Source organism: Salmo salar, chromosome 07 (genome assembly GCF_965601325.2).
Source record: "Salmo salar chromosome 07, fSalSal1, whole genome shotgun sequence".
In the NCBI taxonomy this organism is placed as follows: domain Eukaryota; kingdom Metazoa; phylum Chordata; class Actinopteri; order Salmoniformes; family Salmonidae; genus Salmo; species Salmo salar.
The window spans coordinates 49788353-49860441 of NC_138297.1; the positions used below are offsets into that span (position 1 = coordinate 49788353).

Sequence of the window (72089 nt, forward strand, 5' to 3'; positions counted from 1 at the left end):
AAAACCACATAGAAATAGAAAACATAGAACATAAACCAAAAACCCCAAAACACACTAAACAAACACCCCCTGCCACGCCCTGACCAAACTAAAATAACAAACAACCCCTTTTACTGGTCAGGACGTGACAACTACAAAAATGTGATGTTCTAAGTCCACAACAATGCCCAAACTACATCAGGAGACCATTTGTTAGGACTGGGAAAAATCTATAAAAATGTTTTGGGATGGTGTAGTTGCTCTTTAATTCAGTTGTGTAGATGTTTGGCAAGTGATGTTTCTGTACTGTGCAATGTAGTCCTACAGTGCACATGTGATGGCAGAGTTTGCAAAGCAAATGCCCTGACGATTGATACAAATAATCATATCATTCTGCCAGGTAGACTTTGTAGTCAACATTTAATTGGGAAGGTTTTTTGGAATAGCCTTCAAACATGCATGATGACTGAATTGCGCATGACAAAGATCAACCAAGACTTGGCAAATTTGATGTGTTGTATTGTCTCCTGACTATTATATATTTTTTTAAAGGCAGTAGGCATTTTCTGGGATCTAATTGGTTGATCTAACGTGCCTACTAGCGAGCTAACTGTGTGCAAATTGTTTTGACCCTCTGCAATTATTTGCTAATGTCAATGGCAGCCCACGAGGAGATTAGCATGGCTACTACTTCGACTTCCACAGCCAAGCTAGCTCACCATCACCCGGCCCCACCTCGTGAGCATGTCATCACGAGTCCAAGACATGCGAGTGTTCCCCACTACAGTGATCGATGGAAAGTGTGGTGTTTCTCATGGAAGTGGTATGGACAGTTTTATTTGCAGTTCGAAAATGGACGCTGTTTTCTGTAACGTGTAGACATTTCCCAGAGGCCACTATGGAAGGCTAATTTGTTAGAGACGGATATAATGATTGGAAGTACCTTCACGAGGCATGCGTCAAGCACCAGGCTAGCCAACCCCACTCTTGCACTGGATCAGTTTGAAGGCTACAGCGCAAATCATCGCAAACAAACCAGGAGTAAATCAACTTTTAAATCAATTTAACCGGGAGGTCATGGACTATTCATTTGTAGAAAGGAATTGTGATCATGCCAAAGCAAACAGGACATAACACTATGTGGACATTAGGAGAGTGAAGAAGCCCTTAATTAATAAGGGCAGCAACTTTTGGAATTATTTTAAATATATAAATATGATAAAAAAATATATAAATCATCTGACTGAGCTCCAGACCCGATTCCAGGAGGATAAATATGGAATAATGAGAGCAGCAACTGCCTGTCTGCCAGGGTCTAGGACTTTTGCATTGAAATAATCACTGTTGGCTCCATGTAATCACTATGTAGAGTTACAGGCTGAATTCAAAATTGATTAAATATATATTTGTTTTTACCCATCTACACACAATCCTCCGGAATGACATTTTGAAAACATGTTTTTAGAAATATTTGTAAGTTTATTGAAAATGAAATACAGAAATATCTAATTTACATAAGTATTCACACCCCTGAGTCAACATTTTGTAGAAGCACCTTTGGCAGTGGTTACAGCTGTGAGTCTCTAAGAGCTTTCCACACCTGGATTATGCAACATTTGCCCATTTTATTATTTTCAAAATTCTTCAAGCTCTGTCAAATTGGTTGTTGATCATTGCTAGACAACCATATTCAGGTCTTGTCATAGATTTTCAAGTAGATTTAAGTCAAAACTAACACTCAGCAACATTCACTGTCTTCTTGGTAATCAACTCCAGTGTAGATTTGGCTTTGTGTTTTAGGTTATTGTCCTGCTCTAAGGTGAATTCATCTCCCAGTGTTTGGTGCAAAGCAGACAAACAGATTTTCCTCTAGTATTTTGCCTGTGCTTAGCTCTATTCTGTTTCTTTTTTATCCTGAAAAACTCCTCAGTCCTTAACAATTACAAGCATACCCATAACATGATGCAGCCACCACTATGTTTTTAAATATGGAGAGGGGTACTCGGTAATGTATTGTATTTGCCACAAACATAACACTTTGTATTCTGGACAAAAAGTGAATTGCTTTGCCAATTTATGTTTTTGGAATATCCTTCTTTTCACTCTGTCAATTAGGTTATTATTGTGGAGTAACTACAATGTTGTTGATCCATCCTCAGTTTTCTCCTAATACAGGCATTCAACTCTGTAACTGTTTTAAAGTCACCATTGGCTAGGGTTGAATATTTCTCTGGTATTTTACAAATGTTCCATGCCGAGAATAAATCACGGTATTTCCCGACAAAACAGTAAGTGTCATTCAAAAGCATTATAATGCATATAAATGTCTGGATTTGAGCTTTGATCATCATGAAAATTTCAAACCTGATACTACCGTAGCCTGATGAGCCCTATATTAAAAACATTTCATGAGCCCTACGTTAACAACATTTAATGAACCCAATGTAACGTCTGCTTCCAACTCACCCTCAAACACGTAGATCCCCTGAACGCAGCTCACTTTCCAGCCCACACTCTCAAACACCTAGATCCCCTGAACGCAGCTCACTCTCCAGATCCCAATCACATGAATTCAAATTTTTATGAAATTTTTATTTCACGTTTATTTAACCAGGTAGGCTAGTTGAGAACAAGTTCTCATTTACAACTGCGACCTGGACAAGATAAAGCAAAGCACTGCGACACAAACAACAACAGAGTTACACATGGAATAAACAAACATACAGTCAATAATACAATAGAAAAAGTCTATATACAGTGTGTGCAAATGAGGTAGGATAAGGGAGGTAAGGCAATAAATAGGCCATAGTGGCTAAATAATTACAATATAGCAATTAAACACCGGCGTGATAGATGTGCAGAAGGTGAGTGTGCAAGTAGAGATACTGGGGTGCAAAGGAGCAAAATAAATAAAATAAATAACAGTATGGGGATGAGGTAGTTGGATGGGCTATTTACAGATGGGCTATATATAGGTGCAGTGATCTGTTAGCTGCTCTGACAGCTGGTGCTTAAAGTTAGTGAGGGAGATATGACTCTCCAGCTTCAGTGATTTTTGCAGTTCGTTCCAGTCACTGGCAGCAAAGAACTGGAAGGAAAGGCAGCCAAAGGAGGAATTGGCTTTGGGGGTGACAAGTGAAATATACCTGCTGGAGCGCGTTCTATGGGTGGGTGCTGCTATGGTGACCAGTGAGCTGAGATAAGGCGGAGCTTTCCCTAGCAAAGACTTATAGAGGACCTGGAGCCAGTGGGTTTGGCGACGAATATGAAGCGAGGGCCAGCCAACGAGAGCATACAGGTCGCAGTGGAGGGTAGTATATGAGGCATTGGTGACAAAACGGATGGCACTGTGATAGACTGCATCCAATTTGCTGAGTAGAGTGTTGGAGGCTATTTTGTAAATGACATCGCCGAAGTCAAGGATTGGTAGGATAGTCAGTTTTACGAGGGTATGTTTGGCAGCATGAGTGAAGGATGCTTTGTTACGAAATAGGAAGCCGATTCTAGATTTCATTTTGGATTGGAGATGCTTAATGTGAGTCTGGAAGGAGAGTTTACAGTCTAATCAGACACCTAGGTATTTGTAGTTGTCCACATATTCTAAGTCAGAACCGTCCAGACTAGTGATGCTGGACGGGCGGGCAGGTGTGGGCAGCGATCGGTTGAAGAGCATGCATTTAGTTTTACTTGCATTTAAGAGCAGTTGGAGGTCACGGAAGGAGAGTTGTATGGCATTGAAGCTCATCTGGAGGTTAGTTAACACAGTGTCCAAAGAAGGGCCAGAAGTATACAGAATGGTGTTGTCTGCGTATAGGTGGATCAGAGAATTACCAGCAGCAAGAGCGACATCATTGATGGATACAGAGAAAAGAGTCGGCCCGAGAATTGAACCCTGTGGCACCCCCATAGAGAATGCCAGAGGTCCGGACAATAGGCCCTCCGATTTGAAACACTGAACTCTGTCTGTGAAGTAGTTGGTGAACCAGGCGAGGCAGTCATTTGAGAAACCAAGGCTGTTGAGTCTGCCGCTAAGAATGTGGTGATTGACAGAGTCGAAAGCTTTGGCCAGGTAGATGAATACAGCTGCACAGTATTGTCTCTTATCGATGGCGGTTATGATATCGTTTAGGACCTTGAGCGTGGCTGAGGTGCACCCATGACCAGCTCGGAAACCAGATTGCATAGCGGAGAAGGTACGGTGGGATTCGAAATGGTCGGTGATCTGTTTGTTAACTTGGCTTTCGAAGACCTTAGAAAGGCAGGGTAGGATAGATATAGGTCTGTAACAGTTTGGGTCGACAGTGTCTCCCGCGGCAGCTTTCAAATCTTTGGGGATCTCAGACGATATGAAAGAGAGGTTGAACAGGCTAGAAATGGGGGTTGCAACAATTTCAGCAGATAATTTTAGAAAGCGAGTGTCCAGATTGTCTAGCCTAGCTGATTTGTAGGGGTCCAGGTTTTGCAGCTCTTTCAGAATATCAGCTATCTGGATTTGTGTGAAGTAGAAATGGGGGAGGCTTGGGCAAGTTGCTGTGGGGGGTGCAGGGCTGTTGACCGGGGTAGGGGTAGCCAGGTGGAAAACATGGCCAGCCATAAAAAAATGCTTATTGAAATTCTCAATTATCATAGATTTATCGGTGTTGACAGTGTTTCCTAGCCTCAGTGCAGTGGGCAGCTGAGAGGAGGTTCTCTTGTTCTCCATGGACTTTACAGTGTCCCAGAACTTTTTGGAGTTTGTGCTACAGGATGCAAATTTCTGTTTGAAAAAGCTAGTATTTGCTTTCCTAACAACATTTGTATATTGGTTCCTAACTTCCCTGAAAAGTTGCATATCGCGCGGGCTATTCGATGCTAATGCAGTACACCACAGGATGTTTTTGTGCTGGTCAAGGGCAGTCAGGTCTGGAGTGAACCAAGGGCTATATCCGTTCCTGGTTCTACATTTTTTGAATGGGGCATGCTTATTTAAGATGGTGAGGAAAGCACTTTTAAAGAATAACCAGGCATCCTCTACTGACGGAATGAGGTCAATATCCTTCCAGGATACCCAGGCAAGGTCTATTAGAAAGGCCTGCTCGCTGAAGTGTTTTAGGGAGCGTTTGACAGTGATGAGGGGTAGTCGTTTGACCGCAGACCCATTACGGACGCAGACAATGAATCATTGATCGCTGAGATCCTGGTTGAAGACAGCAGAGGTGCTAGCGAATTTAATTTTGGCCTATTTGTCTAATTAGTAGTCTGACGCATATATACAGTTGAAGTCAGAAGTTTACATACACCTTAGCCAAATACATTTAAACTCAGTTTTTCACAATTCCTGGCATTTAATCCTAGTAAAAATTCCCTGTTGTAGGTCAGTTAGGATCATCACTTTATTTTAAGAATGTGAAATGTCAGAATAATAGTAGAGAGAAATTTCTTTCAGCTTTTTTTTCTTTCATCAAACTCCCAGTGGGTCAGAAGTTTACATACACTTAATTAGTATTTGGTAGCATTGCCTTTAAATTGTTAACTTTTGTTAAACTTTTCAGGTAGCCTTCCAAAAGCTTCCCACAATAAGTTGGGTGAATTTTGGCCCACTCCTCCTGACAGAGCTGGTGTAACTGAGTCAGGTTTGTTGGCCTCCTTGCTCGCACACACTTTTTCAGTTCTGCCCACAAATTTTCTGTAGAATTGAGGTCAGGGCTTTGTGATGGCCACTCCAATACCTTGACTTTGTTGTCCTTAAGCCATTTTGCCACAACTTTGGAAGTATGCTTGGGGTCATTGTCCATTTGGAAGACCCATTTGCAACCAAGCTTTAACTTCCTGACTGATGTTTTGAGATGTTGCTTCAATATAGCCACAATTTTCCTCCCTCATGACGCCATCTATTTTGTGAAGTGCACCAGTCCCTCCTGCAGCAAGGCACCCCACAACATGATGCTGCCACCCGTGTGCTTCATGGTTGGGATGGTGTTCTTCGGCTTGGAGGCCTCCCCCCTTTTCCTCCAAACATAACGATGGTTATTATGACCAAACAGTTCTATATTTGTTTCATCAGACCAGAGGACATTTCTCCAAAAAGTACGATCTTTGCCCCCATGTGCAGTTGCAAACCGCAGTCTGGCTTTTTTATGGCGGTTTTGGAGCAGTGGCTTCTTCCTTGCTGAGCGTCCTTTCAGGTTATGTCGATATAGGACTCGTTTTACTGTGGATATAGATACTTTTGTACCTGTTTCCATCTTCACAAGGTCCTTTGCTGTTGTTCTGGGATTGATTTGCACTTTTCGCACCAAAGCACGTTCATATCTAGGAGACAGAACGCGTCTCCTTCCTGAGCGGTATGACGGCTGCGTTGTCCCATGGTGTTTATACTTCTGTACTATTGTTTGTACAGATGAACATGGTACCTTCAGGCGTTTGGAAATTGCTCTCATGGATGAACCAGACTTGTGGAGGTCTACAATTTTTTTCTGAGGTCTTGGTTGATTTCTTTTGATTTTCCCATGATGTCAAGCAAAGAGGCACTGAGTTTGAAGGTAGGCCTTGAAATACATCCACAGGTACACCTCCAATTGACTCAAATGATGTCAATTAGCCTATCAGAAGCTTCTAAAGCCATTACATAATTTTCTGTTTAAAGGCACAGTCAACTTAATGTATGTAAACTTCTGACCCACTGGAATTGTGATAGAGTGAATTATAAGTGAAATGATGTGTCTGTAAACAATTGTTGGAAAAATTACTTGTGTCATGCACAAAGTAGATGTCCTAATGAACTTGCCAAAACTATAGTTTGTTAACAAGAAATTTGTGGAGTGGTTGAAAAACGACTTTTAATAACTCCAACCTAAGTGTATGTAAACTTCTGACTTCAACTGTACTTTTCATAATATTTCCACTGTTATTAGCCTACCTCCTCTTTCTCTATTGTTGCTTCATTCCTTCCTCGCTTTCAACAGTTAAACTAAATATGTTTCATTGTCCTTATCTTAATCATTCGAATGACTTCTCTTCACGAAGATTGAATGGTTATGGGTTTGAATAAATAACCGCTATGGTCTACCGCCATCGAGTGTTCACTCTTCTTTCAAACTACACGTGTGTTCTATTGGCTGCTGTATTTAACATTCAGCAAAAAAGAGCTTGTGCAACAAAAAAATAATGCCCAGCAAGCTATTCCTGTCTAGCTTTTCTTGCATGGGACTCCAAGCGCTAAGGAGCGTTTTTTAAGGAGAGGCCAGAGGCAGAGACTATAAGTTAGAAGCTTATTATGCATAACCCATCATTAATTAGTAAAATATAAGGCAAATACTGCATTGAATTTATTACCTGGAAGAGGTCGGCAAGGACGTCTACAGTGCATTCGGAAAGCATTTAGAACCCTTGACTTTTTAAACATTTTGTTACGTTACAGCCTTATTCCAAAATGGATTAAACTGTTTTTTCCCCCTCATCAATCTACACACAATACCCCATAATGACAAAGCAAAAACTGTTTGCAAATGTATTTAAAAAAAACGGAGATATCACATTTACATAAGTATTCATACCCTTTACTCAGTACTTTGTTGAAGCACCTTTGGCAGCGATTACAGCCTCGAGTCTTCTTGGGTATGACGCTACAAGCTTGGCACACCTGTTTTTGGGGAGTTTCTCCCATTCTTCTCTGCAGATCCTCTCAAGCTCTGTCAGGTTGGATGGAGAGCGTCGCTGCACAGCTATTTTCAGGTCTCTCCAAAGGTGTTAGATTGGGTTCAAGACCGGGCTCTGGCTGGGCCACTCAAGGACATTCAGAAATTTGTCCCGAAGCCACTCCTGCGTTGTCTTGGCTGTGTGCTTTGGGTTGTTGTCCTGTTGGAAGTTGAACCTTCGCCCCAGTCTGAGGTACTGAGCACTCTGGAGCAGGTTTTCATGAAGGATCTCTCTGTACTTTGCTCCGTTCATTTTTCCCCTTGATCCTGACTAGTCTCCCATTCATTGCCGCTTAAAAATAACCCCAGAGCATGATGCTGCCACCGCTATGCTTCACTGTAGGGAACGTGCCAGGTTTCCTCCAGACGTGACGCTTGGCATTCAGGCCGAAGAGTTTCATCAGACCAGAGAATCTTGTTTGTCATGGTCTGAGAGTCCTTTAGCTGCCTTTTGGCAATGTCCAAGCGGGCTGGCATGTGCTTTTTACTGAGGAGTGGTTCCGTCTGGCCAATCTACCATAAAGGCCTGATTGTTGGAGTGCTGCAGAGATGGTTGTCCTTCTGGAAGCTTCTCCCATCTCCACAGAGGAACTCTAGAGCTCTGGAAGAGTGACCATCAGGTTCTTGGTCACCTCCCTGATCAAGGCCTTTCTCCGCCGATTGCTCAGTTTAGCCGGGCAGCCAGCTCTAGGAAGAGTTCCAAACTTCTTCCATTTAAGAATGATGGAGGCCATTGTGTTCGTGGGGACCTTCAATGCTACATAAATGTTTTGGTACCCTTCCCTAGATCTGTGCCGCGACACAATCCTGTCTCGGAGCTCTACGAACAGTTCCTTCGACATCATGACTTGGTTTTTGCTCTGACATGCACTGTCAACTGTGGGACCTTATAAACTGTAGACAGGTGTTTGCCTTTCCAAATCATGTCCAACCAAGTTGTAGACACATCACAAGGATGATCAATGGAAACAGGATGCACTGGAGCTCAAATTCGAGTCTCATAGCAAAGGGTCTGAACACTACTGTAAATAAGTACATTTTTATTTTTTTACTATACATTTGCAAAAATTTCTAAAAACCTGTTTTTGCTTGTCATTATGGGGTATTGTGTGGAGATTGATGATGAATTTGTTTTATTTCATCAATTTTATAATAAGGCTGTAACGTAACAACATGTGGAAAGAGTCAAGGGGTCTGAATACTTTCCGAATGCACTGTAATTTTTATATAAACTCAGCAAAAAAGAAACATCCTCTCACTGTCAACTGCATTTATTTTCAGCAAACTTAACATGTGTAAATATTTGTATGAACATAACAAGATTCAACAACTGAGACATAAACTGAACAAGTTCCACAGACATGTGACTAACAAAAATGGAATAATGTGTCCCTGAACAAAGGGGGGGTGGTCAAAATCAAAAGTAACAGTCAGTATCTGGTGTGGCCACCAGCTGCATTAAGTACTACAGTGCATCTCCTCCTCATGGACTGCACCAGATTTGCTAGTTCTTGCTGTGAGAAGTTACCCCACTCTTCCACCAAGGCACCTGCAAGTTTGGGGACATTTCTGGGGGGAATGGCCTAAGCCCTCACCCTCCGATCCAACAGGTCCCAGACGTGCTCAATGGGATTGAGATCCGGGCTCTTCACTGGTCATGGCAGAACACTGACATTCCTGTCTTGCAGGAAATCATGCACAGAACGAGCAGTATGGCTGGTGGCATTGTCATGCTGGAGGGTCATGTCAGGATGAGCCTGCAGGAAGGGTACCACATGAGGGAGGAGGATGTCTTCCCTGTAACGCACAGTGTTGAGATTGCCAGCAATGACAACAAGCTCAGTCCGATGATGCTGTGACACACCGCCCCGGACCATGACGGACCCTGCACCTCCAAATCTATCCCACTCCAGAGTACAGGCCTCGGTGTAACGCTCATTCCATTGACGATAAACACAAATCCGATCTTCACCCTTGGTGAGACAAAAGCGTGACTCGTTAGTGAAGAGCACTTTTTACTAGTCCTGTCTGGTCCAGCAACGGTGGGTTTGTGCCCATAGGCGACAATGTTGCCGGTTGTCTGGTGAGGACCTGCCTTACAACAGGCCTACAAGCCCTCAGTCCAGCCTCTCTCAGCCTATTGCGGACAGTCTGAGCACTGATGGAGGGATTGTGCGTTCCTGGTGTAACATGGGCAGTTGTTGTTGCCATCCCGTACCTGTCCCTCAGGTGTGATATTCAGATGTACCGATCCTGTGCAGGTGTTGTTACACGTGGTCTGCCACTGTGAGGATGATCAGCTGTCCATCCTGTCTCCCTGTAGCGCTGTCTTAGGCGTCTCACAGTACGGTCATTGCAATTTATTGCCCTGGCCTCATCTGCAGTCCTCATGCCTCTTTGCAGCAAGCCAAAGGCACGTTCACGCAAATGAGCAGGGACCCTGGGCATCTTTCCTTTGGTGTTTTTTTCAGAGTCAGTAGAAAGGCCTCTTTAGTGTCCTAAGTTTTCATAACTGTGACCTTAATTGCCTACCGTCAGTAAGCTGTTAGTGTCTTAACGACCGTTCCACAGGTGCATGTTCATTAATTGTTTATGGTTCATTGAACAAGCATGGGAAACAGTGTTTAAACCCTTTACAATGAAGATCTGTGAAGTTATTTGGATTTTTACGAAGTATTTTTGAAAGTCAGGGTCCTGAAAAAGGGCCGTTTCTTTTTTTGCTGAGTTTATATAGGGCTATATACGAAATGGATGTAATTGTAATGGAGTTGATGGAGAGAGAGAAAGACTGCGAGAGAGAGAGAGTGTGCACTGATTTTAAGCAACAATATTCAAGTGATAGGCTGTTTAAAACTCTGCAGCTGCAATAAAAACAATCTTTACAATTAAAAAACAAGGTGATCCCCGAAAGTCAGATGGAGATGGGTAAATTAGAAGCGCATTCGGTCTTTATATTACTGTAGTACAGGCTATGCTGCAGCAAATTTAGGCCTATCTGTCACAAGAAAAAAAGTTACCATGATGAGATGATTGGTCTACATGCATTGTGAACTGCGCTCCATACTGAGATGGGTCTGTCCCCACCCTGAGCGTTGATTCATCAAGCAGAGGCCATATAGAAGCCAGATTTAGACATTGCATATAATTTAACAGTTCCATTTCACGCCATGCTGTTCATATAAATAATTTATTATAATTTACCGGTTTCTCGCAGTTATTTATCCCGGTAAAAGGGAGTGGTTTTGGGTGGTAAATCTCGGTAACCAGATTCCCGCCATTCAACCATACCATTGGCCTAGTTGGTGGAATCCCTGAGGGGTTTCCTTCCTCTCGAGCAACTACGTTAGGAAGGACACCTGTATATTTGTAGTGACTGGGTTTTTTGATACATCATCCAAAGTGTAATTAATAACTTTACCATGTTCAAAGGGATATTCAATGTCTGCTTTTTTACATTTTCTTACTCATCTACCATTAGGTGCCCTTATTTACGAGGCATTGGAAAAACTCTCAACCAGCTTCATGATCTAGTCACCTGGTGTGTAAATTGAAATGTGGAATATTTTGTGGAATTTATTTCCTTCTTAATGCGTTTGAGCCAATCAGTTGTGTTGTGACAAAGTAGGGGTGGTATACAGAAGATAGCCTTATTTGGTAAAAGACCAAGTCCAGATTATGGCAAGAACAGCTCAAATAAGCAAAGAGAAATGACAGTCCATCATTACTTTAAGACATGAAGGTCAGTCAATCCCGAAAATGTCAAGAACTTCAAAGATTCTTCAAGTGCAGTTGCAAAAACCATCAAGCGCTATGATGAAACTGGCTCTCATGAGGACCACCACAGGAATGGAAGACCCAGAGTTACCAGAGGATAAGTTCATTAGAGTTACCAGCCTCAGAAATTGCAGCCCAAATAAATGTTTCAGAGATCAAGTAACAGATACATCAACAATTTTTCAGAAGTGACTGCGTGAATCTGGGCTGATGAGATCAAATTTGAGATTGTTGGTTCCATCAGCCGTGTCTTTGTGAGACGCAGAGTAGGTGAACGGATGATCTCTGCATGTGTGGTTCCCACTGTGAAGCATGGAGGAGGAGGTGTGATGGTGTGGGGGTGATTTGCTAGTGACACTGTCAGTGATGTATTTAGAATTCAAGGCACACTTAACTAGCATGGCTACCACAGCATTCTGCAGTGATACGCCATCCCATTTGGTTTGAGCTTAGTGGAACTATAATTTGTTTTTCAACAGGACAATGACCCAACACACCTTCAGGCTGTGTCAGGGCTATTTGACCAAGAAGGAGAGTGATGTAGTTCTGCATCAGATGACCTGGCCTCCACAATCACCCAACCTCAACCCAATTGAGATGGTTTGGGTTGAGTTGGACCACAGAGGGAAGGAAAAGCAGCCAACAAGTGCTCAGCATATGTGGGAACTCCTTCAAGACTGTTGGAAAAGCATTCCAGGTGAAGCTGGTTGAGAGAATGCCAAGAGTGTGCAAAGCTGTCATCAAGGCAAAGGGTGGCTACTTTGAAGAATCTCAAATATATTTTGATTTGTTTAACACTTTTTTGGTTACTACATGATTCCATATGTGTTATTTCATAGTTTTGATGTCTTCACTATTATTCTACAATGTAGAAAATAGTAAAAATAAAGAAAAACCCTTCATTGAGTAGGTGTGTCCAAACTTTTGACTGGTACTGTACATATCTCCCTGGCATATTACATAATTTATGCAGCAGCATACGATATATTTTTGGACTTTGTTGTACTGTGCTCACTTCCTTCCAACCACTCATTGTTGAATTTGTGATTTCCAACTTGTGTAATGTTTACGTCCAATGGCCGATGAGCACCGATACGTTTTATCTATAATTTCTCTTCATTATTTATCTTCATATGACAAGGATTGAAAAGGATTTGCCAGTAGATTGTCAACTTGATTCATGATGAAAGCTACTGTACATATAACGTGATTTGATGTTATCTTATCTGTGGCCAATGACCTTGAGCCTTCTTGGATGGGCACTTCTAATGTAACTATGTCAGCACCCAAATGGCTAGAATTTTCGAGGTCTCCCCTTAGACTTCGCAGTGACGTGGTTTCCCCATGAGTGACAGAACACTGAGCCAATCACAGCGCAATGCTACGTATTTTCTGCTTGCTTGCCCCACCACCACAGAAAGCACTGAGCTGGGCTGAAGAACCTGCATTTTGGAGCTGCCTTACTCAAGAAAACAAAAAAGAGACCATGTTTGTATGCGGCTTTATTAACTCAATGATATACACTACCGTTCAAAAGTTTGGGTTCATTTAGAAATGTCCTTGTTTTTGAAAGAAAAGCAAATGTTTTGTCCATTAAAATAACATCAAATTGATCCGAAATACAGTGTAGACATTGTTAATGTTGTAAATGATGTAGCTGGAAACTATCTACATAGGTGTACAGAGGCCCATTATCAGCAACCATCACTCCTGTGTCCCAATAGCATGTTGTGTTAGCTAATCTAAGTTTATACTTTTAAAAGGCTAATTGATCATTAGAAAACCCTTTTACAATTATATTTGCACAGCTGAAAACTGTTGTGCTAATTAAAGAAGCAATAAAACTGTCCTTCTTTAGATGAGTTGAGTATCTGGAGCATCAGCATTTGTGGGTTCGATTACAGGCTCAAAATGAACAGAAACAAAGAACTTTCTTCTGAAACTCGTCAGTCTATTCTTGTTCTAAGAAATGAAGGCTATTCCATGCGAGAAATTGGCAAGAAACTGAAGATCTGGGAAAACGCTATGTACTACTCCCTTGGGCGAGCAGTTTGCTGATGGGCGAGTGGTTTGCTGATGTCAATGTTGTGAACAGAGTGCCCCATGGTGTCGGTGGGGTTCGGTATGGGTAGGCATAAGCTCCTGGCAACAAACACAATTGCATTTTATGATGGTAATTTGAACACACAGAGATACCGTGACGAGATCCTGAGGCCCATTATCGTGCCATTCTCTGCCATCACCTCATGTTTCAGCATGATAATGCACAGCCCAATGTCACCAGGATTTGTACACAATTCCTGGAAGTTGAAAATGTCCCAGTTCTTCCATGACCTGCATACTCACCAGACATCTCACCCACTGAGCTTATTTGGGATGCTCTGGATCGACATGTACGATACCCAGCAACTTCGCACAGCCATTGAAGAGGAGTGGGACAACATTCCACAGGCCACAATCAACAACCTGATCAACTCTATGCAAATGAAATGGGTGGTGCTGCATGAGGCAAATCATGGTCACACCAGATACTGACTGGTTTTCTGATTCACGACCCTACCTTTTTTTTATTTAAAAAAAAAAGGTAAAGATATGTGACCAACAGATCCAACAGATGCATATGTGTATTCCCAGTCCATAGATTAGGCCCTAATGATTTCATTTCGATTGACTGATTTCCATATATGAACTGTAACTCAGTAAAACCTTTGAAATTGTTGCATGTTGCGTTTATATTTTTTGTGCTGTGTATATGTAAATGTCTATCACAAGTTGAGCGTGGCGCCTCATGCCTTTATGGGCGATTGGCGCTCTAGGATTCAATTGCTCTTCAAACAGATAAACTGGTCAAAATGGAAAACATAAGTGATGTGACATTATATTCGCTACAATATTTTGATGCATAGTTTACTAGCATGAAACAAACGTTTTGACAACTCTCTAATTACACGGCTGTTTAAATGAATCCCTGTGATAAAACGGATGACCTACTTCGAGCTTGTTTTGAAGTGTTGAATGGGGGCACAACACGCGGAGCGTTCTCCAGTGGAAAGCTAAACCACATAAGGTTTCAATAACAAAAGAATGAGAAACTCCCTCAAACAAATTGTCGAACGCCCCCCTCTCCTCCCAACGCAAGCCGGCTGGTTTTACTTGATGCTCTGGCCGGTCTCTTGTCTCCAGCGCTAGGCTACCGGTGATCAAGAATAGCAACAGTAGCAGCAGGATGGGCCGCCTTCTTTCAACGCTCTACGTCACATTGAGCTTCCTAGTAAGCGAATTCAAATAGAATACAGCCCCATCTTCCCGCAACACTGACAAGGTCAGCGACCAAGGACCACATATCACATTTGGGGATAGACCGCGCCTATATTCGCAAAAGGTAATATGCGTTTCCTGAAAGTTATGCGTGATGGAATAACACTTACGTGCGTTTGCGATTATTTGTTTGTCCTACAATGAAACGCTTTGCTTCGGCATTTAGAGAGCAGCTTGGTCATCGGGGCAAGAATATCCTACACCACGTAGGCTTAATGCTTTATAAAACAAACTATAGGCTGGATTTTGAATTACATTATGTTTCAGTTTGAAATTCACATATTGTGCGTAATCACGGAGTTAACCCAATGTGGCACCGACAGACATGTTCCTCGTTACTCTTAGAATACTCCCAGAATTGTGCAAATGATGCTTATAGACTACAGTAGCCTAGAGAATTATGAGTACTTTTTTATGTAGGCCCAGTGTAGATTATGATATGCATATTTGGCTGGTTCCATCCGGTTTGTATCAGCAGCACACGCACACTATCTGACCACACGGATTAGGATCTACACGCGCGTATTGCATCATAGTTTGAGTCATCACTGATCAATCAGTAGGTCTATTGTACATCTCTCTTCTCATCGCGTGCGTCTCGATACCTAATGTGAAGTGGCCATTTTCCCACTGAGAGATGACACAGTTACTAAATCCTACTCGTCTATTATTATCTAAGGATCTGATCTGAAGGTCTTTCCGTAAGCAGGTTTGGGCCAAGCAGAGGATGTTTCGCTCTCCGGGTCAGCTGGTGGGCTTTAAATATAACACCGGCCAGTCACATTTGGCCTGTCTTGTTTCCACCTTGACTTGATATAGGAAAGGGAAAGGGAAAGGGGGATATATAGCACGAGACAACCCTGCTTTTTACAAAATGACCGACGAAATCTGCCTGGTTCTTGGGTAATGCGAGAAGTTATGGGAAATTGGGCAATATATGGCTTGCATTGTTGAAAGAAATGTAGACAAAGAACAATGGGCCATAGATTTGGCTATGTGCACATATTGATTATGAATTACTAATGCACTTGAGGGGTTTTCACGTTCCTCCCCAGGTCATTACTTTGCTCTATGGTAGGTAGGCCTATTGGAGAAGTTTTGGTACTGGCGTAGGCTGGTTCTGTCTCTGGTACTGAACTACTTTCTTTGGGTTACTAAAGGCAGAGTAATATGTAGACATTGCAGACATGATAATCCTTTGTAACATTGGTGTACTGTAATCCACATAGGGGCCTCTCCACTTTGTTGAGCCACCACTTCATAGTTGACCTGACAGATGGCTAGGAACCATTAAAATCCCAATAGAAATGGTGCATGCTAGTGCGCTAGTCTATGTAGCTAAATAATACATGGATGTTTAGCTTCAAGCTTAGCTGACTCATCTCCACAGCCCTTTGTCATCAGCCTCTTAGCCTCACCATCGAATTGGATGGTTTTATAGACAGCCAACTCACAGGGGAAAGGGTTTGTAATCTGGACTAAAACAAGCAGTGACCAGCCAGCCATCGTCAGCAGCCCGTAGGCCGTAATTCACTGGTGTGATTAGAGTAATATGACTTCTGACTCGATCCTAAATACTGGACTGTTGTCATAGCCCTCAAGCCACATTCATTGTCCTCTGCACTAATGTGGTTCACTGTTTTCATGTCAACTAAAAGCAGTGTTCCCCCTGAGCATGTGGGTAGAAAATCAACCCTTAGGGCTGCTGAGTTGCTGAGGTTTTAGCCCTTATGTGTTACAATAATTCCCAAACAAGTTTATGGTGTTGACGTAGTATTTACAAGCAGTAGTTATGATTATTGTTGCGCACACAATAGTGATGGGGGAAAAATCCATAGAGTTACATTTCACAATATTGTTTTGGACAAATATATAGACATAATAATGATTTTCTAATCAGCGTTAGCTAGTACTAGTCAGCTGTACCTGCGCCAAAACTCTGGTATTGTTCATCCTTAAGCTTGTTCTCCATCTTCTTTTTAAATATTGAAACAACATGTTTCCAGCACTTTTATTTCCATGACTAATCAAACCTCATTTTCTCATGCTCTCCCTTGTCTCTGCAGCAGATTTAGTGAGCAATATGTTCCCACATGTTTGACAATTTGGAACATCAAATCACAATAAAAATCGCAGTATCGAATCGCAATACATATAGAATTGTGAGAATCACAATGCATATCGTATAAGCAGCTTAAATATCGTGATAATATTTCGTGAGCTCTCTGGCAATTTCCAGCCCTAGTATACATGATGTTTAATAAGTGCTTGCAAGATTCAATAGGAAACAATTTCCAGTATCCTACACCACAGAATATTTGGCATACAAATGCCTTTGATGTATACCCTGTAATATGTCAACTGGAGTCAGGTATGTATTAGGTTGCATACCTTCAGTAAGTCACTAGCCTGGCACAAGAACCCTTGATCAACAACGTGGCTTAGGTGCTGCGTCCAGCGCTCCAGTCCCATGGTGCTGTAGTAGAAAACAAGGAGGGAAGTGGAGCTCAGACTCTAATCCCCTGTGAGTGGTTGAGCAGTCCTCTACAGCCGTAGCTTATCAAAAGAAGTTGTAAGAGACAGTTCATGTTCGGTCAGAGCCCAGTTTGATTCTGCTTTTTCTCCAGTTATGAATGTCCTGTTTGGCATTTACGTAGCCTAACACTTACTCAGTGGTCCCCTTTGACCCCCTCTCAAACAAATACTTGGATTAAATGTCCCTCAAATCAATGTAAGCTAATTCAAAAATGTTTGTTGTAAAAGAATCATCTGCACACCGTTATCAAACTACTAAAACTTTACACTTAAAATGTGTGGTGTAATATGTCATGTTTTCCCATACCATTACTTAGGCGTTGACGCTGCAGCAAATATTGGATATTGGATTAACAGGTTGGTTCTTGGCACTGGCAGCACTGGATGTTGCTCCAGGGGCCATGACACTCTGCCTAGACAGAAATCACCACTTGATTTAGCTCGCCCTGTGCGCCAGGAGGGCAGGGTTGGCACTTAACCACACCCACTTAGACTACTTATTAGACATGTCTTCAGCTACTAAGTAAGTACCTTTAATTATCATGGAAGGCCTTGAGCGGTGTTTGTGCGTAGTCAGCAGGTGCGGTTGATTTAGCTCACCCAGCACGCCAGGTAGGTGGAGTTAACTTTTGGAACCGTTCCATTGGTCTTTAACTGGTAGATGGTAGATAAGCCACCACCCATGCATTTGAACAAAATCAGCTCGGTAATGGGTTAAGAGAAACTGTAGGTAAAGGTATCTGGTAACACTTTACACCAAGTTGTTCTCATACCTGTGTAGTAACTTGGTATTTACTCTTGTAATGCCATTATATTAACAGGTATATTGTTGCTCAAAATGTCTCCTTATAGCCCTAAATGTGGTAGATAGACTTATTGTGTGCTTTGCCATTACCAGTTGTTCATGTAAGACTACTTTCTGGGTGTGTTGCCATAGAAGTTAGAAAGCAGAAACTGCAATAATAAGGTATCAAACACCTTTTGATTATTTTCATGGAAAGACCCCTCACTGCTGGGCAGGGTATGTCTACTCTGGCTGTCAATGTCCCCATTGTCTCTCAGTAGTCTTTCTTCTATTGAGAAATCATTGAGGTTGTTGTTCTTGGTGCGTCTTTACTATACAGGTCTTCAAAGAGGAAACTGGATCACTGTTTCTGGTAGATTACTGTCCATCTTGATGAATGTTTATGTCAACATTGAATTGTTTTGTGTGAAATGAGAGTTGGCAGTTGTGGTTAATGATGAACTAGTTGTAAGAATACACTTTAGCTACAGTACATATATTACTTTAAGATGACCTCGAGGTCAGGTGCCTGCTATCGAAAAGGCTACAAGCCCCTTCAACACCACCCTGGCTTACACTTTTGACATGCCAAGTCCTAGAATTAATGTATTGAGAGAATGAGAGTTAATTTGTTTCAACAGTTTGCTTTCATTATTTCATTGAAACTGCAATATGTAACTTTTTGGGCCACCTGACCAAATTCACATAGAAATGTGAGTTTTAGGTCTGTCATTCGCATTGAAAGCAAGTCTAAGAAGTGTTAGATCTGTTCTAGGTGTGCTATTTCTATGCTCATCATTAAACGCACTCACTATGTGGTAGTGATACAGTGAATAGACCTGAGGGTCTAAGAAATTATACTCTGCTGGGTGGAATTTTAAATCCTATGTCACCATTTTCCACTGCCACTTTGACTTCAACCAAAGCATGTTTTGGGTGTCGAACCAGAATGGTTTGGTTTTCTACTTGAGAAGAACAAATCAGGAATTCCAGAAACAGTCTGTGTTTTGGGAAAACATGTAAACACGGTGGTAATAGTAACGTTTTGGAGCCTCTTATTGAAAAAGGAAATGTCTGCAAGTTATACAACGAGGCTAATATTTGAGCCTTTATTTAACGAGGCAAGTCAGTTAAGAACAAATTCTTATTTACAATGACGGCCTACCGGGGAACAGTGGGTTAACTGCCTTGATCAGGGGCAGAACGACAGATTTTTACTTTGTCAGCTCAGGGATTCAATCCAGCAACCTTTCGGTTACTGGCCCAACGCTCAAACCACTAGGCTACCTGCCGCCCCAATAAGCCAACAAGTATGGAAAGCATGTTGTATAGGAAAATGTTTTGACTGGGGCCGGGGCTGGGCACCTGCAGTATGGTCTGACATATGGCAATGTTCAATGAAAATGTCTTCTGAAGACAACACAGAGTTGTATAGAGCACTGTAATGGGGAATATTTCAGATTAATAAAGTTAATATTCAGTTAAGAGTAATTAACACTACTTATCATATTTATTCATTTCTCTTTATGTAATACACATGATTTCCAGTGTTCTATTTGTGACACTCATTTGTGTCACAGGTTGATGGTCACTAGACTCCTCGCTGTATGTTGTGTATTAAACTCATATCTGTTGATAGTGAAGGACGTCAGACTGGAGGTACACTGAGCCGAGGGCACACTGATATTGTATTGATGACCTTATGAGCTTTGTATGAATTCATCACCCAGTGTCTGGTGGAAAGCGGCCGGCAAAGTTACTGTCTTTTGTCGTGACTTTGTACAAGACTCTCTGCCTGTTGTTTAGAGAACATTGGTGCTGTGAGATAAAATAAAAAGGGGGTGGGGGGAATATGTTTAATCGTCACATACAGGGTCAGCCATAGTAGTACGGTGCCCCTGGAGCAAATTAGGGTTAAGTGCCATGCTCAAGGGCACATCGACAGGTTTTACACCTTTGTCAGCTCAGGTATTCGAACCAGCGACATTTAGAGAAGGCGGATTACACATTTCTTTTGGCTTCTGCTCTGGAGATGTTCTCCCCGAATTCCTATAATCAATCAACATGATTTTGATTGATGTGATCAATAACCGCTCTCCATTTTGTTCACCTGGAAAGTTCCCTTTACAAGCACTCATTTTCTCCCTCTCGAGCAATCTATTTGCTCTCCATCTCTTCCTCATGTCTTCCTCTCCCACAGACTATTCAGACCACATAATCAGGTAGTGTATGATGCTAATGAAGCTTCTTGTCAGTTTCACCCAAGGTGACACAAGATTCCTTGAGGCCTAGACTGTCACAGGAGTGGCCTGTACCTGCCTGAAGGCCGGTGGATACACAAACCAGAGTACAGCATGGTGATGTTAGTTAGCAATGCCTGAATGCCATTCAAACCTCTGTGCAAGGGCCCAACAAGAAACTTCTACACTGCCTGTTTTACATTTAGGCAGTGACTAGATATGAGAAAAATTGAAGTGTTTTTTTTTTAAATCATTGTTCTACTTCAACTCTATGACCGTGGCAAATGGAGTAGCTGCTATTTATAAAACCAAAATTATAACACAATGTCAATGGAAAAAAAGGGTGATTATCCTGTAAATTGCACAGCTCAAAACCGCAACCAGCCTCAGAGTGGCTCTATATTTACTAAACTCGTTCTGTCAGCGTGGCGCCAAGATAGCTCTGAGTAGGTTACCTATCCATTTTCATTTTCGCTCTGCACACTCTATCCCACATAATCCTGTTGGGTGTACCAAGAGACACAAAGCCACCGATCCTGCTCAGCATGTGGCTCATGGGCCGTCAGTCATGTTGCTGCAGGTGGTGCATTGTGTCCGTTAACTCAGTTACACGTCTTCTCTGTGTCAGGCTCCATGGTTACTCAACGTAGCTCACCTGAAACAGAACACAGACACACACACTATTGTGTTACATGCTCTGATCAGCTTGTCATTGAGATAATTCAATTAGAGGAATGCTGCTGCAGTGGTTGGCTCCCTGCCTCCGCATTCTAATTCTAAGGCTCCATTGTCCGTTTAACCTTCCCTGAAGTTTAAGATAACAGGAGTGTTTCGAGCACATGTAGACCTAAGGTAGACACGCTGTTTTCTCAGTTCAACAACGGTCAAGGACAGGCATCTGAAGTGTCTTGTGATTGGCTTAGAAGGGACACATCCCTCTGGTTGGGTGGGACTGTGTTTGGTTGTCTCTGGCTGTGAAAGCATCTGCCCATCCCTATGTGTCAGCTGCTATTCTGAGACACCAAACAGAGGAAAGACACATTACAGAGAACACATGATGACATCATGGGGAGAGGGGAGAAACTACTGTGGAGCACAAAGAATGAATAAACTTCTCTTGAAAAACACAAGTAGGCTCATGTCAGTCAATTAGCCTAAACAAACTTGTTTTGTTTACTCACAGAAAGTTTTTTTGTGCGTGACTGCACATTTTTGTGTGACTGTTATCATCGCTTACGCTGTGTGTTTTGGTATTTTCACTATACTATTCAGATTTCTAAACCTAAGCAGCTTATGAGTCCTGAGACCATGTTATGCATTGTCGTCACGTTTAATCAATCAACCCCACTATCAACCCCAGCCAATAATCAGATTAGACTTTATTACCATATGGATGTTTGTCTATTTTTCAATCTCTTGAGTTTAATTAAAAGAGCAACACATGGAAATATGCACAGAGGATTATATATTTGAGTGATTAGCAAAAATGTTAGCTTAAGTTAGAAATGTAACAAAAAAAATGTAAGTCAAGCACCTGAACAGAGTGACGTGAAGATGCCCGGAATGCCTGTAAGAATACATTTTCTGTACCACTTCACCCTCCGTTAAGCCCACATGATACAGGTCACAAATACTCATGGTGTCTGTTAAATAACAACCGTGTTTACATAGTCGTGATGAAACAACGCCTTTATTTAGAAAAGCTAGGCTGCAGGTATTCCTTACCTAAACAATGTTGTGTGTGTGTGTGTGTGTGTGTGTGCCAGAAGTCGTGTAGTAGTTAAAAACCGGCTGATAAAATCTAAAATTTCAACTACTATCAGTTTTAGCATAAAATGTAAATATACTTTTTAATGTCTTTATAGTGACGTTGAGCATGCGCGGACCAACTGTCAAGTGTCTTCACTGACATTTTTAACCTTTCCCTGACCGAGTCTGTAATACCTACATGTTTCAAGCGGACCACCATAGTCCCTGTGCCCAAGGAAGCGAAGGTAACCTGTCTAAATGATTACCGCCCCGTGGCACTCACGTTGGTAGCCATGAAGTGCTTTGAAAGGATGGTCATGGCTCACATCAACAGCATCCTCCCGGACACCCTAGACCCACTCCAGTTCGCATACCGCCCCGACAGATCCACAGATGACGCAATCTCAATCGCACTCCACACTGCCCTTTCTCACCTGGACCAAAGGAACACCTATGTGAGAATTCTGTTCATTGACTACAGCTCAGTGTTCAATACCATAGTGCCCACGAAGCTCATCACTAAGCTAAAGACTCTGAGACTAAACACCTCCCTCTGCAACTGGATCCTGGACTTCCTGATGGGCCGCCCCCAGGTGGTAAGAGTTGGGAACAACACGTCTGCCACGCTGATCCTTAACACTGGGGCCCCTCAGGGTGTATACTTAGTCCCCTCCTGTACTCCCTGTTCACCCACGACTGTGTGGCCAAACACGACTCCAACACCATCATTAAGTTTGCTGACGACACAACAGTGGTAGGCCTGATCACCGACAACGATGAGACGGCCTATAGGGAGGAGGTCAGACAGCTGTCAGTGTGGTGCCAGGACAACAACCTCTCCCACAATGTGAGCAAGACAAAGGAGCTGATCGTGGACTACAGGAAAAGGCGGGCCGAACAGGCCCCCATTTAACATTGACGGGGCTGTAGTGGAGCAGGTCGAGAGTTTTAAGTTCCTTGGTGTCCACATCACCAATGGACTATCGTGGTCCAAACATACCAAGGCAGTCGTGAAGAGGGCACGACAAAACATTTTCCCCCTCAGGAGACTGAAAAGATTTGGCATGGGTCCCCAGATCCTCAAAAGGTTCTACAGCTGCACCATCGAGAGGATCCTGACCGGTTGCGTCACCGCCTGGTATGGCAACTGCTCGGCATCTGACCGTAAGGCGCCACACAGGGTAGTGCATCACTGGGGCCAAGCTTGCTGCCATCCAGGACCTGTATAATAGGCGGTGTCAGAGGAAAGCCATAAAATTGTAAGAGACTCCAGTCACCCAAGTTATAGACTGTTTTCTCTGCTACCGCACGGCAAGCGGTACCAGAGCGCCAAGTCTAGGACCAAAAGGTTCCTCAACAGCTTCTACCCCCAAGCCATAAGACTGCTGAAGAATTCATAATATCCCCCCACCCCCCCCTTTTGTACACTGCTGCTACTCACTGTTTGTTTGTTATCTATGCATAGTCACTTTGCCCCCACCTGCATGTACAGATTACCTCAACAAGCCTGTACCCCCCCACACTGACTCGGTACCGGTGCCCCCTGTATATAGCCTCGTTATTGTTATTCTTATTGTGTTACTTTTTATTATTACTTTTTATTTTAGTCTACTTGGTAAATGTTTTCTTCTTCTTGAACTGCACTGTTGGTTAAGGGCTTGTAAGTAAGCATTTCACGGGAAAGTATACACTTGTTGTATTCGGGACATGTGACAAAGTTTGATTTGATTTGAGTAACTGTCTTCATTCACGTTTTCCTTTTTCCTTCTGAGAGGTCAACCAATCACAGCACATGGCGACTAGTTTAGCTAATTGCCTGCCGTTGACAGCTGAGACAGGGCGGAATATGAATGAGGCTCCACAGCAGTGCAATCTGATCTGGCCACGTCTTGATGAGAGACAGAGACGATATAATTAATTGATGCCACTGACTTCAGTGCACCCTGTTGTTGTCATGGACCCTGTTTTACAGCCACTCTTGAGATTGAAATGGAAGGTTCTAGTTTTAGTGTTTTTGTGCCCTTCTGGAACTTCAACCACTTTCCTCAACACTTTACCTTGATTTTTTTGTAATTTTTTATTGTTGTAATTTTACCTTTTATTTAACTAGGCAAGTCAGTTAAGAACAAATTCTTATTTTGAGTAGAGTTAGTGTGCTACGGGTCGCCTTTAGACCTATGTGTCTACCTTCAATCTTCTAACCCACCTAATCAAAGCCATGCCATACCCCTGTTAAGCTTTATCGTCTGTAGAGTATGGCTGAGCATGTTTTGCTAAACTACGATAATCCCATTTTAATAAGCTTTTACTTGTGATGTTGAAATGCCTTCATAAGCCAGTGGTTCGTTGTGTCATGTCAACGTATGTGAGATCAGAATTATATAATTTATACAATATTGTTGTTGTTGTTGATTAAGCTCATTGGATCACGAAGGCACATATTAACATCACTCATCAGGTGTTGTAGATTGTGTGCCTGGAACTAAGCAGCTGCCTCTTACCCATGATATCTCTTGAACAATTTAGTAAGTGTGTATGTGTGGTGTATGTGTTTATATACGATCAGAGACATGTTTGCTTTGTCAATAAAGACAAGTGATCTTGGTCACTGCTGCACATACACCTCTCCCCTGTCACGCCAGGGGGCTACCCTCAAGGTGAAAAGTGGGTGGGGCGAGGGCTGGTCTGGTTTCAGGTAGAAACTCAACCTTGTGACAAGGGTGATTAACTCTGTTAGTGTGTGTGTGCTCACGTGCATTCTGGAGCTGAGATTTGGTCTTATGACCCAACAGTCAAGATTTTAAATGACAAAAGGGACATGGCCTCAACAGTAGGGCATACACTTAAAACATGCCATTGTCAATGTGGTATTGGTGTTAGCTACAATTGTCTCCAAACAACCTTTAACCTCTGAATATTGTGCCTAATGGTCCACATAAGTGGTCCACCTAATGTTGGAGAGAATAGTCCACAAGTAGTCCACATATGAGAGCTTTTTTAATTATAATTTTTTTATAGCTTACATTTTTTATTTGTTTTTCAAGCCTAAGTTTACAGTACAGAAATTAATCTTAGAAGGAATGGAGACGTCATTATCGTCATTATTGTCCAGCTCCCCTACCAAGAGAGCTTTTCAACAGTTTCTCCCCCTCTTCCTCTTCATATCTCCCCTGTACTGACCCTCTCTTTCCTCTTCATATCTCCCCTGTACTGACCCTCTCTTTCCTCTTCATATTTCCCCTGTACTGACCCTCTCTATCCTCTTCATACCTCCTCTGTACCGACCCTCTCTTTCCTCTTCATATCTCCCCTGTACTGACCCTCTCTTTCCTCTTCATATTTCCCCTGTACTGACCCTCTCTGTCCTCTTCATATTTCCCCTGTACTGACCCTCTCTTTCCTCTTCATATCTCCCCTGTACTGACCCTCTCGTTCCTCTTCCTCTTCATATCTTCCCTGTACTGACCCTCTCTTTCCTCTTCCTCTTCATATTTCCCCTGTACCGACCCTCTATTTCCTCTTCATATTTCCCCTGTACCGACCCTCTCTTTCCTCTTCATATTTCCCCTGTACCGACCCTCTCTTTCCTCTTCATATCTCCCCTGTGCTGACCCTCTCTTTCCTCTTCATATCTCCCCTGTACTGACCCTCTCTTTCCTCTTCATATCTCCCCTGTGCTGACCCTCTCTTTCCTCTTCATATCTCCCCTGTACTGACCCTCTCTTTCCTCTTCATATCTCCCCTGTACTGACCCTCTCTTTCCTCTTCATATCTCCCCTGTGCTGACCCTCTCTTTCCTCTTCATATCTCCCCTGTACTGACCCTCTCGTTCCTCTTCCTCTTCATATCTTCCCTGTACTGACCCTCTCTTTCCTCTTCCTCTTCATATTTCCCCTGTACCGACCCTCTATTTCCTCTTCATATTTCCCTTGTACGACCCTCTCTTTCCTCTTCATATCTCCCCTGTACTGACCCTCTCTTTCCTCTTCATATTTCCCCTGTACTGACTAGAGGTCGACCGATTAATCGGAATGGCCGATTAATTAGGGCCGATTTCAAGTTTTCGTAACAATCGGTAATTGGTATTTTTGGACACCGATTTGCCAATTTTTCTATTTATTTATTTTTTACTCCTTTATTTAAAAAGGCAAGTCAGTTAAGAACACATTCTTATTTTTAATGACGGCCTAGGAATGGTGGGTTAACTGCCTTGTTCAGGGGCAGAACGACAGATTTTTACCTTGTCAGCTCGGGGATTTGTTTTTGCAACCTTCCGGTTACTAGTCCAACGCTCTAACCACCTGCCTTACATTGCACTCCACGAGGAGCCTGCGTGGCAGGCTGACTACCTGTTACGCGGGGGCAGCAAGAAGCGAAGGTATGTTGCTAGCTAGCATTAAACTTATCTTATAAAAAACAATCAATCTTAACATAATCACTAGTTAAATACACATGGTTGATGATATTACTAGTTTATCTAGCGTGTCCTGCGTTGCATATAATAGATGCGGTGCCTGTTAATTTCTCATTGAATCACAGCCTACTTCGACAATCGGGTGAGGATTTAACAAGCGCATTTGCGAAAAAAGCACTGTCGTTGCACCAATGTACCTAACCATAAACATTCTTTAAAATCAATACACAAGTATATATTTTTAAACCTGCATATTTGGTTAATATTGCCTCTAACATGAATTTCTAATACCTAGGGAAATTGTGTCACTTCTTTTGCGTTCCGTGCAAGCAGTCAGAGTATATGCAGCAGTTTGGGCCGCCTGGCTCATTGCGAACTGCGTGAAGTCCATTTATTCCTAACAAAGGCTGTAATTAATTTGCCAGAATTGTACATGATTCTGACATAACATTGAAGGTTGTACAATGTAACAGCAATATTTAGACTTAGGGATGAAATACGGAACGGTTCCGTATTTCACTGAAAGAATAAACGTTTTGTTTTCGAAATTATAGTTTCCGTATTCGACCATTTTTAATGACCAAAGGCTCATATTTCTGTGTGTTATTATGTTATAATTAAGTCTATGATTTGGTAGAGCAGTCTGACTGAGCGATGGTAGGCACCAGCAGGCTCGTAAGCATTCATTCAAACAGCACTTTTGTGCGTTTGCCAGCAGCTCTTCTCAATGCTTCAAGCATTGTGCTGTTTATGACTTCAAGCCTATGAACTCCCGAGATTAGGCTGGTGTAACCGATGTGAAATGGCTAGCTAGTTAGCGGGGTGCGCGCTAATAGCGTTTCAAACGTCACTCGCTCTGAGACTTGGAGTAGTTGTTCCCCTTGCTCTACATGGGTAACGCTGCTTCGAGGGTGGCTGTTGTCGATGTGTTCCTGGTTTGAGCCCAGGTAGGAGTGAGGAGAGGGACGGAAGCTATACTGTTACACTGGCAATACTAAAGTGCCTATAAGAACATCCATTAGTCAAAGGTATATGAAATACAAATCGTATAGAGAGAAATAGTCCTATAATTCCTATAATAACTACAACCTAAAACTTCTTACCTGGGAATATTGAAGACTCATGTTAAAAGGAACCACCAGCTTTCATATGCTCTCATGTTCTGAGCAAGGAACATAAATGTTAGCTTTTTTACATGGCACATATTTCACATTTACTTTCTTCTCCAACACTTTGTTTTTGCATTATTTAAACCAAATTGAACATGTTTCATTATTTATTTGAGGCTACATTTATTTTATTCATGTATTATATTAAGTTAAAATAAGTGTTCATTCAGTATTGTTGTAATTGTCATTTATTACAAATAAAATGTAAAAATCGTCCGATTAATCGGTATTGGCTTTTTTTTGGGTCCTCCAATAATCGGTACCGGTATCGGCGTTGAAAAATCATAATCGGTCGACCTCTAGTACTCACCCTCTCTTTCCTCTTCATATGTCCCCTGTACTGACCCTCTCTTTCCTCTTCATATCTCCCCTGTACTGACCCTCTCTTTCCTCTTCATATGTCCCCTGTACTGACCCTCTCTTTCCTCTTCATATTTCCCCCTCCAGTAAACAGTGAGCGCTGAGAGCCAGCCGGGCCAGAGATGCCACCCCCTGCCGCAGGCCCCCCAGCAGTGACCCCTCCGGACGGGGGCTGGGGCTGGGCCGTGGTGCTGGGATCCTTCATCTCCATCGGCTTCTCCTACGCCTTCCCCAAGGCCATCACCGTCTACTTCAAGGACATCCAGAAGATCTTCGATTGCTCCTACAGCCAGATAGCATGGATCTCCTCCATCATGCTGGCCGTCATGTACGCAGGCGGTAAGACCAAGACATTAAGTTGGTGTCCAGGTAGTCTCTTTATGCAGTCGTTTGTCTGATTTGTTAAGAAGAGTTGGGTTTCTGTATATGTAGTGACCCGAGTTTATCTTCACCATGTGACCTGTTCAGGGAAAACTCAGGCCCTAAGTATTGGGCAAGGTACCGGTAATGATCTGATTGTGTGTCTTCTATGAGAACCTATGACCATATTTAAATTGACATTCAAGAAGAACACACAGTTTCTGTGACTAGTCATAAGCGTATTGTAGTAGTAATGCATCACGTTCTCCTTCTCAGCATGACTTTACCCCTCACTTGGTTAGCCAGTAGGCACCTTGCTTGGCAATGCCACGCTGGCCATCTGTTAGCGATGCCTTCCTATCCAGTCATTTCTAATTGTTGCTGTCAACAGGGTTTGTTGTATCCTAGACCGTTGTTGTGATGACGATGGCAGTGATGGCCAATTGGCCATAGAGAGCCAAGGACACCCAATACCATCCTCTATATGTGACAAGCCTGTACAAGGCACTTGTCCCTCATTAAAATGTTTAGTGTAATTCATTCATATTGATCTCTGAGCAAAAGGGGAGAACAGAGCTTCATCAGCTATTCATTAAACACCTGCTCTCTTGTCCTATGTGTTTGCACCAGCTGTAGGCTGATAAAGCAATTGTCCTTTCAGTGTTTAATGCATTCTTTATTTCTGCAAGCAATGGACAGCCCAGTGCGGTATATGCTGCTCTCTGCAATAACATGGCGGAAAAACAATTACGCATCACCAAATATTTACCCCAACCAGAGAGCTGCCTATTGAGGGTGTTTATCCTCTTGGAAGAGAAAGGAGACTTGTGGCTCTTTTACAACACACCTGTTGTTTTCACACCGCCAGCCGTCTGTGCTGTTGACGCAACTGCCACCTCCACCACGGGTTCAGAGGTCAGACACTTACTGAATTCTCCAGGGCAGTCATCAGGCAGACTCCCTAACTGATAAGAGAGCAGTGCCACTTATGATGCTGATTGGACGCAATCACAGAGCAAACAAACTGGAAATGCTTGCCATATCCTCAAACATCAGGATATGCCAATGTGTGGCTCTTGCTGATTTCAAACAGCAGCCAACCTATTTTTATGATGAACGGCCTCACACACATATTAGATACGACCACAAATGCGCAACAACTGGAAGTGAAGGCAACTATTTCATATCTTCCTGGATGTTTGTCTCTATAACCCAGGGTGTAACACAGACACTGAGATGAATGATAAGTAATGATGATGATGGGTGCAGAAAAAAGCCCAAAGGGAAATATTGTGAAATATTGCATCATCTATATGGATGCCTACTGCAGATGTCCTGTTCTCCCGTCCCTCCCTTCTAGCCTGGCTGAGTGTCGCTCTGCAGTGACGTGCTAATATGGAGGCTGTGTGTGTGTCAGTGTTGGATCAATGTCACTAATCCACACAGAGAGAGGGAGAGTTGACCTTCACTAGGCTAGGCAGCATGGCTACATACAGTACCTTCCTCTGTTGACAGTCAGCACAGCAGAGCTCTCTCACAGCCAGGCACATTAGCCTCAATGCTAACTGAACTGTCCAGAAGAAATATGGCTAGCTAAGCTGTGTTATTAGTCGATCAACCACTGATAGAACTCATGTTTGCGTCCTTGTCCGACTGCTCTGGAAAACAACTCTAAGCTTCATATATCAGCGCTTTATTCTGTAATGAGAGAGACATTAATAGTATGATGGATTGCAAACATCAGTTTCCTGCATAGTCAGCTATCTTGACGGTTTATCAACCTTTTCTTTTCCAACCTCACAAATCAGGGAGTGGGAGAAAAATGTGTTACACTAACTTCCATCTTTCTGCTGTCAAACTAGCTTTTAGGTCCTGTGAAATAAATCACAGCTGAAAGGGTAAATGACGGGTGTACCCATCCTCTTGTAGGTATTTGTTTCCATGATTGAGCCCATATTTTGCCTCAAGTCTAGTCACAAGCAACATTAAGTTATGGTATCTGATCATGCTTCAATAAAATGTTTTATTAATGATCCCAAGCATGTTGGTAGGGGCTGAGATACAGTATGTTCAAAGATGGCATGTTGAATGTCAATAGTAGTCAAATTTTTTGTCCTTAAAGTTACTGTCAAAACAAACTCCTAATTTGCTTTTGGTAACCTGGAAAGTGTGTCCAGCTATTGCAGCAATTAAACTTCACTTATGAATTCCTTTTTAAAAGGAGCTAATATGAAACCTCAAGGTCTCCCTCCACTTGGCCTATCCAGGTTTCACCACCAGACTCAGGAGAATGCTGATAAGTGCTCTGTATGCAAATGAGGAGGGCTCCTCTCCTCAAGGTTGAAAAAATATTCACGCAGAGCAAATGAAGTCAGGCGACTTCTTCCCCAACCTGCTTTTTAAATAGCACCGCTCCCCGAGTCCGACACAGATACGGCACATCTTCTGCTTGCTAATGGGGGCATTATTCAAAAAAGGGAAAAATCTTTCATTACTCTTATCATTTCTTATTCAATTTACTCTTCCTTTTGTTTAACGTCTGTCATGAAAGGGGACATTGTGACATGCCATAGAAGCAGAGTCATGCCTCACCCTATCAAGTAATGGAGACCAGAGGTTCAAACATAACAGGACTTTAGAAATACAAAGGATAAAGTTTCCCTCAACAACAACTTTTAGAAATTTGACAAGGACACAATTTAAAAGGAATTGTTTGGACCTTTCAGATTGATGTACTATCAATGACCATAGAGAGGGTTCAATAACACGGGTTGACCCACTAAAACCAAAATCTGCTAAGATTCACTTCCTGCCTGTTGTCTTATGTTGTATGCCTCTAAGAAGAAGTTGTGTGGCAAGCCCTTATTGAAGGTAACAAGGAAATGGAATGATGATGCTCCAATTCAAAGGAGTCCATTTACGTCAACCAGCGTTCTCTCGCTGTCACATAGGAAACCTATCTATGCCCATACAGTGTGTATTCATACAGTCAGTTTCTATTATCCATTTCATAAGATAACTGGTTGCCACATTGGGTCTCTGTTTTGCATTAGCATGGCAGCTGTGCTTTGAAAGCTTATGAAACAGAGAGACCCATTGCGTGTCCAACCAGAGCTCAGTTCAATGTCTTCACTCAGCGTGTCGATGATGCTTGACGGGCCTGATCGATTCTGACTCATTCCGTTTGACTAACACTCTATTAGTTTGGCCCTCAGCTCTCAGTGCAGCCTGTCCAAGGCTGACAGGCACCCAATGGTTAATTGTCTAGGTCCTGAGTTGTGTCCAAGACCTCACCTGCGCTCTGTGTCATTGGTCTTGTTGGTCCAACAGTACATTTATTGCTTGTCGTGATGGGATCTCTGATACATATGTAGCAAAGCTGGAAAATAACATGTTTTGTCAATGTGCTCTGTACTTATTGGCAATAAGGCCATTTTGTTTGTTTGACTACTAAGATAATGATGTGTTATACCCATGCCTGTTTGTTACTGATCTCTCAATGCAGCCCTCATCCCCTTAAGAATACATGCAGAACACACAACACGATGTTGTACATTGTTTACCAGTATCAACAAGGTCTTGTTACAGTACTTCTATTTCCAGAGCCGGGAAGTTTCACGCTGTCTTTCAACGCTAACAAGATTAAATCGTTAAGTAATCACTACATGATTACCCTAGTCTATTACAGGCTGAATGTTTGGGTTGGATGAAAGACCATGTTTTTAGTATCTCATTTGTTTCTCTTCCAGGTCCCATAAGCAGTGTACTGGTAAACACATATGGCTGCAGACCTGTCATGATCATGGGTGGAGTACTGTCTTCTATCGGGTTGATATCTGCTTCCTTCTGCAACAGCGTGGTGGAGCTTTATGTTTGCATCGGTCTTATAGGAGGTAATTCCGATGAAATCCATTTCAACTCATTCAGAGTTCATTTGATTATAGTGTCAAACTCCTTAAGTGGCTGGTTGAAAAAACAGATTTGGAGTTTTCCATTCTGTGTTTCACAAAGGTCATAGTAAAAGACTATAGATGCATTACAAGAGTACAGCTATGCTTGATTTGTCAAATCATTTAATGACCACAGTCTGGCTACTTGAAGAAAATGTATATTATTCCGAATGTGTACTTCATGCTCACTATCATATATGCCTGAATTATCTTATCAGATAATTATCTTGTTAGAAATGTATGTTCTTTTTAACTCTAAATCATATTATCCTCTCTCCTCACAAAGGCCTGGGCCTAGCCTTTAACCTTCAGCCAGCACTGACTATGATTGGCAAGTACTTCTATAAGAAGCGTCCCATCGCTAACGGAATAGCCATGGCCGGTAGCCCAGTATTCCTGAGCAGCCTAGCCCCTTTCAACCAGTACCTGTTCAACTCCTTCGGCTGGAGGGGCAGCTTCCTCATCCTGGGGGGCATACTGCTCAATTGCTGTGTGGCTGGCTCCCTGATGAGGCCCCTGGGGCCACCGCTGGGCAAGATCAAGAAGGATGAGGAGTTGGTCGTTGCCAAAGCTGCCACCAAGAAGAAGGAGACGACCACTTGTTTGGGAACTGTCAACAAGTTCATTGACCTGTCGCTTTTCAAGCACCGCGGTTTCCTCATCTACCTGTCGGGCAACGTCATCATGTTCTTGGGCTTTTTCTCGCCAATAGTCTTCCTGACGGCCTACGCCAAGGACATAGGCGTGGACGAGTACTCGGCCGCCTTCCTGCTCTCCATCCTGGCCTTCGTGGACATGTTTGCCCGGCCCTCCATGGGGCTCCTGGCCAACTCCAAGTGGATCCGGCCCAGGATCCAGTACTTCTTCAGCTTCGCCGTGCTCTACAACGGGGTGTGCCACATCCTCTGCCCCCTGGTTGAGAGCTACACAGGCCTGGTGGTGTACGCCGTGTTCTTTGGCTTTGCCTTCGGCATGGTCAGCTCGGTGCTGTTTGAGACCCTGATGGACCTGGTGGGGGCTCAGAGGTTCTCCAGTGCTGTGGGGCTCACCACCATTGTGGAGTGCTGCCCTGTCCTCATTGGTCCACCTCTGGCAGGTATGTCACTGATCTCTCAACTCATTACTACTTAATTCAGTTGTGAGACATTGCTTACTTTTTAAGCAGATATGCCAAAGGAATAAATTAAAGTCACTTAGTTATTGTTTTAAGGAGTGCTATTGCTTAGTAATCATTCACTTGGTTTGATCTTGGTTATAGAGTTTGCTGATTTAGAGTGGAAAAGCAATATTTCATTTTGGCATTCTTATAATATGTGCTTATTTGTCTAATTATAATAGCAACAAATGGAAAGTTAATTCTGTGATTATTGGTCCTTGACAAAATGCTTCATTTATTTGAGATAATGTCCTCGTTAAAGATCAGTAGACATGAAGAAACTGATAAAGGCATATTTGGAAATACCGAAAATAGCGATATGACAGACCTTCATCACTCAAAAAAAAAAAATGTTTTGAAAATGGAATAACATTTATCCTTTCTGTGCTCTTATTTCCAGGTAAACTGGTGGACATCACCAAAAACTACAAGTACATGTATTTCTGCTGTGGGGCTGTGGTGATCATGGCCAGTATTTGGCTGTTCATCGGAAACTTCATCAACTACAGACTCCTGGCCAAGGAGCGCAAGCAGGAGGAGATGTACAAACGGACTGAAACCGAGGACCCTGACCGGGACCAGGACCAAAAGGAGACAGACGGGGACGCCCAGGCCTTGGAGGACATGGTAGACCCCAAAGATGAGGACGCCATGCAGAGGGAGACCAACATCTAGATCCCCTCCCTACTGCCAACCACACCCCCCTTCACCACCACCCTCATGTCCCCCTCTGCCACTATCAAACTGCAGACTGAGCTCAAGGGGGGTGCCTCCTGGTCTTTCACTCTCCAGGGTTCCGCTCGGGGGCCTCCCCGCAGGGGCCCCTCTGTTTCAGAGACACTCAAACTGCCAGAGTAACAACGACAACCATGTTGTGGGATACTGCAAGGTGTATTGCCGGAGGAAGGGGTGACTGCCCTGACTACTACTCAAACATCAGACTAGCCAGAGATAATGGTGTAAGATACAGAACGCATGTTAGGAGGCCACAAGGCTTGGAATATGAGAAAGAAGCTTTTGTCGCGTATCTAGGAATCTGTGAAATGTGACCCGTCGACAGAAATCTAGTACTGCTCATGTATTTAGCCTGTGCCACTAAACCTACCACACCAGCAGCCCAATTCAACTGATCTGATTGAAATCAATACAGGTTAATATCCCAGCTTCCTATGCTGGGAGCTGACATGCGAGGACACATAATGTCCGTTAGTACCAGGGTTATGGTGAGAGACAGATATCATTGCAACACAGGAACAGAGATGAGTTCATGGTTTGGTGGCTCCAGTGAGCATGTGTTATACTGTCCTTTAGCGCACTGTGTCCGTTGTGTTCGTTAGCTAAACCTGCAAAACTGCCAAGCTTCTGATCTAACGATAAGACACCCACTGTTTTATTCACTATTGCATATTGCACATGGAGTCCGTATAGGCTGCACTACTTCTAAACTGGCCAGGTTTAGGCCTCATCCAAAACAACAATGAAACATAGCAATTTAATCATATTTAATGAGGTTGGATGTAAATTTGTTTTATTGGATGTATTTCCAAGGGCCTTATTAAGAATACTTGATATTCACGATCAATATCATCTATAAATGTGCATATTGTTGGTTTATACCAAATAAAGAATCCATGAGCAATATAACCTATTCCTGGTCATTGTATTGATGTACATATATACAGGGATATTCATTTGTGTAGTCAATGGTCATTTCTGGGAGTAGCTGTTTAACTTTCACCAATGATACATTGCCTTACGTAAAGAATGCAACTAAGTTGTGTTATATATACAGTACCAGTCAAAAGTTTGGACACCTACTCATTCAAGGGTTTTTCTTTATTTTCTACATTGTAGAATAAGAGTGAAGACATCAAAACTATGAAATAACACATATGGAATCATGTAGTAACCAAAAAAGGGTTAAACAAATCAAAATATATTTTATATTTGAGATTCTTCAAAGTAGCTACCCTTTGCCTTGATGACAGGTTTTTACACTCTTGGCATTCTTTCAACCAGCTTCACCTGGAATGCTTTTCCAACAGTCTTGAAGTAGTTCCCACATATGCTGAGCACTTGTTGGCTGCTTTTCCTTCCCTCTGCGGTCCAACCATCCCAAACCATTTCATTTTGGTTGAGGTCGGGTGATTGTGGAGGCCAGGTCATCTGATGCAGCATTCCATCACTCTCCTTCTTGTTCAAAAAGGTCTTACACAGCCTGGAGGTGTGCTGGGTCATAGTCCTGTTGAAAACAAATGATAGTCCCACTAAGCGCAAACCAGATGGGATGGCGTATCGCTGCAGAATGCTGTGGTAGCCATGCTGGTTAAATGTGCCTTGAAACCATTTTTGGTGGTTGGAACCAAAAATCTCAAATTTGGACTCATCAGACCAAAGGACAGTTTTCCACCGGTCTGATGTCCAATGCTCGTGTTTCTTGGCGCAAGCAAGTTTCTTCTTCTTATTGGTGTCCTTTAGTAGTGGTTTCTTTGCAGCAATTTGGCCTGATTTATGCAGTCTCCTCTGAACAGTTGATGTTGAGATGTGTCTGTTTCTTGATCTCTGTGAAACATTTATTTGGGCTGCAATTTCTGAGGCTGGTAACTCTAATGAACTTATCCTCTGCAGCAGAGGTAACTCTGGGTCTTCCTTTCCTGTGGCGGTCCTCATGAGAGACATTTTCATCATAGCGCTTGATGGTTTTTGCGACTTCTTGACATTTTCTGAATTGACTGACCTTCATGTCTTAAAATAATGATGGACTGTCGTTTCTCTTTGCCTATTTCAGTTGTTCTTGCCATAATATGAACTCGGTCTTTTACCAAATAGGGCTATCTTCTGTATACCACCCCTACCTTGTGACAACACAACTGATTGGCTCAAAAGCATTAAGAAGGAAAGAAATTCCACAAATTAACTTTTAACAAGGCACACCTGTTAATTGAAATGCATTATAGGATACTACCTCATGAAGCTGGTTTAGAGAATGTCAAGAGTGTGCTTAGGTGTCATCAAGGCAAAGGGTGGCTACTTTGAAGAATCTCAAATGTAAAATCTATTTTGATTTGTTTAACACTTTTTTGTTTACTACATGATTCCATATGTGTTATTTCATAGTTTTGATGTCTTCACTATTATCCTACAATGTAGAAAATGGTAAAAATAAAGAAAAATCTTTGAATGAGTAGGTGTGTCCAAACTTTTGACTGGTACACACATATATATATATATATATATATATATATATATATATATATATATATATATATATATATATATATATATATGAAAAAGTATTTATTGAAGTGTTATAGAAATTACCAAATTAACATGCCTATTGTGAAACGTTTAAACAGCTTCTTGTGTGACCTTCATTTTTAAGTACAGTATTTCTTCCTTTCAACTCGAACTCTCTGAAATTACTTTTTGAGGGAAGTTGTAGTAAGCATAATGTTTGCTTGAAGAATTTTGTCAGCAATTTCTATTAACATAGTAATGAACAACGATCATGTGCAGTACCGTATTTACACAATTCAAAGTAAGCTTCACTTAATTAATAAATCTCTTTCATTGCACCACAAAAGTTATATATGTCAATATGATTTAATATATGTTTAATTATAATTTGTGCAAATAATTACCAAAATTAACAGTAATTAACTATATTATGTTATATGCAATATATTTTAATGTGCAATATACCATAACATTGTTTGACATTGATTCTAAACCCTCCGTTGGCTGGATGCCATCTACAGAGAAAATTATTCATATTTTTTTTTTAATTCTTAACATCCATCACTTCTTGTGTTCTGGTTTAATAGCTCAACACAGCTTGAAACAGACTTATGTACTTGTTAGATTGTGGTAATTTGCTTACCGTCCCAATTTATGTGTAGTCTACCAGCATTTCATATTTAGAAATATATTTTTTATATCATTATGTGGTTTCTGGTAGTTTTTAACTTGACTGTGGGCTCGATTACATTGGCAAGTGTCACTTGTTATCTGGCCTACTTTTTGCTTGCGGCTGCAGGGTCTCTATTCCCGGTCACTGACAACAGGGGTCAGTATGCAGTAGTTCTTAAAGGATGAATGTACTGTACAATCATTTTTATATATCAAATAGCACTGCCCCCTACTGGTTTCAAAAGACCTAGACCAAATGTAACAATCTGAGCTGCCCTCAAACAGCAGAACAACACATTGTTCTCAGTGGCTGCTCTTTTGTGATGTCAAAAGATAAGAAATTCCAAAATGAAATAAGTAATTTAAAAAGTATCTCTTTAGTTTCGATGTTCTGTATTTTAAGTTTGACGTTTTTATTTTATTTTTATGGTCATTGAATATATTTTCTTTGTACTTTTATCTTCCTCTATAGCTTCAACAGGTGTGTATATACTAGTATTTCACAGGGTGTACATTAACGGTAGATTGACTTAATAAACACACTGCATTCATGTGCTGCTGTGGCAAAGCCATTTGTAGGCAATTATGTTTGTTCTGGAGCAAAATCATGTTCATTTCCATTTTCAGCCATGTGTAGTATGAGTATGATTTGAGTTTGTGTTTTGTATAATCAGAAGCATTATTTCTAAAATAATAAAATCAGTGTTGCTTTTCCCTTAAGTTACCATATCAATTGCTTATTGTCAGTCCATAGACAATGTGGATGAGCTTAACTGAAGGATGTGTTGTGCTGTTTTTGGAATTATTTAACTCTTCAGTATTCAGCAGTTTCTTTCCTTTTCTTATAAGTTATATCCTGTTTTTATTGTGAAGGAAACATAATCAAATAAGGTTGTAACACTTTCACTTATATAGTCTATTCTTTATTCCAATGCAACACAGTATAACGATCAGGCTGTAACTTTGATTTGTGCCACAATTAAGTATTATATATATGACTTATATTGAAAAAAAATAATACTTCACTATACTCATTATATACAATGAATCTACAGTATTCAGATTGTTCTGTACATAGTAATGTGAAGGCGATGTGATGCGTTTTTAAATGTGTCATGCTGAATTTTTTTGCATATTACTTAAGGACCAAAAGGAAATGATATTGATTCAGACTATTATTAATGTCAACATTTACATTTGGGTCAATTGAATAACAATTATGCACCATTAGCCTTATCAAATACACTTATGTAGGCTCCTATGTATGAAGGATTCTGTATTATAATGTTGTGTTTTGGGCATGTTTTGTATGTCGGTGACTTCTAAATCAATTTTTTTCTGTACAGGTTAATCTGAACAAAATGCTAAGCCTAAATAGTTCTACATGGTATCAGATGATCAAACAGCATCTGATACATCACAAGGAACCTCAATGAATGTTTCTACTTTTTATTTTTGTTAATGCATTTTCAGTTTTTATCTCTTATACGCACGTGTTTATTATCCTACTGTAGCTATTGAAAATATTGCCTACAATGATAAGGTTGTAACTCTAGCAATTATGTATTTAAAGATGGATTTCTCTTGATGCGCTGACTCTGGACATAATGTAATCGACTCGGGTGGTGTCATAGCGTAACGGAAATTGTTTTTGGAAGTAAAACAATCCTCGTTTGATTAAGTCACAGCTTACACTGTATCTCAATTATGACTCATACAGGACTTGTGACAAAACACTTAGCAGCTTAACCGTGCAATGGACATTGTTGGTGTGGCAAGGAAAACACTCTATAAGTATGAAAATACATATTTAGCCGCAATCAATTTTTATTTCACACATCTGTTTTCACAGATGGTACTGGATATCAACATGGGGATTAAAAATGTAAAGGAGCTGCAGATGATTTGCAGTTGCAGAAATGTCTTGCTGTACTAGGAGGCTGAAGCTGTCATTCATTTCACGCTATTGAAAAGGTATTATAAATAAATGTTTAAGTTAACAAGTTACCGTGCCTTATTAGACCCTGATGAATATTGCATTTAAATATTATCCATCCATAAGCAAGTAAGGATTTGGCTATAAACAACATTGTTTAATTGGTGTTGACACTGCATTTTGCGAGAATCAGCTGTGACAGTATTTTCTATAGAATTTGTCTATTTTTTTTCTCAGTTTACTCCTTGATGTTTACAAATCCTTATCCATCATCTGATCTAATGTGAGTAATTCATTTGGAGAAATGAATGTGACATTTATTTTTATTTTCAGTCTTCCACAGTTGTTATATTCAGCACATTTTGAGACCATACCCTTGGATTTATGTGGTAGGGAACCCAGCCACAGTGACAAACAAAAATCCTAACATTTCAGTACTTGAATGTCTGCCTTACATAAGGGCTCCCGATTGGCACAGCGGTCTAAGGCACCGCAAGAGGTGTCACTGCAGTTCCTGGTTCAAATCCAGGCTGCATCACGTCTGGCTGTGATTGGGAATCCCATAGGGCGGTGCAGAATTGGCCCAGCGTGGTCCGTGGTAGGCTGTCATTGTAAATAAGAATTTGTTCTTAACTGATTTGCCTACTTAAATAAAAAAATAAGGACACAAAGAAGTCAATGAGCATAACACCTTGGTGATAACACCTCTTAAACATGAATATAAAAGGTCATGTTTTCAACTACGTTGGTTGTATGCACAACAACACATACATTACCATACTAGTCTAAGGATGCAAGCACGTAGGAAAGTTTAATGCACCGATTCTGAGCGAATGATGTATATTATATGGATTTGTGTACCCACTTCAACGATTTCACTTAAGGAGTACAAACATTAGCTCCTGTCAGTAGCTGAGTCCTAGTGTTGTAATAGAATAGACAGTCATACTATATGTCAGATTGTGTCAATTATTCCTCTGCAATTGTCATTTCAAGGCAAGGATAAGTGTCACACGGGTACGCAGACGACCAATTACATTTTTGCAATTGTAATATAAAGAAGTTGCATCACAATAGTCAAATAAAAGATTATGGGAACACATCCTCTGTTCACTGCACATTGTTTTATTTATTCTGTCTGTATAATTGGTGTGAATCTCTGATTGATCGTTTGGGCATGATTTTCTTAATGAAAATGCTAATATTGGCTACATTGACTTTCATTGTTTGTTGTTTGAAAATGCTCATGTTAGCGACTTGTAAAAGTGGCTAGATGTACAAAACGAAAGCATGGATTACTGCCTCTCCTTGTCCATAGACTGCGTTCAGGGTAAGGAAATAAATAAGCAATTAAGAAATGTTGATGAACTATCCCTTTAAACCTATAGTTTTGACAGACGCCTTATGATGATCCCAATATCAAAATGTGAAGTGGTCTTTTGAGAGAGGCAAATCAGCTGTCACCCTTCTAGGGCCTGAAACATTCTAAACCATCAACCACCTGATAACCCTACCAGTGAACAGTGTGTTTGTGGAGTAGCATTGACTTTTATTCCCTAACATTCACCATACAGGTAGCTTTACATTTGTATTCTATCAATAGTCAATGTGCAAGTGCATAAAAGCTTTAAACACGCCAGTCCCCAGTTCTGATTCAGCATTTGCCTATAAGTATGAGAGATCGTTTCTATTGTCACATTTTAGGATGCAAGCCACAGTCTCCTCCAACTCTGCGCATACCCTCTCGTTAGTATGCAACACTGTTTACCAAGGCATGCGTGCCGATGATGGCTGAAGACCCTCAGGCTGGGTTTCAGGCTAGGTTTTAATGGGGCGGTAAGGGTCAACAGGAGAGGAGAGAACAATGAGCCTCTCTAGTTTCCTGTGATAGGCATTTTAACAGGGCAGGGGACCCCAAGGGAATGGTATGGGGTTTGAATGCAGGAGGAATTGACCTTCAAAACAGTGTCAAACTATTCCCTGGTAAACTGCAGAGCCTCAGTTCAACACCATTCCCCCATGGCTTCATTTAGTCCTCATAGTTTGCAGTTAATTGTCCCCATTGTGTTTCGACGTAGACACAGAACCTATTTTCTTGACATTGTTGTGATAAGTTGATGTACTAAAGGGGGCCCCCTGGCACATTAGGGGCAAGTTACACATTTCTTTAATGTGTCACAGAAAGGACAGGGTTTTTACAATGACTCGGCTCCACGTATCTCATGTAACAATTGTGTAGCAGTCAATTGCTCCATATTCCCAAGCAAAACACTTAAATTGCATACTCATTTTCAGATTCATTCTGGATGTGCCAAATATAGCAAGTGCATGAAAAGGGCCCATCTGTCTATGTCTTAATTATTGATAAGAATACACAGATCATTGAAGTACTGTACATATATCTAATACTCTACAACACTAATACCCCTACATCTACCTAATACCCCTACACCACTACATCTACCTAATACCCCTACACCATTACATCTACCTATTACTCCTACACCACTACATCTACCTAATACCCCATATACCACTATATTTACCCAATAACCCTACACCACTACATCTACCTAATACCCCATATACCACTATATTTACCCAATACCCCTACACCACTACATCTACCTAATACCCCTACAACACTATATCTACCTAATACCCCTACACCACTACATCTACCTATTACTCCTACACCACTACATCTACCTAATACCCCTACAACACTATATCTACCTAATACCCCTACACCACTACATCTACCTAATACCCCTACACCATTACATCTACCTAATACCCCTACAACATTATATCTACCTAATACCCCTACACCAGTACATCTACCTAATACCCCTACAACATTATATCTACCTAATACCCCTACACCACTACATCTACCTAATACCCCTACACCACTACATCTACCTAATACCCCTACACCACTACATCTACCTAATACTCCATATACTACTATATTTACCTAATACCCCTACACCAGTACATATACCTACTACCTCTAATCCAACATCATCCCTTCCTCTTTTCCCACCTGATAGTGACAGGTCAGTATCACCAGCAGCAGAAGGGGATGTTGGACACATAAGGTAGAACAGGCTGTGTGACCATCCCTCCGTGCTGCTGAGTTATCATCCCAGGTTTTGAGGCATTGAAGTAGTTGCAGCATCAACCAAGAGGGGATTGGGTGAAAACTGCCATCTCAAGCCATTTGTGAAAAACCCTATTTGTGTGCTAGTCGTCGTTGTTACTGGGTAAATGAAACCTGTATTGCCAGGCCCTGAGGCAGTCGGCCCAAACTGGACCTCAGACTTGCCATACCCAAAAGCTACAAGCTGCTCGGCTGTCTCAACAACACACACATTAACCTTTTTTGTTATTTTTCTGTGGAGGATCTCCCACTTTGAAGTGCTTCCATTTAACCTTCATTTAACTTTTGTGTTGTGGGCTCCCCGGTGCTTAGTTTCTGACAGTGGAAGCCTTTAGAACTGTTGAAAATGCCTGGGGGCAATTGATGGCATATTCCGCTGCACATCTGTCTCCTCTGCGGCGCCAGGTTCCAACTCGGAACTGGAAGCACCACATTATTCTGCTATTGGTCTACACTCCTGATCCTTTTATTAATCTCAATCCTGTTCTTGAGTCGAACTGTTTAAGTCTTTACTCTTTCAATAGGATGTTTACTGCATGCCTGGGGTTCACCTACATTTGAACAGATTTTGTTCACATTTTGTTTACTTGCTAATACCTCTGCATTAAATGCAAATGCTGGCAATGTTATTTGTTTGCTTGATCAGGTTTTGAGCATCATGTGCTCCCTACTAGCATTAACTACCCAGTGTGCATTTTAATTTGGCTCAACTTCTATGTGAAAAAGGGAATGTTTAATTAAAGGTGATACGTGTATTTGGAGCCGTTTGATAGCCCTCTAGAGACTACATGACAAAAGCACTCAAAATCACATCGTGGTCTGCACATTACACTGTGTGTAACACAACACAGACCATATGTTCTCAGCAAACCATTATTACCTTATCATGATCATTATGCTTTTCAAGAAGATCCCTGGTAATACTGTATAACCCAAGAAGATCCCTGGTAATGTTATATAGCCCAAGAAGATCCCTGGTAATACTATGTAACCCAAGAAGATCCCTGGTAATGTTATATAGCCCAAGAAGATCCCTGGTAATACTATATAACCCAAGAAGATCCCTGATGATACTATGTAACCCAAGAAGATCCCTGGTAATACTGTATATCCCAAGAAGATCCCTGGTAATACTGTATATCCCAAGAAGATCCCTGGTAATGTTATATAACCCAAGAAGATCCCTGGTAATGCAATGTAACCCAAGAAGATCCCTGATGATACTATGTAACCCAAGAAGATCCCTGTTAATACTGTATAACCCAGAAGATCCCTGGTAATACTGTATAACCCAAGAAGATCCCTGGTAATGTTATATAACCCAAGAAGTTCCCTGGTAATACTATATAACACAAGAAGATCCCTGATGATACTATGTAACCCAAGAAGATCCCTGGTAATACTGCATAACCCAAAAAGATCCCTGGTAATACTGTATAACCTAAGAAGATCCCTGGTAATGCAATGTAACCCAAGAAGATCCCTGGTAATACTGTATAACCCAAGAAGATCCCTGGTTATACTGTATAACCCAAGAAGATCCCTGGTAATACTGTATAACCCAAGAAGATCCCTGGTAATACTATATAACCCAAGAAGATCCCTGGTAATACTATGTAACCCAAGAAGATCCCTGGTAATACTGTATAACCCAAGAAGATCCCTGGTAATACTGTATAACCCAAGAAGATCCCTGGTAATACTATGTAACCCAAGAAGATCCCTGGTACGACTATATAACCCAAGAAGATCCCTGGTAATACTATATAACCCAAGAAGATCCCTGGTAATACTATATAACCCAAGAAGATCCCTGGTAATACTATATAACCCAAGAAGATCCCTGGTAATGCAATGTAACCCAAGAAGATCCCTGGTAATACTGTATAACCCAAGAAGATCCCTGGTACTACTATATAACCCAAGAAGATCCCTGGTATTGCTATATAACCCAAGAAGATCCCTGGTAATGCAATGTAACCCAAGAAGATCCCTGGTAATACTATATAACCCAAGAAGATCCCTGGTAATACTGTATAACCCAAGAAGATCCCTGGTAATACTGTATAACCCAAGATGATTCCTGGTAATACTGTATAACCCAAGAAGATCCCTGGTAATGCTATATAACCCAAGAAGATCCCTGGTAATACTGCATAACCCAATTTGGGAATCCACTTATGTGCTTTATTGGATACACCTGACTGGTTTCTTTGATACATTTTTATCAGCCATTTGTTGAATTATTGATCATTCTACTGTATTATATAAACACATATAAAATAGCCTGCATGTGATGGGACTATGTATATCTGGGTTACTCAGGCATGATATAAATATAAAATGCAATAATACTGATTGAGCATTTCTTACAAAGATAAGGGCACCTATTGTTGACACCCTGAATGGTTAACGAGTTCATTTCTAACCTATATTAGGAATATGTGATTTATCTTAGCAGGCACGTCGTGGATGAGGTCTTGAAAGGGTTTCTCTTGGTATAGTGGATAAGACAGTGAGGATCTGCTGGCGGAGCTCTTTGATCTGACCTGTCTCTTCATTTAACTCCATTTTACACTGCTCTTAGAAAGGGCATTTTGAATGGGAACGTTTGTGATGTATCTTTCACCTTAGATACACCCTTATATCTGAGGGGAAGACCAAAATATGTTTCATTTTAAACTGAGTATCTGGGCTATTGGTTATTGGCTGTTGGTTTAAGCAAGAAATGTCAGGAAGTGCATAAAATAAAAACCCTTGTCTGAGTAAAAGTGATTGTGTTGTTATTTGATCGTTTAGAATCAATTGTAATAGGATGTATGGAACCAGTTTGATTATTGCAGAACTAAATACCAATCAGAAATAAAACCGAGGAGGAAAACATAGCCTGCATACAGGGGGCACTCTTCTCTTGTTTATTTAGTCTCTCTGTAAGCTCAGCCTGCAGATGCTCAGGATGTCATCCAGAGAGTCCACACTTAGCTTTGAACGGAGAAAATGTAAAAATATATATATATTCAGGGAGGTGAGTTTTCTTCATGTCAGCAGGGCTACAAAGCATTTCTTATAGTTCCCCTGAGTACTGTCTTACATTATAAACTTCATCAGCACAGATGACTATAAATAGCCCATATGATGAGAAACTAATGGTGCTCATACTGATCAGTGGCAAGACAGAGTATTTAAAGTGTTTGAAGTTCTGTAAAAGGATTTCAAAGGCTGTCTTTGGGAGAGATGTTCTGAAAGTGCAAACACCTTTTCTCTTGTTAAACTGTTGCATGGGGATAATTGAAATTTGCCATAACAAACGGTCAATCAAAGTATGTACCTGGAAAAAGAATAAATGGGTACAGGAATGATAGAGTTATATTTGGAGAATTATTTGGGGAATGAGTTGTGCTTTGTGCTGTATAGAGTCAGACTAGTTGGTACACTACGTCTGGGAAATGAATCATTTAGACATTACTCCTATAACAATACACTATTCTCATGCAGATAGATGACACATATTTGTATTTACATTTCCATATCATTAATTATGTCCTTCAACTCAGCTGTGCACTGATTACTCACCGGCTGCCAAAGTTGGATAAAACTGGGACACCTCCATTCAGTTCTGCAATTTAATTACATTCAAACTGCTGACTTCAAACTAACATGCTGCAAGTCCCAGCACATTCTGTGACATTTCTGCACCATCCAAAAGAGAGACAAAAAACACCTTACTGTTGTTTGCACTGGGTCATTTGTAATTCTACCCTATTTTACCCACATAGGAATTATCCACATACATGTATTATGCAAGCTACCTACCCAGAGAACAGAATTGTTGTCACAAAAGCTATCAGATAACCTTGACTCGTCTAATCACACATTTTATTTCCCGTAGATATGCTTGTTAGAGAGGTCTGCTATTCTAATTATGAAGACGCATGCAGAACTTAAAAAGCTACAGTATTAGTTGTGAATAGTTATAAGCTGGCAGATTTGAATAGAAACCTAACCAGGATATTGGCAATGTGAGGCTTGTTGGAAGCTCTGAGCTGAATTTTGATCTTCAATCAAACACTCCCTGGTAATTCTCTATGGCTGCACTGTAGGGGGCGTTACCTTGGGCTAGCAGAATCCACAGGATAGGGTCACTCCAGACTCAAGCGCCAGCGTGTCTCCACCCCCTCCCATGATGCAAGGTAAAAAGGCTATCTCCATTGCTGCACCTCTCGAAACAGTCTCAACTAAGTTAATGATGATTCGTTCACTCCTTCCAAGCTATAACAGATATTCCTCCTAAAATATTTTAGCCTCATTCAATAGCTGCATTAGGCAACTTAATATTCCAAGGTAGGAGCTCTGAATTAAATTGGGGAGAATCTTCAGATGTTCCAAGTATTCTCCAAGTGAAAACACAGCAAGTGATTGGGTTTACAAAAATCAGAGGACATCTAAATCAAAGAAGGCCTGTTTTTCTGACGAGGTAACCCAGACAGGCTACCCGCCGACCTGCTATCACACTGCAGGTGGCTACACTTAAGCATGTCCTCTCCGCAGGGCGAGGTTTCTCTGGATTCATCTAGCAGCAGGTTCTGGCTCTCTCCCCATGTCATTAGGTAGAAAGGTTATACCTCTATCTGCAGTCACCTCTCTGGGAGGTGTTACTGCTCTGTTGACTATTGGATGAAGCTGGAATTAAACCCAGGGTACGTCCTAAATTGAGCCGTGTTCACTATATAGTGCACTGCTTTTGACCAGGGCTGATAGGGCTCTGGTCAAAGTAGTGCCTATTTAGGGAATAGGGTGCCATTTTGGACACAACTCCAGAGCTGCAAATGTAAAATGTGGTGGGTGATATTGTAGAGTAGGACACACTGTAGACTTACATGGGAATCATTAAACACTTCCTAAATGCTAATTAACCAGTAGGAAATTGTGGATAACAGCAGCATAGCAACTACAACCTTGTGTATGCAAACTCGGTTCGGCAGAATTGACCCTCTGGTGCCTACTTGATAGCACACTAGGCTATAACACTTTGTCATCATCCCTAGGGTGAGAGACAAGACGGCACATCATTAGCTCAATGTCATCATGCCTTATCAGAATTCTGTGATATGTACAGTGTCTGTCTATACAGAAGATATCTACATTTAGTGATCTTTTACTGCGGTTTATATGGTATATCTTATGAACGAACACAGAGAGAGAAGCTAGTCCTCTCCACCTCCAGCACCTGCCATGCTACCTCATCATTAAAACAGCTGAAGGATCTCGACCATTTTAGCTACAAGCCATCAGTTAGTCTTAAGTGTCTGCAAAAGCCCTTTGCCAACCCAGGCATGAGAGTTGCACTGTTCCTCATCCATCCACATTTATGTCCACAGGGGCATGACTAAAATACACTATGTCCCACAAACCTTACAAACCCATCCTGAAGTCCCCCCAACCCTCCTCCAACTCCATTCATTTTAGCTTCATGTTGTCACACAGGATGTATAGTGCTGTAGTACCAATGATCTTGATGACATAGTGAACGTGCACAAGCTACTCTAGAGATGGTTGAGGTAAGGTCAGTATCCATGCTTTTCCCTGACTCAGGCCAGAGCCCATGCTAACAGCTCCTCTATGGTTCTGCTGGTGGTTTTCGTGGATTCACCATGCTCCTCTTCTGGAAGGAGCTCACCCATTGTTAATATGGCCTCCCAGGAGAATGTCCGTGCACTCAGCTCAGCAAGGAACGCTCTTCTTCGATGCCTCACTAAGCATTATCTGGCTATGATGCACACCATGCATTCAAATGGATTTATCTTCAAATGGAGCTGAACCGTTGCCTGTCCTCAGCAGTGTAAGAACAACGTGCGAGTAGGGATTAAGGGATGTCTGGAGGGTATACAGTACATCCTTCAAAAGTCAACCTTTCGTTTTCTGGAAATACATGTTTCTCAGACGGTGCTCAATTCTTGTCCATTTGGAATGTCTACAGCTACATCTTCTTAAAAAATTTATTTAACTTCCATTTAGCACTAGTTTCCACTAGACACAGGTTCTCGGTTTAAAGTTTGTTATCTGAACACTTGGCCTTTGCTTACACTGTGACCAATGTGTTGATAGCCTCTCCTTGAAGGGGAGCTGAACTGACAGTGAGGTAAATCTGGTGTGACCAGAGACTATAGAAGGGAGTCTTGTTAGTGCCATTGCCCTAGGACATGAGACAGACCCAAAGGAGAGGCAAACACGGAAGGTGAAGACAGTACAGAGAAGACATTTAATGTATGCTGTTTGAAAAGCTTCTCTCTCTCCTCCTCGGCTCTCTTTCTCTTCTTGTTGAGGCAGAACTTGATGTGTCCACAGGCCAAAATAAAGTTGCACTCCAAACAGGTTCCCTGGAGTGAGCAGAACAGAGGCCTCCACTCTATTTCACAAGGAAAATCGGACTTCCACTCAAAGACTCTGACTTGGGAGTACGGCATGGAAATAACCTCTTCCCTTGCACTTTCCGTATTCCTTCTTTTTTCCTTCAGTGTTCAGAGTGGTTTGTTGATTTTGGGGGAACATATGCTGTTACGTACGGTGGTCCACTAGGGATTCAATGTTTTCTGTTTGTGTGGGCTCGTCATCCCAAATCTGCTGCCATCTAAGTGAAACATTCAGAGGCTCATGTAAATTCTGCCATTACTGTGTTGCATTGGTCAGCTAAAAGGGTCATGTCATCTATGGTTCACAGTTCAACGACTCTGCCTGTGCTATCTCATCCTTTCCTGTCCCTGTTTCTGCCTTAAGTGACATTTATATGTTATATTTGGTGAACATTTTTAATATGTACTTGAGAGGCATGCTCAGTGTTACCTAGGCCTATATAAGATTGTTTTCGTGCAGCTGTGTAAGACAAACGGCTCACCATATTTCAACGCTAATTCATGCTAATGTTATTCTTATGAGCTAGTCATGCTAGATTAGCTTTTGTTTGTTATCGCAGGGGCATGCTTATATCCTAAATGTACAATCATTTCAGGTCAAAATAAATGTATGCTATTATCCACATGTGAGTGATGTCATATAGGCCCACGCTCAGCTCATGTGTCGTAAATGATGCATTAGCTAATGAATGATAATTTACTAGCTAATAACATATGATAATCACAGGGAGCATGATGTATATGATATTATGTGCGTAGAATAGCAAGTGAACGCTGTGTTTGTGTTTTGATGTCACATAAAGCCATTCCACTTGTCTGAGACTTCCAGTTCTTCATTGTTGGTCCATGTGTTCAGCTATTCATCTCTCGAATAGTGCTAGACAGAGTCAGTGAAAATGTACTGCATTTATTAAAGCTTATGGGAGTGTTACCGACTGGCATTGAACCCTGGTTTTCAGTGTTCCACTTGTCAGAATTGACTGTACATAACAATAGACTGTAAAGCTAGCTTTGCGTTGGAGGATGCTTCTTGACATCCTAGTGGCCTACAGTACCACCTCAGGTCAGCTACATCTTTTAAAGCACGGAAAGTTCTCTAATCAATTCAGAGTGCATATGATATCACACCACTGGCCATTAATCAAATATTACCCTCTCCTATCTATTACAGAAATATAATGAAGTTTTGGACTGTGTCGGATTAACGGGGACAATAACTTTTTCCACATGAAGACTGTCTGTCCACCAGCTCATTTCAACTCTTTCAGGCTCCTTTTCCAATTTGAATTTCTAAGTGAATGACATCTATATTTAGATAGTGGCGTGTGATCCTGATCCCTAATGAACATATGATAAGACAGTCTCTGCACTAGGTCTCTCTGGATCATTTCTTCGGAGTGTGTGGTGAGTGTACGGAGGTTGAGCCATGACTTACACACCTGTCCATCATTCAGTACAAACCAGTTGTTCAAAACTAAATCAGTATAGAAATCATATAAAATCATTTCAAATAATTGTGTTTTCTGGAAAATAGTTCTTTAAGGGAAACTGACGGCAATTAATGATATCTGTAGGCCTACATTCACTTAGGTGAATTTGCCTAAGGCTAATGTTAACATTGGCCTTTGGAAACCCTTGCCTTAACGACTTGCCTCACAAATAGGAATATATTAGCCTGGTTGCTTCACCAATTTGTTTTTCAAACAGAGATCGTCTGAAAATAGCGCCCATGCATGAAAACATTTACATAAATAAAATGTACTGTAGGCTGTGGATAATTATTACTCAAGCCAAATTAATCTGCATGCATTCATAATCTGTACAAACTGTGACTATGCTGATGAATTCGGAAACACAGATTTGTAAGACCTCTCTGGTTATTATTGTCCATTTGTGTGTGCATGTATAACTGTTAATTAGCAAAACACTGTCATAGTCATAAAGAAGTAATGTTCCAGAGAGACCTCAATATGTACAGCATAATATCAAACTGGATGTTATGTTGTCTGTGGGCCTCCAAATATAGATCTATAACCCCTCTTTGTCCCTCCACTCAAGGATGGCGAGGAAACAACCTGTCAAGGTCATGTAGAGTATGAACGTGTTAGACAGAGGGATACTATGTCACACATACACACACACACACACACACACACACACACACACACACACACACACACACACACACACACACACACACACACACACACACAGACCACACACACCGAGACCTCACACACACTCACACTAGTGGCGGTGCAACTTAATTTCATCTCTCACTTTGTCCTGTCTGCTGCAGTATCCATTTTTCATATATGCTGCTTTGGCGCTATATTAGGCATCAATCAATGGGAGCCAAGGGCTGCTGTTACATAGAGAGGTCCTCTCTTAATTAAGGGCTGCAATTGAAACCATGAACATTTATTTTATCGAAGGGCCCGCGAAGCAGTCAGATAAACAAGGTGACTCATTCTTGTAATCGTTGTAATTCGTTTTGTTCAGAGCCACTCATAATACATATTAACCTGATCAGAGAGTAAGGATTCTCCTCTACAACTACTGCCTCTAAAAAGCCAATTGTCCAGAATATTGTCATGCACTTGTTCATCTCGGACCTATTTGTTCACTGTAATCCCAGGACAACGTGGTATGATCAACCAAAATGGCATTCTTAGTTACTGTGAGACAGTTTTGTGACTGCCTTGGAATGTGCAATGTGTACTGGTTGAATCCTTCAGCTTTTACTGTGGTCATGAAATGTAATTTGTGTCCGTGTTGTTTAAATGAACTCGCTCCTGTAGCTCTAGAACTAACCCAAAGTGAAGTGTGTATGAGTGTGTGTGTGTTCCCATCCTGGGAATTACCTGGCGTGAAAGAAATACTTGCTAAGACCAGCTACAAGAGTATGGAGGTCACAGTCACCCAACGCCAACTGCGCTGGCTCGGGCATGTCTTCAGGATGTCTCAGGAGCGCCTCCCGCAGAAGATTGTGTATGGCCAGTTACACCGTGACCGGCGGTCTGCAGGGGGGTTAGCGTTACGAGGACCAGCTGAAAACGTGGCTGAAGAAGTACAACATCAAACCCACAGACCTGGAGGACGCTGCTGCCGAACATCCCACCTGAAGGCAGTTCTGCCAGAGCGGTGTACAGAGTTGGGAGGAGGAGAGGAACACAAAGAGACAGCAAAAACAACCATGCCTTCCCCCACCAACACAGAATACACATGCCTCACCTGCATTAAGCTTGTGGATCTCAGATTGGACTCTACTGCCACCAAAGACTTACCGTTACCTCAGAAGGGGAAGTCATCATGGACTACCATAAGCGATGGACTACCATAAGCGATGGACTACCATAAGCAATGGACTACCATAAGCAAGTAAGTGTGTGTGTGCGAACATGCCCTTGACTAGCTTTGGGAACAGATTTGCTCACAACTGGAAGGGGGCATCAGGGGCATCCCTATCACCGTGCCCAGTGTAAGGGACAGCTGGCACAGACACCAACCAACGTCATATATTAGCCAGGTGGGTCCTCTCAATTCACCCATAAACACCGACATGAGCAATTGAAAACAGAGAGAAGAAACTGAAGAGTTCTGCACCATTCAGTCAATTAGCGTTTAGCATTACCATTTGGCAACCTCTGAAGAGGAAGACAATGCCTTTTGAATAATGTACTTTGTTGTGACACTGGACAGATGCAAGGTCAGAAGCTTCAACGCTGCGGTAACTAAATCTGAAAAAGCACTTCTTGTGATTCGCAAAGGGTCGCAACGTTCCACATGTCCGTTAATGGGTTGAGTGTTCTGCATGGTGTAATATGATCAAGTCCACTCGTCAAAGACAGATTGACACTTCACTTACTGGTTGATACCTGTAATGCAAAGATAGCCTTTTCCATGGAAACAGAAACTACGAACATGATCTGAAGAGTGCTTTGGATTTCGTTCATGTTTATTATTCTTTGTTCAATCTAAATTGAAGCTTTACATTGATCAGCCTTTAAACAAAACCTCTTTCAATATCAAATACTTCAACAAAAAATGTGTATATTTTCTAGATGAATACATTCCTCCACTCAAATGTTTACCTATGAGTACGGATACATCCATTTGACACAGAGTCTGAAAGTGACAGTAAGCCTTATTATCAAACCAGTCTACTTGATAGTATCACCAATTTTTCACTGAAATACCAGCTGGACTATTAAAGGGGAACAAATACTTGTTGTGCTGGCAGTGCAACACTCTCTCTCATCTCATGTGTGGATGCTGTTGCCAGGAGCTCCCCCATCTTCCTTTGGGATTTTCTGTCCACTTCAGACATTGTCCTTTGACCTCCTCTCTCGCTCTATCTCCTACACACACTCTCTCTCTCCCAGTCTCTTTCCCCATCTCCCCCCCACTCTCCCCCTCACTCTCTCTCTCTCTCTTTTGCTCTCTTTCTCTCTCTCTCGCTGTCTCTCTGTCTGTCTCTCTGTCTGTCTCTCTCTCTCCCCTCCTCTCTCCACCTCACTCTCCCTCTCGCTATTTTGCTCTCTCTCTCCCCATCTCTCTGTCTGTCTCTCCCCCCTCTCTCCACCTCATTCTATCTCACTCTTTTGCTCTCTCTTTCTCCCCGTCTCTCTGTCTGTCTCTCTCTCCCCCCTTTCTCCACCTCATTCTATATCGCTCTTTTGCTCTCTCTTTCTCCCCGTCTCTCTGTCTGTCTTCCCCCCCCCCCCCCCCCCCTCTCCACCTCATTCTATATCGCTGTTTTGCTCTCTCTCTGGGATGGAAAGATCCTTATTATCTCTCAGTCACATTAAAGCTTATATGCGGCAGCCAGCAGAACCCCCTCAAGGTGATGAGGGGCGAAGGGCCAAGTGAAGGGTTTCATCTCTCTCAGCCTACCATGTGACTCTCAGCGCACACACATACACACACGCGTGCACGCACGCACACACACATGCACGCACACACACGCACACATATATCATATATATCATCTTGGTATTACCTGCCACATCAACGTAAAGGTACAACACCTACACCCATGCATATACGGTATTATTCAGAATCCAATGCATGAGGTTTTTGTCTCCCTCAAGCTCACATTGAAGTAAACATACTCTTACCTTCTCTTTAATATCTTCATACCACGATACTCTCCCTATTTGTGTCCTAAATCAATCTCTCACTGTCTTTCCTCTCGCTCTCTGACACTTACACACACACACACACACACACACACACACACACACACACACACACACACACACACACACACACACACACACACACACACACACACACACACACACACACAGGCACACACACCTTGCCTTTCCCTGGCGCAGTGGCGCTGACAAGATACATGATGAACGCAACCACAGTGATTTATAATAAGTCACTTCAGAGCGATGCCATTGCAGAAGAGGAAATTGAACAAACAGGCCATGCTATCTGTCACCAGATGACCCAGTTCAAGTTCAAGAAGCTGCCTGTCAAGTACAATTGACTGCACAAGTGATATATTAGACCTTAATGGCAGCAGAAAAAGACTGTCTTAACGATTGCCTTTGCTGGATATGTGAAGGTCCCACTGTAGGGTGGATTGCAAAGAGGAAACAAATGATTTCCCGGTGCAGCATCTTTCCTCAAAAAACACATTCGATACACATCCAGAAACGGCACCGGCAAGGGAGTTACAGTACGTGACCACTATTCAACCCGCTTCTTGATTGAAGCAAAGCCCTTTGAGAAGGAGTTTAGGTGAACATATTACTGTACTGTATTTGTAGTTTGCTCTATGGCATTGCAGAAGAGGGTGTGCTATGAGAAGATGACAAGATGAAAACCCAACAGCTGCTCAGGTGTTCTGTGTTACACTGCCTTCAGAATGTATTCACAACCCTTAACCTTTTCTTCACATTTTGTTGTGTTACAAAGTTGGATTAAACTGGATTTAACTACTATTTTTGTCAACGATTTACACAAAATACTCTGTAATGTCAAGTGGACGAACACATTTCTAACAATAATAAAAATAATAATAATAATAAAACTGTCACATCTGTCGGAAGGATTGGACCAAAACGCAGCGTGTTGAGTGCTCATCTTCGTTTACTAGAGTAAAGTGAAGACTTAAACAAAATATAACACAACAACATATGACAGTTCCGTAAGGTACACGGACTATACGAAAAACAACCACCCACCAAACCCAAAGGAAAACAGGCTGCCTAAGTATGGCTTCCAATCAGAGACAACGAAAGACACCTGCCTCTGATTGGAAACCACACTCGGCCAAACCTGGAAAACGGAACATAGAAAATGAAAACTAGAACCAAAATCCCCTAGACCAAAAACCCCAAAACACACAAAACAAACACCCCCTGCCACACCCTGACAATACTACAATGACAAAAGACCCCTTTACTGGTCAGGACGTGACAAAAACAGTAATACAGTATATCTTGATTAGACAAGTATTCTACCCCCTGAGTCAATACATGTTAGAATCACCTTTGGCAGCGACTACAGCTGTGAGTCTTTTTGGGTAAATCTCTAAGAGCTTTCCACACATGGATTGTGCAACGTTTGCCCATTATTCTTGTCAAAAGTCTACAAGCTCTGTCAAATTGGTTGTTGATCATTACTAGACAACCATGTTCAGGTCTTGCCAGATTTAAGTTTAAACTGTAATTTGGCCACTCAGGAATATTCACTGTCTTCTTGGTAAGCAAGTCCAGTGTAGATTTGGCCTTGTGTTTTAAGTTATTGTACTGCTGAAAGGTGAATTCATCTCCCAGTGTCTGGTGGAAAGCAGACTGAACCAGATTTTCCTCTAGGATTTTAGCTCCATTCCATTTCGTTTTTTATCCTGAAAAACTCCTCAGTCCTTAATGATTATGAGCATATCATAACATGATGCAGCCACCACTATACTTGAAAATATGGAGAGTGGTACTCAGTGATGTGTTGGATTGGATAACACTTTTTATTCCGGGCAAAAAGTGAATTGCTTTGCCACATTATTTTGCAATATTACTTTAGTGCCTTGTTGCAAACAGGATTCATGTTTTGGAATATATTTATTCTGTACAGGTGTACTTCTTTCCACTCTGTCAATTAGGTTAGTATTGTGGAGTAACTAAAATGTTGTTGATCCATCCTCCTATCACAACTGGTAAACACTGTAACTGTTTTAAAGTCACTTGTTGTGAAATCCCTGAGCGGTTTCCTTCCTCTCCGGCAACTGAGTTAGGAAGGACGCTTTTGTATCTTTGGGTGAATTGATACACCATCCAAAGTGTAAGTTTTTGTTTTACCCCTCTACCAGTAGGTGCCCTTCTTTGCAAGGCATTTGAATACCTCCAATGTCTTTGTATATAGATGAATCTCTGTTTGAAATTCACTGCTCAACTGAGGGACCTTACTGATAATTGAATGTGTGGGGTACAGAGATGAGGTAGTCATTCAAAAATCATATCAATCACTATTATTGCACAGAGAGTGAGTCCATGCAATTTATTATGTGACTTGCTAAGCACATGTTTACTCCTGAACTTATTTAGGCTTGCCATAACAAAGGGGTTGAAGACATTTCATATTTTCGTTTGTTATTCATTTGTAAAAACATTCTAACAACACAATTCCACTTTGACATTATGGGGTATTGTTTGTAGGCCAGTGACCAAAAAATCTCTATTTAATCCAGTTTAACTGCAGGCTGTAACACAACAAAATGTGGAAAAAGTCAAGCGGTGTGACTACTTTCTGAAGGCACTGTATGTAGTGGGACCATATCCAGGGGCATGAAAATGTGTTGACAAAAGATAAAATACCATTGACCTTATTGTCCCCAAAGGGGAATTTTACTTGGACACACAGTGCTGCTGTGTCCAAACAACACAAATGATATAAGATGATCTCACACAAACATTTGAAGCAAATGGAAGCTGTGGAGCGAAAGTCTTTCGATCAGCAGCTGTGCCACATACGACGCAGTGCTGTCTAATCATCATTAGAAAGCGGTCATGAAAGGCCTAGCAAAAAATACTCATCATTTGTTCCCCTTACCAGATAACAATGATGAAAAATGGTTATGTCACAGGTGACATTCTCTAGCATCTGACATTTTCCACTGGGGGTATAAGAGTTAAGGAGTTCTTTACAAGGTGACAATAACAAAGCAAAATTAAATTGATTGGCATTATCAGAAAGCATGGGGGAGCATATGTCGCAACAGATGGTCCAAAAAGTGGAACTATGGATTTTCCAATCAGAAGGAAGGATAGGGGTGTTTAACTTGGTTTAGAAAATTCCCAAAACCCAGCACATGGTTGATTGGTAAATACACATTAACCTTTTCACTGAGTGGTGTGGAATGGAAGGCACAGATGTGTTGGGGAAATAGGAGAGCTGTGGAGGTGCATTCCGATTTGCATGCTAGTGGCCCTGGATGTGTAGTTGAAGGGCCCTTTTATTTATTTTTCTCATTACACTACACCAGACCTAATCATATCCCCATGCCACAGTGAGGGCAATCTAGCCACGCAATTGCAGTCATGTCAAATTGCAATCAATAGACACTGAGGCCCACCCCTGGGGTCAGTTTACTGTTTCATTAGCCAACGGGAATAAAAGCCTTTAGGAGGGCCTTGTGGATTCCATTTGAATGACAACCCATAAAATGATCACAGCAACCCCTCTGTACGTTCACCACTTCCTCTTTGATCCTTGCAGAGGATTTCCTTTCTGATGTGAATTTAGCATATGGATGATGCCTATCTAATCTATAGTACTTCAGTTATTAAATCTGTTATGCTGAAACGTAAGGGTCATATATTTTATTTTAAATCCTATTGTCTGAGTTATATGAGTGTGATTGGTTCATACATGTCTAAATATTTGCATTGTTATTTCCTACCTTGAAATACTGCTGAGTCAGACAGTGAGTCAGATATTTTATGATAGGCTTTGCTTCAGTAACATCTCCATAAATATGAATTATTTTAAACAATGGTTTGCCCAGTTAGGCTTGGTCCACCCTGAAAATAGAAATGAATGATGGATTAAAAATACTTTATATGAATCAGCATACAAGGCCCAAACGTTCAAGTGTTTACCTTGAATAGACTTACTTTGAAACGTTGAACTCCATTGTATTCCTAAAGCAGTTAGTGCAAACAGAGCAGCAATGGTGTTAGTCCTCACACACCTAAATCAGCCTCCCTGCTCTAAAAACAGGAGTACAGTTGAAGTCGGAAGTTTACATACACTTAGGTTGGAGTCATTAAAAGTTGTTTTTCAACCACTCCACAAAGTTCTTGTTAACAAACTATAGTTTTGGCAAGTCATTTTTCCATCAATTGTTTACGGACAGATTATTTCACTTAAAATTCACTATATCACAATTCCAGTGGGTCAGAAGTTTACATGTGCTTTTGAACAGATTGGAAAATTCCAGAAAATTATGTCATGGCTTTAGAAGCTTCTTATAGGCTAATTGACATAATTTGAGTCAATTGGAGGTGTACCTGTGGATGTATTTCAAGGCCTACCTTCAAACTCAGTGCCTCTTTGCTTGACATCATGGGAAAATCATAAGAAATCAGCCAAGACCTCAGAAAAAAATTGTAGACCTCCAAAAGTCTGGTTCTTCCTTGGAGCAATTTCCAAATGCCTGAAGGTACCACGTTCATCTGTACAAACAATAGTACGCAAGTATAAACACCATGGGACTACGCAGCTGTCATACCGCTCAGGAAGGAGACGTGTTCTGTCTCCTAGAGATGAATGTACTTTGGTGCAAAAAGTGCAAATCAATCCCAGAACAACAGCAAAAGACCTTGAGGAAACAGGTACTAAAGTATCTATATCCACAGTAAAACGAGTCCTATATCGACATAACCTGAAAGGCCGCTCAGCAAGGAAGAAGCCACTGCTCCAAAACCGCCATTAAAAAAAGCCAGACTACAGTTTGCAACTGCACATGGGGACAAAGATCGTACATTTTGGAGAAATGTCCTCTGGTCTGATGAAACAAATATGATATGGATATATTGAAGCTACATCTCAAGACATCAGTCAGGAAGTTAAAGCTTGGTCGCAAATTGGTCTTCCAAATGGACAATGACCCGAAGCATACAAACCTGACTCAGTTACACCAGCTCTGTCAGGAAGAACGGGCCAAAATTCACCCAGCTGATTGTCGGAAGCTTGTGGAAGGCTACCCGAAACGTTTGACCCAAGTTAGACAGTTTAAAGGCAATGCTACCAAATACTAATTGAGTGTATGTAAATGTCTGACCCACCGAGAATGTGATGAAAGAAATAAAAGCTGAAGTAAGTCATTCTCTCAGCTATTATTCTGACATTTCACATTCTTAAAATAAAGTGGTGATCCTAACTGACCTAAGACAGGGAATTTTGACTAGGATTAAATGTCAGGAATTGTGAAAAACTGAGTTTAAATGTACATGGCTAAGGTGTATGTAAACTTCCCACTTCAACTGTAAATGTGATTTTAGAATGTCTCTCTGCGTTATCCATACCACAGCAGGAGGTAAGACAGCTCTCAGACAAACACTAGTAAATAGTAATTCATCGCATAAAAGCAAATGTCTTTGGAGGAGGCGGGTGAGTTATAACTCTGTTGGTGGAAGATAGAGGATGAGAGGCTTGAGGGTTGCTCATCTTTAAATAATCCCTTCCTTGTGTTCACTTGTTTCATACAGCAGTGCATTTATTATCTGTACGCAAATTACTTCAAGAGTTCAATCAATTATTAATATATGTGAATGTTTCATGAATCATAGTGTTGGCAAACTGCAGATGAATTAGAGTTGTCTGGGCTATTGTGTAGCATGTCCTTTATAACTCAGTATTTCAAGGTAATACACACACGAGGGGGTTGTGACTGAGGTCGATTTTCACCTTCCCAGACATTGGGAAGACAGACACATGAGACAGCCCTGAGTCTCTGTGCTCGCAGGCAGAGAAAGCATTAAGTCACTCTTTTCCAGGTAAGACTGCCAAAGCAGGATCAATATGATGCTCTCCAAACGGGAACAAGTGCTTTCTCCACTCAGAACTAATCTATTTGTCACAAATTATTCCGGGAGACATTGGGGGGGGGGGGGGGGGTGTTGACGACAAGATGGATGCAGATGTCTACCCAGAATATTGGCAACATATATGCGTCTGTAAATGAAGTTCCATTGTCATTATTTTACAGCAACACTGTCATTATTACTGTCATAAGTTGAAGTTATGGACTCATAAAAATCTATTTCTGTCTGGAAATAGCTGGGTTTAATTTATATGTAAATGTGCTCTGTGTACATTATTTGTCAGCAAATTGTTTGTTGAATTGTGACATGGGGGGAAGAGAGCTGGATTGGAGGCCTGCTCTCAAAATAAATGGGAGGGAGAAAAAAAATCCCAAAATAAACATTTAAACTCAAATCCCAAAGGAATTCATCACTGGTTTGAAGTATAAAACCAATCTATCCAACCTATATTAAACAACCAAATTCAACTGCTTTTCAATGGATGGAAAAATACAGATTACTCAAACCCTTTGCTTTGTGTGTTTTTAAGAGAAGACAATGAGATCATTATGGAAACGAATATAGGGGCACAGGATTGGAAACAAATTTAGTGAAGAAGAAAATAAACAATATTGCAGTAGAGCTCACTGCAGCATTGAGCGTTGAGTAAATTCTCCATTCTAGCTCTGGGAATAGGGATAAGCTTCACGTAAAGTATTGCAATATTGCCCTGTATTAGTCTGTAATGACCATCGCCTCAAGTCACAAACCCACTCACAGTAAAGAGCTGTGGAAATATTGTAGTTTGAGGATCAGGGGGCCTTTGGCTTGTGGAACTATACTCTATGGAATCACAAACAGAATTGTTTTATGGTTCAGATTGGATTATCTAAATGTCTATCTAGTGCCCTGGGACAAAAGTGTCAGGCTCGGCCTGTAACAGTCAAGCTGAGTGTGTTCTGGGTTTAGGAACCATTTTAGATACTGAGGTGTAGGATCTTAATCATGTGACGGAGTGCAGTGTGAAAGCATGGGAATTTGTTCAGTGAGCTGATCTAGCTGATTGACTATCGAGCACAAAGGAAATTGAACTCAGCCTGAACTAATGTTCTTTCAAGACTCTTAACAAGTCTCGGATGTTGTGTCCTACCTAACAGACTGCAATCTAAGGAGGATATTCTTTGAGGATCCGACTATCTGTTCAACTAGAGAAATTTGTCTCTTGCATGGATCACTGCATTTCCTTTCGTCTCTGCACATTTCAATCCGAACTAACCTGTAAACCGAATAAGGACACGCAGACTTAGAGTTACAACACCTTTAAGTGGAGGTGTCAATATCCTCAACCACTCAGATGAATTATTGAAAAAAACCATTATACACTTATCAAGACATGACCTCCTGATTGTGCTCATGTTAATTTACTCTATGCATTTCACAAAGGACAAAGGATAAGTGTCTGTATTCAATCAAATCTATTGAGAGCCTGGAGGATGGTTGGGGTAGAATATGCAAGGTAAACATGGAATTATGAGGAGTTGATTCTATTTTCAGTCTTGGGGGTCGCCGGTGATGCTATCTCATATCTGGACTCAGTGATCTGCACAGCGCTCTGATTCCAGGGTTAATCAGATTAGTTTAGCGCCGAGGCCCAGATTATTTGATTGAGATTAGTTTAAATGTCAGCTTCCATAAATGGTCTCAAATGTCAGTGCTCTCTGAGGTGAGATTCCATTTCGTAAAAAATAAATAAAAAATCACGCCTAAAACAATCTTTCAGCTTTAATTAAGTTATGATCCTTTCATTGGTGTGTGTGTGTGTGTGTGTGTGTGAGAGAGAGAGAGAGAGAGAGAGAGAGAGAGAGAGAGAGAGAGAGAGAGAGAGAGAGAGAGAGAGAGAGAGAGAGAGAGAGAAAGAGAGAGAGAGAGAGAGAGAGAGTGGCACCTAAGAGAGGCAGTATGTACCTTGGGTTTATCATCCTCTTGGAAGTGTGTAATCTCAGGGTTTCCGGTCAGACCTAATGAAACAACATCCCTTGGCGAAGACCAAAGCTACCTCTCGTCAGAACAGAGCAGTGGGTACTTGAATTTAAAGGAGGGACCTTGCATGATGGGTTCAAGGGTGAAGATAATCTCGGCACCCATAACAAATACGAGAGACTAGGGCCAAGATAAAATTGGAACCAAAAAAAAAAGTATTTGTCACATACACGTGTTTAGCAGATGTTACTGCGGGTGTAGCGAAATGCTTGTGTTTCTAGATACAATAGTACAGTAATATCTAACAAGTAATATCTAACAATTTCACAACACTACACACATACACACAAATCTAAAGTAAAGGAATGGAATTAAGAGTATATAAATATTTGGGAGAGCAATATCAGAGCAGCAGAAACTAAGATACAGTAAAATTGGATAGAATACAGTATGAGATGAGAATACAGTATCATACGTATGAGATGAGTACTGCAAAATATGTAAACATTATTTAAGTGGCCAGTGATTTCAAGTCTATGTATATAGGGCAGCAGCCTCTAATGTGCGAGTGATGGCTATTTAACAGTCTGATGGCCTTGAGATACAAGCTGTTTTTCAGTCTCTCGGGTCCTAGCTTTGATGCACCTGTACTGACCTCGCCTTCTGGATGATAGCAGGGTGCAAAGCAATGTGAAGGGTTGTGAAGAAAGGGCCAATATAACAAAGGATTTTCCCAAGAAGCACAGACACATTTTTTTGTTAAACGCTGGAAATGTTCTCATTGTTTCCATTGAGCATTAGTGCAATTATGCACTATACTAAAGCTCTGTAGTAAGGATAATTTGCATGATTTATGGGAAGTGTTGCATTGTTTGAATCTGCAAGCAGTCCCCAAAGATATATATTGGAACTGAAATCAAATGAGGTCATGTGGGCATGGCATGCAGACACACACAATCACTCCACAATGAATCCCTTTAGATAATGGCATTTACACAGTTGCTTTTCCTTTCATTGTTCTTACAGTATGTTTTCTGTTCCATGAAGGACTTACAACCCTCTACCCCCGAGTAGCTTTTTACTTCTAAAGGACCACTTAAGCTTCCCAGCAGTCCACGAGTGCTGATGTGGAAGTAGCTACAGCAAAGTGTACACAGGAAGAATAATTGAGGGGCAAAATGGAGGTAAAGGGCAGTTGGCTGAAGACTAATGGGAATGATTATGAATATGGACTGGCTGTGATTTACCATAAGGGAAAGCACTCTACACTGTAGTCTGAAGGAGCTCACTGTCACTGCAGTGGTACCACTATATGCACTCAAGTACTCTGCTGGCCAAGTCCCAAGCTTGGCAAGCCAGGGCAATCTCCAATATCTCTCGTATAGCACCTCAAATCCACATTGATCTTAGTCATGTCTAGCCCTCTGAGAAGTGCCTAATGCAAATGCTTTGGCTGCGGTGGCTGGAATCAGTTATAGCAGCTAACTTCGAGGCAGTTGCACACTTACACTGATATGATTCTAAATGTGTTACTAAGGTGTGGTGAAGTCTGTTTAATGTTATGTTGTTGGCATGCAGTGTTAACTTAACACTGCCTCATCACTGCCCTATCAGGTCTAATATGAAGCGTTGGAGTGTAACCTCTTTAGCCGTCAATAAGTATTGATGGTGTAGAGTGGTCAGGTAAGGACAAAAACAGGAGTTGGTTTGTTCTTACCTCATTATGTCCTGTCAGCACTCTGGTTGCGTCAGCTCAATCTGATAGACTGGGAACTGATCTGGTGCCATTTTGATATGACGGTTAGCTATATCAAGCAACATTTGGTACTTTATTAAACTGTGCCTATACCCCGAAATCAAATATATTCAGTGTCTTCCGAAAGTATTCATACCACGTGACTTAGTCCACATTTTATTGTGTTACAGCCTGCATTCAAAAATGTATTAAATAGATTTTTTTCCCCCACCCATCTACTTACAATATCCCGTAATGAAAAAGTGAAAACATGTTTTTAGACATTTTAGCAAATATTTTGACAACGAAATTCAGAAATATCTAATTTACGTAAGTATTCACACCCCTTTGCTATAACACTCCAAATTGAGCTCAGGTGCATCCAGTTTCCTTTGATCATCCACCTGTGGCCAATTCAATTGTTTGGACATAATTTTGAAAGAAACAAACCTGTCTATGTAAGGTCCCACAGCTGACAGTGCATGTCAGAGCAGAAACTATAATATGAAGTCCAAAGAACTGTCTGCAGATCTCAGAGATATAATTGTGATGAGGTATATATCTGGAGGAGGGTATAAAACAATTTCTAGAGTGTTGAACATTTCCAAGAGCATAGTGGTCTCCAGCGTTGGGAAATTGAAAAAATATGGAACCACCCATACTCTGCCTAGAGCTGGCCATCTGACCAAATTGAGTAACCAGGTAAGAAGGACCTTGGTCAGGGAGGTGACCAAGAACCCAATTACCGCTCTGACAGAACTACAGATTTCCTTGGTTGAGATGGGAGGTCCTGCCAGAAGGACAACAGTCTCTACATCACTTCACCAATCTGGGCTTTATGGGAGAGTGGACAGACAGAAACCACTCCTGAGAAAAAGGCACATGACAGAACGCCTGGAGTTTGCAAAAAAGCACGTGAAAAACCTCAGAGCATAAGGCAAAATGTTCTGTGGTCTAATGAGACAAAAATGTAACTATTTGGCCTGAATGCAAAGAACTATGGTAAAGCGGCAGGGACTGGGAGACGGTAAGGGTAGAAGGAACAATGAATAGAGCCAAATACAGGAAAGTCCTTGATGAGAACTTGCTTTAGAGTGTATAATGACCGTAGACTAGGGCAAAGAATTACATTTTACGTTCTTACAGGACAATGACCCCAAGCATACAGCCAAAGCAACACTGAAATGGCTTCAGAACAAGCATGTGAAAGTCCTTGAGTAGCCCAACCAAAGCCCAGGCTTGAATCCCATTGAAAATCTCTGAAAAGACTTGAAGATTGCTGTTCACCACCGGTTTCCATCTAACTTAACAGAGCTTGAGAAAATCTACAAGGAAGAATGGGAGACAATCCCCAAATCCAGATGTGCAAAGCTGATACAAATATACCCAAGGTGACTCAATGCTGTAATCGCCACCAAAGGTGCTTCTACAAAGTATTGCCTCAGTTGTGTGAATACTTATGTAAATTCGATATTTCTGTATTTCATTTTCAATAAATTATCAGAAAATTATATTTTTGACATTATGGGGTATTTTGGTGAGAAACATTTTTGAATTCAGGCTATAACACAACATTTTACATTTACATTTTAGTAGACACTCTTATCCAGAGCGACTTGCAGTAGTGAATGCATACATTTCATACATTTAATTTCCTTTCATGCATTGTTTTGTACTGCCCCCCCGTGGGAATTGAACCCACAACCCTGGCGTTGCACACACCATGCTCTACCAACTGAGCCACAGGGAAGACAAAATGTGGACTAAGTCAAGAGGTATGAATACTTTCTGCCATGATATTAAGGGTATGGTAATGTCAGTATATGACACACAGAACCACATTGATTATTATTTAATGATTAAAGGAGCTCTAAATTACATTTTGACCTAAAGGCTGACATCTGTCCATTTTAACATCCATATTTCATAACCCTTGTTACCAGGTAATTTTTAAAACCCAATTTGAGATTAGATGTGATCCTGCAAGCATCTATTCATATTTGACGCAAGCTCGCCCAGTTGCCATGACATAACAAACTTTCACTGATCTTTGAGTCTATTTAAACTATAAAATTAGAAATACATGGGCACAGCATGCTATTGACTTTTTATTCCCGGGAGTTGAGACCCTCACTAACCTGTTCAGGACATGGTGGTTCATAGCACATCGCTTCCTCAGCTATATCTGACTGGGGCCAGACGGATTGCCTGGACAGCTAGTCCCTGACTGTCCCTGACCTGCATAAGGCAGTTGTCACATCTCTCTTTCTACGGCGAGAAATTGAGTTTGACTCTGCCTGTTTGTGCCCTGAATCCTCTGGGGGCTGTATTAAAAACGCATCGCAGCAATGTTGACAGGAATACATTTATCGGAATTGTGTCGCCTTTCAAGAGCCGGCTGGGGGTAGTGGGTAGCACATGCTGCTGCGGGTCGTCTTGGCTGGCTGGTATGGTGTTTGATCTCCATATCGTCTGGATTGGACAGCCCTGTTCTTGCTGGTTTGGTGCCGACTGTGGAATTTCAGACAATGAAGAATTTTGAGAAATATAAGGCTACTTTTTGTGTAATGCATGGAGACAAAACTCAGCAAAACATTGTGTTCATTGTTCATGTACTGCATGTTCCCTGTTTTGAATGTATGTCCTGGTTCAAGTCCGGTAATCAACAGTTACTGTACAATTATTTTTCATAAATGTCTATCAATAACAAGAATGAGCTGTTCATCTGAGGAACAGTAGCTGGTGATGAACGCTACACAATTCCTACGAATTTTTCATTCTAATGCAGGGTTGTCTTTGGTCTGATTTAATTCATATACACAAACACACAACTGCATACACACTCAACACAGGACATATACAGGTCATGCTAGGCCATGGTATGAATCATAAACACAATAATGTTTGTTGTTGAAGGTAATATTTTCCTTTTACTTACACTAAACAGGGCATGAGCAATAAGCTCTAGTGTAGTTCAAGGTAAAATGACAAGTATGGCAGGGCAGAAGGCTGGAATAGTATTGAATTGAGGGCTTGACCTTGCTAGTATTTCCATGTAATGTATTCATTGATCTTACCATATCCAATGTGTCTGTATGACGTCATGTGTTTAATCTTTAAAGAAATGAATCTGCACCACACTGCGTACTGTATGTAGGATGTTCATTTGAGCCAGTTTGCTACAGAAGGAAAATAATCCTGGAAATGTAAATTATTCTTTGGATTATAATTAATGGATGTTTTGTAGGTGTTGATACATTTTTCATAAGGGAAAATCAGGTCTGAAATTTCAAAGTGGAAATTCTAAACTTCATAAGCCTTTTTAAACCTCAAATAGACTACAATTTAAAAAGGTCCTGCATTGCAGGAAAGTACTCCTGCAACAGGGTGATCCAATTAAGATCCTACATCTGTACTCATTTATTTGAGGCATGGTGCCATGGATAGGCTTGGGTTGCTTATTGCAGTCTCCTTGACGCCTCCTGTCAGGTAGCTGCACTGCAGCTGAAAAACTCATAAGCAGTGAAATCTGACAACATTGTGTGGGTTGACGATTTGGAACTTGTCACACAGTTAATGACTGTCACAGGAGGAGGCCCTTGGAGCTACAGTGAAATATGGGTATCGGCTATGAGGAAAGTGTTTGTGTGTGTGTCTGTGTATGTCTCAGTCCCTGTGTGTGCGAGAGAGAGGACAAAAAAAGAGAAAGAAAATAGGCTTGTTTGTGCACCATGCATGTCATATCTGCCGTTTGTTTGCCAAAGTCGACATGCTTGGAAGAGTCTACCTGTGTGTGTAGGCTAATATGCCTGCAATTTGAGAACATAGGGAAATGAAATTGAAAGTCATTCCTTAAACGGTGTGATTTCATAATGGCCTTTTATAGGGGGTTGTCATTTCCTCTTACCTGTAAGTACCTACGAACACCCCTCCAGGCTTTGATAGGATATCATCTGAACAAGGTACGGATTAAATCTGACTCTGACGCAATTCCTTTTTGACGGGAAAGTCATTACCAGGCGATTATGAATCAAACATTAAGCCCGAAATCAGGTTTATGAGATGGATTGCTCGGGAACCCCGGCCTCTTTTGCATTTAAATCACCTCTCGTGGTCCACTCAAACACTCTGTTTTATTAATGTTCACCGAGACTAATGATGTCGAACGCCCTATTAATTGCTGGAAATTCAGGTTCGGGATTGTCATGTCACTCTTCCAGAAACATATCTGTTGACACAATGACCTAAGCCTGGAGACGATAGCATGGCTACGAGCCAATGAGGAAGATTCGGCTCACGAGGATAAAGAGCCTTATCAGGAAGTAAGCCGTCGGAATTCCAAGTAAGTAGGCCTCTACAATATATGCTTTAGCGCTACCTCTTGTCTTTTGAGTCTAACCAGTGTTCTCCATCAAATTAAACGATTGCCTGTTTTTGGCCAGGTTTTGCTTTGAAAACTACAGTACTGACAATCACTGGGGTACTGCCCGAGGCCCCTGCAGCCCCAACGAGGCGAGGGGGGCCCCAAGCAATTAAGGGCCTCCACCCAAACATTCACCTATAGCCTTCACTAGAGTATTGCATGTTTGGATATGTCTGTTGAGCATATGTCTCAATCGTTGATTACAGTGCACTTAACCCATTCATAGACGCTAATTTCCTTTAGCGCCTATTTGTAATAGTATCTTCTGGCCGGGGGAGTTTTGTTAAGAGCCCTGACACTCATTCTGAATGTTAAAATGCAATGCTTGCGGTATGGTTTTGGAAACATAAGGAACATATCTTTCACATCAGTGAGAAATAATAAAAAAATGACTACATACCTTTTAAAGGGTAGGTTTCCCACACAGACATATTTGTTACAGCACTCGTTTACGGAAACTGACAGAAGACAGAGGCCTGCCAGTGCTAATTAGCTATATGCGTCTCCGAACACCTGTGTGTAAATGGAAGACGGATGCCAGAAACGTGTTGGCACTGAAATATACCGTCGGCTGCAACTGTGTTAAAACCGGTTAAAATAGTTACAGTAAATGTATATTTAACATTTGTGAAATTATTTCGATTTGATATGAAAGTAGAGCACTTTATGTTTCTAGAACTGTACCACAATTGAGAAACTATTTAGTTTAGTTGGAGTTTTTGGATACCAGAGTCAATTCACCTCATAACAGAACATGTAAGGTCCTTGGACAGTAAGGAGTAACATTAGGCTCCTTTAGTCTATTATTGGTCTAGGTCTTTGTAGAATGGAGGTGTTGCCCTGGTAACATGGTCCTTTGTAGCTTAGTTGGTAGAGCATGGCGCTTGTAATGCCAGGTTAGTTGTTTAAATTCTTGGGACCACCGAAATGTATGCATGAATGTAAGTTCCTTTGGATAAAAGTGTCTGCTAAATGGCATATACTATAATAGTAGGGCTAGCTATCACAATATACATTTTTAAGGAAATGTTTTTATCATCACAATGAACATGTTATTGTAAGTGTATGCTTAACACATGCAGGCTAGATTGTATTGCCAGTGTTTGTTATTCCTGTTCTGTTCTGCCTTTGACAATCAATGTGACTGTAAAATAAAATGCTAGTGAGGTACTGCATGATCTCAGTCAGCCTGCATCCCAATCAATATTACATCCTCGTTAGAGAGACAAATTACCCCTTGTCTCAGTATACAGATGTCACCCCATCCTCATCGCGGTAATCCTGGCTCTCCCATCTCCCCATGTTGAGATCATTTCTAATTACACCTAAAAGGAGCATTTTGATAGAGATTAATTGCATCCCTTGACACCCCCTCTCCCATACCCATTGATCCCTTACCCCCCTGTTTCTCCCTGGGGTATCAATTTAACCCTGGTAAAACAGCCCATACAAAGACAGGGTACAGTATCTGCAAGGAAGTGATCTCATCCCTGGGATCAAACTGAGTCACCAGGGAGGGTTGAGGCAGTTATGGAGAGGAGGATGCGGATTTTTGATTGTGTGTGTGTGTGTGTGTGTGTGTGTATGTGTGTGTGTATGTGTGTGTGTGTGTGTGTGTGTGTGTGTAGAGCAGTAGTTTTTACAGTGTGTGCGCTGGTCTTTTTCTCCCCCTGGTTCATACTCCACGCCTGAGTGGCTGCCAGATCTGACAGTTGAGCTTCCCAGAATTCCCGGGAGACCGACCTCTAGAGGTTACAGGGTCCCGTTGCTATGTGAACCGCACAAAGCAAGATGCACCGCACCGAGGGCTATTTTTCCTCTCCCAGCGGCATCTCAGGGCAGCGAATGGAATATGTAAACCACTGGAGCCTTAGACAAGGGGCAACGTCGGACTAAGCAAAACAAAAGGACTTGCTGATGCTCGATAAACACATGCATAGTCCCTCAGGCAGAGAGAAAGAATGCGTCAGGAACATTACCTTCTGTCTGCTCATCTTTCTGTCTGTTTATCTCTGTTGGAATCATCTGTCTTTATGTCGGCCGATATCTCGGAATATCCAAAGTTCTACTTCTCCTCAATGCCAGCAGCACCCACTGTGTCTGTTTACCAGACGCAGCACGTATCTGACTATCTTTCCAACTGCAGATCAGACCCCAGGGGGTTCGTCAGACAGGGAGATGGTCAGATGTGAGAGAACAGGTGTGAGACGAATGTTGTCACTACAGAGAATACCTCCTCAAGTCTTCATCATCTGCCTCATTTCATTACAGGAAATGAAATGTATCTCTCAGAGACACCGGAAAGGAAAATTGAGCTCTGGGTATCAACACATTTCGCACTTCTGACTTTATTACAAGTCAACCATTTATTGTTGGATATGATATGATTTTTATACCTTTCTCTAACTTCATCTTTGTAAATGGTGATTTTATAGTTGTTTTTTATATTGTTTACAAGTAATAGTCATTTTGGGAATACTGTATAGCTAGGCTATCCTTTACAGACAACCATACCACTGGACTAGGTCTTGCTCAGGCTAGGAAATATGTAGCGTTTGGGAGGAAATGGGTTCAACAGCATTTCAAGAGAAGGTAAAATACAAAAGGCCAGATTCAAAAGAAACCATAGTACAACAACATGACTACAGTAATGTCTGCTGCATTGGATACTAGATTATTCCTTCCAGTAAGTTCCCTTTTTTAAGAGATTTATTCGGCTACTCTGTGGGTTGTTCCTTTGTCCATTTAATGATGGACTTTACCAAACTTAACCAGACAGTGTTCGTGGTGTCCTCAGTATATTGTACTGACTAACATATCCTGCATTTTGTCGAAAAACCCTGCATTTACCCAGAGAAAGTAATTTGCACATATTTTCTGACTGTTTATGCTTCTATACCCTTCAGGTATGCAATCAAACCAACCAATGGGATTGTGGTGGCACTTAAAAATCTGGAATCGCAAACCCAGAGGTATCACAGACGGAGATGAATGAAATTAGTGGCAAATTGAAATTCATGATTAATGCTTGGTCCACATTTCTGGCTGAGCTCCAACGAGTGTCTATAAAAAGAGCAGTGTGTGACTCGCTGGCCCCTCTCCCAGTTGTGGCCAGGTGCTTGGGCTTATACAGGCCAGGGGAAAAGGGGTGGAAGGGGTAGAGGGCAGGGAGGCTTAGGTGGAGACGTTTGGATGTCGTGAGAGGGACATCCTGTCCCTGACATGGTCACATTTGCTTTCAAGTCATCGCCCAGGAAATGGGGGGCTTGAGGTCGCCCCTATCATCAATTACCCACGCCTAGTCTGTGAAGGTATTTAATCCTGCCTCTTTGCTCCCTTAGTGAGCTGGGGCGACCGTGGTGTCAGTGTGCGTGGGCAGGGCGGGGAGATAGCTCTGTGAGGGATTGAGATGGGAAACCTCAGAGGTAAAACTGGCAGACTGTAAAAAGTATATTTTTAGATTTAACAGGCTAGGTAAGGTCCAAGTCATCTGGTGGCTGGCATAGAGATGGAGATGAGGAATAGATGTGGTAGAGTGGTTATCAAATCACCTTTGTATTCAGCCTGCGTCTATATTGTGCAATTCGATCACCATTTAAAAACAAGGTGTATTTGTAGTGCTTATTGGATTTGAAATGAGAAACAGAATGGAACCAGTCCAGGTCTTAGGCAAACTGACTTGCTAATGTCTACTCTACTCTACATCTCATTACTGAAAAGCAAACAGTTAAATGTAACACTGCCCTGTACTTACTGCCATATATGCCTCACACAGCTACACAACACATCGGCAAAAAATACATTTTATCAATAGGCTGCTTTGCCAGGAAATCATTCACCTATATAATTACAAATCGACAAAAGGCAATTTGCGCAGTATCTGATTGCAGGTGAGAAATGCATGTGTGCAGGGTAAATATTGTTTACCTCAACCAGATCAATATCCTCCTCAGTCCCTCTTGATGAATTCTGTACTCATGAGGATGTGTCTGTGTTTGTGTCCTAACACCTAGGCCTAACCGTT

The 72089-nt window shown here is 41.5% G+C and overlaps 1 protein-coding gene across 1 annotated transcript; it reads left to right on the plus strand.

Moving 5' to 3' along the window:
- Nucleotides 1-14522: 14522 nt before the first annotated feature.
- Nucleotides 14523-39376, plus strand: LOC106609446 (monocarboxylate transporter 2). Its single transcript, XM_014208298.3, has 5 exons — nucleotides 14523-14811; nucleotides 28086-28337; nucleotides 32108-32251; nucleotides 32595-33404; nucleotides 33865-39376. The coding sequence occupies exons 2-5, from the start codon at nucleotides 28121-28123 to the stop codon at nucleotides 34137-34139; spliced, it is 1446 nt and encodes a 481-aa protein (XP_014063773.2). The 5' UTR covers nucleotides 14523-14811; nucleotides 28086-28120; the 3' UTR covers nucleotides 34140-39376.
- The last annotated feature ends 32713 nt before the right edge of the window (nucleotides 39377-72089 follow it).

Bases quoted from the DNA above. Each gene is read 5' to 3' on its own strand.
- LOC106609446 (XM_014208298.3), top strand. From the start codon at position 28,121: ATGCCACCCCCTGCCGCAGGCCCCCCAGCAGTGACCCCTCCGGACGGG. The intron at 28,338-32,107 runs GTAAGACCAAGA...TTTCTCTTCCAG, and splicing joins GGCCGTCATGTACGCAGGCG to GTCCCATAAGCAGTGTACTG. The intron at 33,405-33,864 runs GTATGTCACTGA...TCTTATTTCCAG, and splicing joins CATTGGTCCACCTCTGGCAG to GTAAACTGGTGGACATCACC.